This window comes from Phyllobates terribilis, unplaced genomic scaffold (genome assembly GCF_046119375.1).
Source record: "Phyllobates terribilis strain yellow unplaced genomic scaffold, ASM4611937v1 Scaffold_4__5_contigs__length_816908805, whole genome shotgun sequence".
Taxonomy (NCBI): domain Eukaryota; kingdom Metazoa; phylum Chordata; class Amphibia; order Anura; family Dendrobatidae; genus Phyllobates; species Phyllobates terribilis.
The window spans coordinates 657,752,210-657,824,298 of NW_027362764.1; positions in this window are offsets into that span (position 1 = coordinate 657,752,210).

Here is a 72,089-nt window from a genome sequence, read left to right on the forward strand (position 1 = left end):
ACTGTAGGAATAGTGTTCCTTTCATCATAGGCCTTGTTGACCTCTCTCCAAATGTAACGTCTATGCTTGTGGCCAAAAAGTTAAATTTTGGTCTCATCACTCCAAACTACCTTGTTCCCGAAGTTTTGAGGCTTATCTCTGTGCTGTTTGGCATATTGTAGGCGAGATACTTTGTGGCATTTGCGCAGTAATGGCTTTCTTTTGGGAACTCGACCATGCAGCCCATTTTTTTTCAAATGCCTCCTTATTGTGCATCTTGAAACAGCCACACCACTAATTTCCAGAGAGTCCTGAATTTCAGCTGATGTTATTTGTGGGTTTTTCTTTGCATCCCGAATAATTTTCCTGCCAGTTGTGGCAGAAATTTTAGTTTGTCTACCTGACCATGGTTTGGTTTATACAGAGCCCCTGATTTGCCATTTGTTAATCACAGTTTGAACCCTGCTGACTGGCATTATCAATTCCTTGGATATTTTTTTGTATCCCTTTCCCGTGTTAAACTGTTCAACTACCTTTTCCCGTAGATCCGTTGACAATTCTTTTGCTTTCCCAATTACTCTCAATCCAGAAACGTCAGTGGCTGGATGAAAGAAGCAAGAGTCTGTCTGGATCCCAGAAACTCACTCAGCTTTTATGCACACACGCTGATTACAAGCAAAAAGGTCACAGTTGAGAATGTTACCTTTAGTAGCCATTCAAACCCATTTGTGTCAAATTCTGTGCAAGTTATCAGGCCAAAATCACCAGGGTATGTGAACATTTGATCAGGGTCATTTGGATGTTCTTGGTTGTCATTAAGATTTAAAAAGAGAAAACACAGTAGTTTGACAATAAATGACTTCACCCAACCAATAACCATGAGTGGAGAAAAAAGTTTTTTTGTTATCATTCATATTCTCTGAAACAAGGCCAAGAAAGGAAAAATTCTGCCGGGGTATGTAAACTATTGAGCACAATATGTTGATGGGTCACTAGAGGGGCATGAAAAGGCATGATAGTGCTGAAACCACAGTGTCCTGTGATTCAACCATATCACCAGCAACTTAGGGTCCAATTAATCAAGAATAGCATGATGCACTGTCAGTCTAAATGATTGGAACTGCTGGAGTGAGATATGCCTCATTTCATTAAGAGGCACACACCACTTAATGAACTAAGTGCATCTAACAACCGGCATGCACCACCACCAGACATGTTACTCCAGTCAACGACTGGAGTATATTTCTGACATGTATAACATTACATACATAAAAAGTGGCATAAATGTAAATATTACAATTTAGAAAGTACATTATTGGTTAACACAGCACAATGTAACATATTTTATAGCATATAATAAGACATATTGGCATTTGAATTGCTAAAGCATATCTTATGCAAGCAGATGGTCATCGGTCATGCATGGCAATAGACACATGGATATAGTAGTTCTGGAATGTTCATAACATAGCAGTGGAGTTATATCTTTGTTATTTTGTAGAAGTTAAAGTTATGGATCTATATATCTATACTATGTAATCTTCAAAAACCTATGGGCCTATAAAGTGACACTAAAGCATATAAACTTATGTGAGTGGTATCTGTGCTGGACCTAGTGAGGCTGAGGTGGTCACAAATGACTGGAGAGGAGTGGTATTAAAACATAGATTCTTTTATTAGAATAAATAATTGGTAAAAACGTGAGTTCATAAATAGTCTTGAGCGAGCATGCTCGACACTGCTCGTTACTCGCCTGAGCAACATGCTACTCGGGATGTTCGGCGAGCACTGAGCATTTCCGGGTTACTCGGGCGGGAGCTCGGGTCTCCGCCCTGCACATTTGGCGCTCTTTACAGAGCCAATGAACATGCAGGTATTGCCAGCCAGTCACTGTAATGCCGCAGCCATGTTGTTTGTGGGCATTACAGTGATTGGCTGGCCGCACAGCGTCACCTCGAGTATTTAAAACCGGGGGCCGCCATCTTGGACACAGTCGCTCCGGATCAGACAGTGTAGGGTCAGTGCTGCTGAGTTAGGGAAAGATATATAGTGCAAAATAGGTAGTGTAGGGTCTCTAAAGCCTGACAAATCAAACAAACAGTCCTTTTCAGGACTAATATCCATCCCAGATATCAGGCAGGTAGGCAGGCAGGCAGGATTTATAGGAGACGCAGTGGTTATACCAGCAAACGCTGCATTACAGTCCTGTGTGCTCCTGTTGGTCAAATTGCTAGACTTATCATCCTGGTCTCAGGGGCCAGGAAAAACTATTTTTTTTCATCTAAATCCTGTATTTTTTTTTTCGTCAGCCAGACTGTCCAAATACACGTCTTATTAACCTTTTGGCATCCCCCCCCCCCAAAAAAAAAAATTGAGTGTGTCTGTGACTCTTCAGACACCAATATATCTGTTTAAAAGAGTCTGGTGTAGGCCAGAAAATAGAACTGTAGTTTTACAGTTCCACGGGTCAAATCTCTGCATTATCCTGTTTTTGACATTTTTTGCCGTAAAAAAAAAACTGTAATAGTGTCTCCCTGACTGGTCAGACACCAATATATGTGTTTTAAAGAGTCTGGTATACGCCACATTACTATAACTGTGGTTTTGCAGTTCCACGGGTCAAATCTCTGTATTATCCTGCTTTTGGCATTTTTTGTCGCAAAAAAAACTGTAATAGTGTCTCCCTGACTGGTCAGACACCAATATATCTGTTTAAAAGAGTCTGGTGTATGCCACATAACTATAACTGGGGTTTTGCAGTTCCACGGGTCAAATCTCAGTATTATCCTGCTCTTGGCATTTTTTGCCGTACAAAAAAAACTCTGCTAAAAGAGTCTGGTGTAGGCCAGAAAAATAGAACTGTGGTTTTGCAGTTCCACGGGTCAAATCTCTGTATTATCCAGCTTTTGGCCTGTTTTACGTAAAAAAAATCAGTAATAGTGTCTCCCTGTCTGTTCAGTCATAAATATATCTGTTTAAAAGATTCTGGTGTAGGCCAGACAAATAGAACTGTGGTTTTCCTCTTTCACAGTTCTAATCTCCTTTTTATTACCCTTTTTCCATTGATAGTGCGAGGGTAAGCTATTTTACTTCATTTACAATGGGCAAGGCGCGTGGCAAGGGACGTGGAACTGGACGTTCTGGTGATGGTACGTGTAGAGGATGGGGCCATGGCCAAGGTGAAAATGTGCCACAACCAACAGCCACATCTTCTCGCTCCCACTTCTAGACCGAATTACTAGGGAAGCACACTACAACACCAGTATTGCGAACTGATCAGTGTGAACAGGTTATTAATTGGATAGCAGATAATGCTTCCAGTTACCACCACCTCCGGTCTGTCTTCCACATGGTCAAGTTTTAGTAGCCGTGAGTCTCAACCGCATACTCCTCCTCACCCTGATGCTCCTTCCTCCAAACATGCCGAGTGTCGTCAGACAGCAACTGATCCCACACTTGGACTCTCTGAAGAGCTGTTCACTGGTCCATTTCCATATTTGTGCCCCTCACCTGCTTCGCTTGAAGTGGTGGAAGAGGAGATCCCATGTAGCGATGCCCAAATAGTTGAACAGCCACAGCCAGAGGAAGTCGACGCTGGCAATTTGTCACAAGAGGTGGCCAATGACAAGAAGTGAGGAGGAGGATCGTGGTGCGGAAGTGGAAGAGGAGGAGGTGGTGGATGATTTAGTAACTGACCCAAAGAGGCAGGAGGACACGCAGAGTGAGGCCAGCAGCACACAGGGGGAGGGAGGAAGAGTACCACAACAGGCAGGAAGAAGCAGTATGGTGGCCGCACACAGAAGGAGGGCAACAGTTCCCCGCAACCCCAACACGAGGGACACTGCCAGTACAACCGGTAGGTCTTCCCGAATCAGGAATTTTTTTAAAGACTCTGCTGATAACCCCAAAAAGGCCATTTGTACAACCTGCCATGCCCGCGTGAGCAGGGGTGACAAAACTACCAGCCTGACCACCACCAGCATGATCAGGCACATGGCAGCAAAGCACCCGACTTTGTGGGGCGAACCCCAGGGTCCACGACTAGTGTTGAGCCACCCCTGTAGTGTTCGGGTTCAGTTCGGTTCGTCTAACACCGGGATGTTCGTGTAACTGTTCGTCGAACACCTTAGAACACTGTCAAACACTGTTAAAACCAATGGCAAGCAAATAAAAAAACATAGAAAACAACTTCAAAGGTGTCCAAAAGCTGACAAACTGCTCAGAAGACACTCTCTTTAAAAAAGCCGTCCGGCAATACAGCATCGGTACCCGACAATTTAGAACAGAAAGAATAAAGCATCACACATAGATTAGATAGATAGAAACATGTCAGTCACATATATAAGAAGTACCGTGACAGCGTTGGTTACTGTACTTGTCATTTAGTGTTAAAATAAAGGATTTATTAAAAAAAATAATAGTGTTTTCATGCACCGTCTCTTTAAAAAAGCCGGCCGGCAATTCAGCAGCGGTACCCGACAATTTAGAACAGAAAGAATAGAGCATCACACATAGATTAGATAGATAGAAACATGTCAGTCACATATATAATAAGTACAGTGATAGTGTTGATTACTGTACTTGTCATTTAGTGTTAAAATAAAGGATTTATTAAAAAAAACATTGGCGTGGGGTTCTCCGTAATTTTAGTCTCTAGCAGAGGTTAAGCTGATGGCTGGGGCAGATGTTTGAAGCCTGGGAAGGAGGTAATACCCACGGAGCTTCCCATGCTACTAATATCAGCCCCCAGCTGAATACCTAGCCTTTACTAGCTATTAAAATGGGGGAATCCCAAAAAAAAAGACGTGGGGTCCCCCCTATTTTAATAGCTAGCAAAGGCTAGACAGACAGCTGGGGGCTGATAATAATAGCCCAGGAAGGGTGCCATGAATATTGGCCCCCCTCCCAGGCTAGAAACACCAGCCGTCAGCTGCTCCAGAAATGGCGCATCCATAAGATGCACCAATTCTGACACTTAGCCTCGCTCTTCCCACTGCCCTGTGGTGGTGGCAGTGGGGTAATAGGGCTGGGGTTGATGTCAGCTTATAACGCCAGCTGACATGAAGCCCAGGTTAGTAATGGAGAGGCGTCTATAAGACACCCCCATTACTAATCCCATAGTCAAAGTTAAAAAAACACAAACACACTGAATATAGTCCTTTAATTGAAATAAACACACAATTCTTTATTGTTCTAAATTAAACCATACTTACCATCACGCCCATTCCAGCTGAAGCCAACGATCTCCTGCAATAAAAGTAAAATAATAAACCAACATCATCCTTACCTTTCCATGGTTCCCAGGATGGCTTCAGCTCTGCTACATCGAGATGACAGGCTGCATCGCAGCAGAACGCTCCCATCCAGCTTTACAAGCCGCAGACACTGAGAAGCTCCTCAGTGAAGCCCCTCAGTGTCTGGCTGTGACGGCATCCAGATGAGTCGAGTTCATGTCCAATGAACTCAGCTTACCTCATGCACGTCACTGACAGCGTGGGAGAATTCTTGGAAATGCTGCCTTTTAGGCTGGTGGAGACGGAATCCTTCCACAACTTTATGGTGGTGGCCATCCCTCGGTACTCGGTCCCCAGCTGACACTATTTTGCCCAGTGTGCCATCCCCGCACTACACAAGCACATGTTCCAAAACATCTGCCGTGCCCTCAACAACGCAGTTACTGGGAGAGTCCTCCTGACTAGAGATGAGCGTTGTTCTACTCGAACTGTTCGCCAATCTCAAATTCGAGCTGTTTTGGGCGGTGTTCGAGACGTTCGGCGAACACGAACAATTTGAGAAAAATTCGGCTGTTCGAGGTTATGTTCGATAACTGTTCGTGCACCAAAATCATAACTGGATTTTTTCTCAGTAATGATGAAAATTAATGTTAATACGCAGTTTGAGTGTACAGCGGGGTGGGGGGAGGGGCAGGGGATGGATCTCTGCAGGAACAATGAAGATCTCCATTTTTTTTTCTCTTTCCCGCATTTACAGTGGGGAGGTGCAATCTGTCAGCCTATCAGCAGCGCACACACGGAGCGAAGTGCTTTTTTTCACACAAGCAAGGGCATGTGTCATTGGCAGTGTATGTCACATGTCCTTGCCCTATAAGACCAAGCCATTTTCCCCGTCGCCACCATTTTCTCACTGCTGCAGCTGCGTGTTAGACGGCACCGCTGTTGCTGTGTGCGCTATACCTTGTTAATTTCAAGCCAATTTTTGCACAAATCTACAGATAGCTTGGGAGTAGGGAATAGTTGTGATTGCAGTCCTTTTAAGGACTAGGTTACAGCATTTCCTATGACTTTTACCAGGCAGGTCTGTGCTCTTAAATAGATAGGTTGTGGGAGTAAAGACTAATTGTAATTGGAGTCCTTTTCAGGACTAGGTTACATCAGTTCCTATCAGTTTTTGCCAGGCAGGTCTGTGCCAGTGCTGTGCAAGTTTTTTTCACAGCATTTGGCTGAATCTAGCAAAGCTAAACCTTTTTGGCCTATTGCAGAGTGTGTTAGTCAGTGGAGTAGCCTATCTGTGTTGCAAGATATACCACCTGTGTATAGAATACCAATTTTTTTACTGCACCTAGTGAAGTAAAATCTTTTGGGCATAGCATCATTGTATTAGTCCATCTATACTGACCTCCATCAGGTTGCAAATTGAGTATATTTTTTTTCTGCATCTAGCTCTGAAAAAATATTGGGCTTCTAGCTGTGTGTGGGACTTGTTGTATTAGTCCATCTATACTGACCTCCATCAGGTTGCAAACTGAATATATTTTTTTCTGCATCTACCTCTGAAAAAATATTTGGCTTCTAGCTGTGTGTGGGACTTGTTCTATTAATCCATCTATACAGACCTCCATCAGGTTGCAAACTGAATATATTTTTTTCTGCATCTACCTCTGAAAAAATATTGGGCTTCTAGCTGTGTGTGGGACTTGTTGTATTAGTCCATCTATACTGACCTCCATCAGGTTGCAAATTAAAAATAATTTTTATCTGCATCTACAGTACCTCTGAAAAAATATTTGGGCTTCTAACTGTGTGTGGGACTTGTTCTATTAGTCCATCTATACTGACCTCCATCAGGTTGCAAATTGAATATAATTTTTATCTGCATCTAGCTCTGAAAAAATATTTGGCCTTCTAGCAGTGTGTGGGACTTTCTCTATTAGTCCATCTATACTGACCTACATCAGGTTGCAAATTAAAAATAATTTTTATCTGCATCTACCTCTGAAAAAATATTTGGGCTTCTAGCTGTGTGTGGGACTTGTTCTATTAATCCATCTATACAGACCTCCATCAGGTTGCAAACTGATTATATTTTTTTCTGCATCTACCTCTGAAAAAATATTGGGCTTCTAGCTGTGTGTGGGACTTGTTGTATTAGTCCATCTATACTGACCTCCATCAGGTTGCAAACTGAATATATTTTTTTCTGCATCTACCTCTGAAAAAATATTGGGCTTCTAGCTGTGTGTGGGACTTGTTCTATTAATCCATCTATACAGACCTCCATCAGGTTGCAAACTGAATATATTTTTTTCTGCATCTACCTCTGAAAAAATATGTGGCCTTCTAGCAGTGTGTGGGACTTTCTCTATTAGTCCATCTATACTGACCTCCATCAGGTTGCAAACTGAATATAATTTTTTTCTGCATCTAGCTCTGAAAAAATATTTGGCCTTCTAGCAGTGTGTGGGACTTTCTCTATTAGTCCATCTATACTGACCTCCATCAGGTTGCAAATTCAAAATAATTTTTTGTCTGCATCTAGCTCTGAAAAAATATTGGGCTTCTAGCTGTGTGTGGGAATTGTTGTATTAGTCCATCTATACTGACCTCTATCAGGTTGCAAATTAAAAATAATTTTTATCTGCATCTACAGTACCTCTGAAAAAATATTTGGGCTTCTAGCTGTGTGTGGGACTTGTTCTATTAGTCCATCTATACTGACCTCCATCAGGTTGCAAATTGAATATAATTTTTATCTGCATCTTGCTCTGAAAAAATTTTTGGCCTTCTAGCAGTGTGTGGGACTTTCTCTATTAGTCCATCTATACTGACCTCCATCAGGTTGCAAATTAAAAATAATTTTTATCTGCATCTACCTCTGAAAAAATATTTGGGCTTCTAGTTGTGTGTGGGACTTGTTCTATTAATCCATCTATACAGACCTCCATCAGGTTGCAAACTGAATATATTTTTTTCTGCATCTACCTCTGAAAAAATATTGGGCTTCTAGCTGTGTGTGGGACTTGTTGTAATAGTCCATCTATACTGACCTCCATCAGGTTGCAAACTGAATATATTTTTTTCTGCATCTACCTCTGAAAAAATATTGGGCTTCTAGCTGTGTGTGGGACTTGTTCTATTAATCCATCTATACAGACCTCCATCAGGTTGCAAACTGAATATATTTTTTTCTGCATCTACCTCTGAAAAAATATGTGGCCTTCTAGCAGTGTGTGGGACTTTCTCTATTAGTCCATCTATACTGACCTCCATCAGGTTGCAAATTCAAAATAATTTTTTGTCTGCATCTAGCTCTGAAAAAATATTGGGCTTCTAGCTGTGTGTGGGACTTGTTGTATTAGTACATCTATACTGACCTCCATCAGGTTGCAAACTGAATATATTTTTATCTGCATCTACCTCTGAAAAAATATTGGGCTTCTAGCTGTGTGTGGGACTTGTTCTATTAATCCATCTATACAGACCTCCATCAGGTTGCAAACTGAATATATTTTTTTCTGCATCTACCTCTGAAAAAATATTGGGCTTCTAGCTGTGTGTGGGACTTGTTCTATTAATCCATCTATACAGACCTCCATCAGGTTGCAAACTGAATATATTTTTTTCTGCATCTACCTCTGAAAAAATATTGGGCTTCTAGCTGTGTGTGGGACTTGTTCTATTAATCCATCTATACAGACCTCCATCAGGTTGCAAACTGAATATATTTATTTCTGCATCTACCTCTGAAAAAATATTGGGCTTCTAGCTGTGTGTGGGACTTGTTGTATTAGTCCATCTATACTGACCTCCATCAGGTTGCAAACTGAATATATTTTTTTCTGCATCTACCTCTGAAAAAATATTGGGCTTCTAGCTGTGTGTGGGACTTGTTCTATTAATCCATCTATACAGACCTCCATCAGGTTGCAAACTGAATATATTTTTTTCTGCATCTACCTCTGAAAAAATATGTGGCCTTCTAGCAGTGTGTGGGACTTTCTCCATTAGTCCATCTATACTGACCTCCATCAGGTTGCAAATTCAAAATAATTTTTATCTGCATCTACCTCTGAAAAAATATTTGGGCTTCTAGCAGTGTGTGGGACTCATTGTATTAGGCCATCTATACCAAGCTCCACCAGCTTTGAAATTAATAATAATTTTTAGCTGCATCTAGCCCTGAAAATAATTTTTCCCAATAGTGGTAACAATAGAAATATGGGGCGCGCGCCTGGCTAACAAAAATATATGCTTCATAACACAAAACACCAGCCTAGCGCACTGCATTAATAAGATGGCATCATCGTCTCTCCCAGTGCTAGGCCTACTACGCACGCTAGTATTCCTGTGCCTAAAACACAATGTATGGGTCCGCGCTAGCCACTATGCTGAGGGGTATAAAGCTGCTGCTAATGCTTTATAACAATTCAATATGCAGATTTTCACAGAGCTCTTCCACAACGCCCACCCATCGGGCAACAGTTGCCCACCCTCCCTATGGGATCTAGTGGCGAATAGTTGATGCCATTAATCAGAGCGTCAGTTGCCCCGTCAATGTGGCAAGCATACGGTAAGGCATGGGAAGAGTGGACAAGACTAGTAGCAGGCAGACGGGTTGACCAATGTGAACAAGCCAAATCACAAGTCACCATAGAATTTCTCCACCAGCTAATGATGAGGGGCATATCAGGGGCGTCAGCGCAGCTGTGTCTGACCGGAGTAGCATTTCACTTCCAACTACTGAATTGGGGAGATGTGACAAAGATTCATCATCAGACAATCCATAAAAGGGTGGAAAAGGGGTCAGCCAAGTCAGGAATGTAGACGTCCCGTCCCGTGTCACTAAAACTGATTTCTCACATCTTATCCCTAACACCATTAACATGACACTCACAATTTGAAGCAACACTAATGTCTACTGCATTTGTGATCGCCTTCTTCGGGGTGCTATGTATAAGCGAATTAGTCCCTCAATCCAAAATTACCACCAGTGGACGCTTATTACACCAGGAAGTAGTCATAGCCAATAATGCAATACGTGTACGCATACACCAATCGAAAACGGTTCCAGCGGGCAGGGGTACTTGGGTACTTCTACAACCCACAAACGGTACACTGAGTCGGGTAACAATAGTAAAAACATATCTAACCATCAGATCACAAAGTAATTTCTTCGTATCACACATTGATGGAACGCCATTATCCAGATACCTGTTCCAAGCTATATTTAATAAATGCATAACATCGGCAGGGAACCACCCCAAAGATTACGGGACACACTCATTCCGCATAGGTGCGGCCACGGAAGCAGCAAGAGCAGGACTGTCAGAAACGGAAGTTCAGAGGATAGGGAGATGGCGATCCACGTGTTTGGCGAGATTCATAAGACCGCACTTGTTATCCTAACGTGGTTTGTTTCTTTTACAGGTGACGCTAAGCCAACAGTGTGAGTGATAGGCCACTTGTATATATATTGGGCACAAAAAAGGGTGAAAGTCCGCCCAGGCGGGAGGAAATTAGAGTTTCATAACACATATTTCAACTGGAGAGGTATTAGAGGCCTGCTATGGCCACAGGTACTAACGGAGGTAATCAAGGTAGGGAGAGAGGCAAGAGGTCCGGTCATCTTAGTTATACAGGCCGGGGGAAACAACCTAGGTCATCACAAGAGCGCATAACTAATGGCAATAATGAAACTAGACACTGAGCGCTTCAGAGAATTTTTCACAAAATTAGCTATAGTATGGTCAGAGATTGTGCCGATAGCGATATGGCAAGGTGCGCGAGACATCACGGCCATCGAATGGACAAGGCGGGTAATAAATATTCGGATGGCAAAATTTAGAAGAGACAGAGGCGGTGTAGTGATACGACACCGACAACTGGAAGGAGATAAAGCAGGCCTCATACGGCCCGACGGTGTTCACTTAATAGATATTGGACTGGACATATTCCTGTCAGGACTCCAGGACGGAGTGGAACAAGCGTTAAGAGTGATGGGTGGGGGTCAGAGTCCTGCATACGAGTACGCTGGATCCTCCGTGGCCTGGAAACAGAAAGGACATGTTGGAGAGTTACACTTGTTGGCCAACTTGCCGGAGTGGGGACCCAGGGCATGCTGCAACAAGCTGAATTATTTTAGAAATAAAATGCCTTTCTAATGGAATGAGTATAAAGAGTTAATAAAGCTGTGACCGATTGTCACCCATCCAGTTGTATGAGTTACATTATTGGGTTGTCCATGAAAGGGGGGCGGTAGGGGGACTGAGCATCTGGGTTTGGTTGGGGGTCCCCACAGTCTGCCTAGGCTAGATTAATTTAAAAATTCTTATTAGATACACAGGCGGTGCAGCTTGCTTCGCAGCTGGGCTACTACGCCCAAAGTATTGCCTAGGCTAGATGCAGTTAAAAATTCTACACTGACTAGCAGACACTGAAGATTTGGAGCAGACCTCTGAGTAAACAGCTCTTCAGACTCAACCATCTGTGTTACCCCAAGCCATAGTGTATGTAGTTTCTTACAGTTAAAAGGGGGGGGTGCGACCCAACCCACCTGGAATTTACGATGCCAACGTCACGTAAGACACAGCAAGGGGACTCCCAAAATTGTGGCACAGACACCACTTAACCCTAGAACGCATACCTGTGGCCTTGCAGGCTCGCCCATTTAATTGTTTTCTATTTTCTGCAAGATTGCTTTAGTTAGAATTTTGAAACTCTAGGTATTCTTCATGTATATAGTTGTTTGTCATTTGAGTTTGAGTTATTTCATGTTATTTGCACACGGGCCTAAAGGGCCCCAGGTATGTGAAAGTGTAGATTTTCATGGTCATGCGTTCTAGGGTTAAGTGGCATCAATTGCCCCACTGTTGCTTAAAACGGTTGGTGAGGTGATTTTACCAAATCCCCAAGCTTTTAGTCTCCCAAGGATGACACAGGGGTAGAAATGTCCTTGCGAATCCATGATTTGATCATCTTTATGAACGTGAGTCTGTCTACATTCTCAGTGGACAGCCGCGTGCGCTTATCTGTCAGCACACCACCAGCAGCGCTGAACACACGTTCAGAGAGAACGCTGGCTGCATGGCATGACAAGATCTCCAAGGCGTGAGTGGCGAGCTCCGGCGATTTTTCAAGATTGGAATACCAAAATGAGCAAGGGTCCAGTGACACAGTCATGGCTTCGATGTTCACTTGGAGATTCTCCTGTACCATCCTCTCTAGGCATTGACTATGTGTCAGACTTCTTGTCTCCTGTGGCCTTGCAAAGGATGGTCTAAAAAAGTGGTGAAACGATTCCACAAAATTGCTGTTACCAGCAGATACTGTGTTACTGTTACTGTTTGAGTGATGAAGACTCGACAGTCCCACCGTTGGCAAGTTAGAACTGTGAGATTCACTACGTGCACCACTGGTGTTTTGTGGAAAAGCACATGTAAGATTCTGCAACAGATACTCCTGCATTCGTCAATACCTTTTTATGGCAGGAATTATTTCGGCAAATATACTTTTGTACCGGGGATCTATGAGTGTGGCAACCCAGTAGTCGGGATTACTTCGAATTCTGACAATCCGGGGGTCATGTTGCAGGTAGTGCAGCAAGAAGGCACTCATGTGTCTTGCGCATCCAGAAGGACCAAGTCCTTGTTGTGTTGGTGGCGAGGTAACAATCATGCTTCCTTCCTCTGTCCTCTCCCCCCAACCTCGCACAACAGAAATGTGATCAAGGTCTCCCTCATCTGATGAGTCTTCCATCAGTTCGTCCTCCACTTCTTCCTGGGCTCCTGCACCTTCCTCACTAGTTTGGCTGCTACCATGCGCCCTGGTAAAACCATCTCCCCCACCCTCACATGCCTGCCGCCTTGGTGCTGCCGACCGTCTGGACCTTGCAGATGTTAGCCCTTCCGCATACAATTCCTCCTCCTCTACTTCCTCCACCTCCTCTTGTGCCACCACCTGACTCCGAATTCTGTTTAACATGTGCTCCAGCATGTAAATCACCGGAATAGTCATGCTGATAATGGCATCGTCAGCACTAAACATCTTCGTCGCCATTTCAAGACTGTGCAGAAGGGTGCATAGGTCCCTGATCTGAGACCACTCCTCCAGCGTGATTTGCCCCACCTCTGGATCTCGTTGGCCCAGGCTATACGTCAGAACGTATTGCACCAGGGCATGTCGGTGCTGCCACAGTCGCTGCAACATGTGCAGAGTTGAATTCCACCGTGTCGGCACATCGCATTTCAGCCGGTGAACTGGCAGGCCCAACGACTTCTGTAGAGATGTAAGTCGTTGAACTGCGGGATGCGAACGGCGGAAGTGAGCACACAGCGACCGTGCACTCTGCAGAAGGCCATCTAGTCCGGGATAGTGGGCTAAAAATTGCTGGACAACCAGGTTCAACACGTGAGCCATACAAGGCACGTGTGTGACATTGCCCCGGCGAAGTGCCGCACCCAGGTTTGCAGCATTGTCGCACATGGCCTTCCCTGGTTTCAGGTCCAGTGGAGACAACCATTCATGAAATTGGTTCTCCAGAGCTGACCAAAACTCCTCAGCTGTGTGACTCACATTTCCCAGACATTTCAAAGTAAACACTGATGCGTTGAGCCCTGCTGCAAGCATAGTAAGGAGGTGTGCAGGATTCCTTCTGCACAGTTAGAAATCAGGTGGCATTACCAGACAGGCTTTGGGTGCAGGTGGAGGACCGAGAGGAGGTTGAGGAGGCAGAAGCAGTGGAGGAAGTTCGAGATAAAGAGGATTAACACACAACTCGTGGGGACGGTAAGACTTGGACAGCAGCCCCTTGTCCTGCTGTCACCATAGTTACCCAATGCCCAGTCAGCGACATGTAACGCCCCTGTCCATGCCTTCTCGTCCAAGTGTCTGTGGTGAAGTGCACCCTGTCACACACAGTTTCTCAAAGAAGCGGTGATGTTGTGTGCGACATGCTAGTGGAGCGCAGGCACACCTTTCTTTGAGAAGTAGTGCCGACTGGGCATCTGGTACTGGGGCACTGTGACGGACATAAGGTCTTGAAAATCCTCTGTGTCCTCCAGGTGGAAAGGCAGCATTTCTGTAGCCAACAGCTTGCAGATGGTGAAATTCAACCTCTTAGCTTTCTCATGGCTAGGAGGAAATTGTCTTTTACTTTTCCACATCTGAGGGACCGAGGGCTGGCTGTTGTGCTTAGACGGTGTTGAGTAGGGTGTCCCCGGCAACTGCCGGTCTGTGAGGAAGATGCAGGCGGACATGTTAGGTTGCCTTGATCCAAAGGTGGTGCTCTCGATGTCGGAGAGCGCTCAACACTAGCAGGTGTTTCCACTTCCCAATGAACTGACGACCTGCCAATCACACTGGCTGTTGCGGGTAAAGAGGTGGCAGGTCTGAGTCCAAAAACATGTGTGACTGCTGTCCCCCCAGTCACAGAGGATGAAGACGCTGCGGATGCACAAGATGGGGCAGACGGTGGTTGGCCCAGCCGGCTAGGCCGCATTGTAGCACAGTGAGCTTCCCACTGCAACTTATGCTTCATATCCATGTGACGGTACATGCATGAAGTACTCAAACTATGTATTTTTTGGCCTCTACTTAGCTTTTGCTGACAAATATTACAGATAACACGAGTTGGGTCATCCTTATCGATCTGAATAAATGCCCAGGCTATGCAAGGCTTAGAGCCCATGTGACCTGAAGAGCCACTACGACTTGTGGTCAGAGGCAGAGTTGTGGTTGAGGATGCAGTTGTTGACGTGCTTCCAGTACTCCGTCTCTGTTCAGGAAGGCGCAACCTAACCTCGTCGTCAATAGCATCTGTGATGCCCCGCTGCGCTTGGTATCACAGATCCTACAAGAGTGCATTGATGGAATCCTCCACAAGAGGCCCCCATAAACATTCACACATCTCCACCTTCCACCTCAGACCAGCAGAGGGAGCCCGTTAGGGATATGAATAGGGAAGGTGGAGCTAGGCAGTTCAGTTCCTCTGAAGAGTTCCTGCAGTAGAGAAGCCTAAGAGAGGTCAGTCTGCAGTGGAGCTCAGTCTAGTCTAGAGAACGCAGTTAATAGTTCAGCAGTGGAGCACGAGGCTCCTGCTTGCTAGATTCAGGGAGCCCAGATAGAGCTTAAGGTGTGCCGGTGCCGTAAGATCAGTGAAGCGCGGCAAGCTGCCGTTAGTGTGTATAGCCTAGTGAGGGCCCGAGTAGGCCGAAGGCGAGTGGCGAGTTAGTACATAAGGGGCAGAGGAGCTTAACCAGCTCACCCCGAAGCATTTACCGGACACAGGATCCGAGCTTACCGGTATCTCTATGACCCAGTAAGGCATAACCGGAATCCCTGGAGAACTACAATTCCCAGGATCGCTAAGGTGCTGATATGTAACAGAGCCAGGAGACGCTTAGGCCCCGCATACTGGGAGCGTGAACTCCAACAGAAGGCCCTACCACAAGGTCAGCCAGCGCAGGACAGAGACAAAGTTAGGCCTAGCTCCAGGCAGGTCAGAAACTTACTATGCAGAGGCAAGAAACAGGAGGCCCTACACCCGCTCATTGGAGAGGATCCTGATATGCACCCTTCACCCTACAGTGCTCCGGGATGTGCCTGAATTTCCACCAGTAAAAGGTACTGAAGTGACTACCGCATCCGTTCCCGTTCTTGCTCTGACCCAGCTGGGTCTCGCCTGTCCTGCATTCCCCCTGCATACGCTGCCCTGAGACCTAGCTCCACCTTTGGGGAGCTATACCATCGAGCTGCCTTATCACCGGCCTCAGTGGACTGCTGCAGCGCTGGTGCTTGTCACCATATACCACAGGTGGCGTCATGAACTCTTATAAAATTAACAATTATCCACCCTTTTAAAGAGAGACCCCAGGGTACGGGCCAGGGAGCCGACCACCGCGACATCCCCAAGGCCAGGCAAATGCCCGGGTACCGAGTCATCCCCATCCCCAGGGCTAGTCACATCCTCCTCCACCTCCTCTGCTGACCTCATCGACTGTCTGACTGTGGGTTGACAGTAAGTGGGATCTCCAACCTCGTCATCATCACCCTGTGTGTTATCACACCCGTCGCCCTCAGAGCCAACCTCTTCCTGCCCTGACCGAAAAGTCAAGTTGTCGCTCCAATCAGGTATTTGAGTCTTATCATCGTCTTCATCATTGTCTCCACCAACAGGAGTTACAGTTTGGGAACAAGGGTTTACATTATGCTCAGAACCTTCTTCATCTGGTCCTGGATCCAACTTATAAAGATTCTGGGCATCGGATCAGATCATTTCCTCATCTGGATTAACAGAAGCTCTGGAGCAGACCTCCGTTTCCCAGGCTATAGTATGAGTAAACAGCTGGGCAGACTCAGCCATCTGTGTTACCCCATACTCAGACGGGCAGCTGGAGACTTGGGAGCTGTGAGGAAGCAAGTGCGATTGGGGTGACACCTCTGAGGACTGGAGTATTTGTGATGTTGAAATTGAGGTGATGGAGAGCCCACTTGAAGGAGCACTTGATATCCGATGAAGCACCTGCTGTTTTTGTGCCTCATCTAGAATTTGTAGCGATGGGCGTGTCCGTAAGAATGGGATCGTATCACATTGTCCACGAAAAGAAGTCGACATCTTAGTTTGGCTGGAAGATGGTCTTTCTTCTGCAGATGTTACTCCCCCCCCACCGTGGGGGGACTCGACCCACCGGCGGACAGGCACCAGTATTGGGATAAGGGGGCTGGCCGTCAGGGTCCACCGCGGCTCTGGCACAAACCCGGCGACACAGAGGTGGCACAGGCAGGAACGGACTGGCCGTGTCGGCTTCTCACTTTTTATATTTTAGAAGGGCATGACATGCCTATATCTGTGTCTCCCCCTCCTTTTGCTCCTCCACCTCTTTTCTTTTCGCATGACTATATGTACTTGTCACTTTTCCATGTGTTAGTTGTGTCTTCTGAGCAGTTTGTCAGCTTTTGGACACCTTTGAAGGTGTTTTCTATGTGTTTCTATGTGTTTTTGTTTGCCTGCCATTGGTTTTAATGGTGTTCGAAGGTGTTCGACGAACAGTTCGACGAACAGTTCGGCGAACACACGGGTGTTCGACGAACCGAACCGAACTCGAACACTACGGGGGTGGCTCAACACTACTCCTGACAATGGACACCTGGACAAGTGCTTGTGGCCAGGGACAGTACATCTCCCTGACGGCACACTGGGTAAACATAGTGGAAGCCGGGACCCAGTCGGACCTTGGGACGGAACACATCCTCCCCACACCGAGGATTGCGGGCCCTATGTCAGTCAGAGTTGCCCCCACAGTGTACAGTTCCTGCGTATCATCCGCCTCCTCCTCCTCCTCATCTTCATCCTCCATCTCAGACATCACCACATCAGTTACAAGTTGGAAGCTCTGCAGTACTGCCTCAGCCAAGCGGCTACAGGCTGTGCTGAAACTCATAAGCTTAGGTGATAAACCTCACACTGCTTGTGAGTTGTGGACAGCTGTGAAAGAGCAGGCAGATCTGTGGCTGAGACCTCTGAACCTACATCCAGGCATAGTCGTGTGTGACAATGGCCTTAACCTGGTGGCGACTCTGAGGCGAGATCACACACGTACCATGCCTGGCTCATGTGCTTAACCTCATGGTTCAGGGGTTTCTTAAATCGTACCCCGAGTTGCCAGATCTGCTCATCTAAGTACGCTGCCTGTCAGCTCATTTTCGCTAGTCGGCTACTGCTTCCGCCGCCCTTGCTGTGTTGCAGCAGCGTTTGCAGCTTCCGGCACACCAACTGGTGTGTGATGTCCCCACACGTTGGAATTCTACCCTCCACATGTTGCAAAGGATTTGTGAGCAGAAGAGAGCAGTTGTGGAGTACCAGCTGCAACAAGGCCGTCGATATTCAGGTCAGACTCCACACATAAGACCTCAGGAGTGGACCTGGATGTCTGACATATGTACCATCCTGACAAACTTTGAGGAGTCCACCAAGATGGTGAGTGGCGATGACGCCATCATTAGCTTCAGCATTCCACTTGTCTGTCTTTTGCAACACTCTCTGCAGAGAATTAAAGAGGAGGCATTGCAGCCAGAGTATGATGAGATGGATCAAGAAGCCATAGCGGGTGATTACACAGCCCAGCCTCATCTCATCTCAATGTGCATTGGGGGATAATGAGGGAGAGGAGGAGGAGGAGGAAGAACAGGAGCGGGTATCATGCGCTGTAGACGGTAGTACATGTACAACTGTCATACCGTCGGTTCAGCGTGGGTGGCCTGAGGACAGGGGGGAGGAGGAGGAGAAGGATGAGGAGAGCATGGTCAGTCGTGATCTTGGTGAGGACACGGAAGTCTTACCCGTTACCAGTCTGGCAAGCATGGCTGACTTTATGCTACGCTGCCTTAAATGTGACCCCTGCATTGTCAAACTATTGAGTGACAGTCATTACTGGTTGGTGACACTTTTAAACCCCCGCTACAAGGAGAACTTTCACTCTCTTATTCCTGAGGTGGAGAGGTCTGCAAAAATGGGACAGTACCAGAAGGCCCTTGCTGCAGAACTGTTAAAAAAATTCCCATCTGAACACGCTAGTGGCAGAGGTCACAGTTCGTTGCCCAACCAAGGCGTACAGGCGAGAGAGACGCAACTCCAATCCAGCAGAGGCAAGGGGAACAGTTTTCTGAGACCCGCCCAGCCTTCAGGCCCTGAGGCGTGGGGTACTGTCACAAGGAGTTTAAAGTTTCAAAAGATGGTGAGGGAGTACCTTACCGACCGTACTAGCATCCTTCGTGATTCCTCTGTGCCTTTTAATTATTGGGTTTCCAAGCTGGACACTTGGAATGAACTCGCTCTGTACGCCTTGTAGGTCCTGGCCTGCCCTGCCACTAGCATGTTATCGGAGAGTGTTTTTAGTGCCGCTGGGGGAATTATAACAGATAAGCGCACTCGCATGTCAACTGACAAGCTGACCCTTATCAAAATGAACAAGGGCTGGATTGTGCCAGACTTCTCATCACCACCAAATGACAGAAGAGTAACATAAAGTCAAATCCACTGTGTTATTTCGGGAGGTGTATTCCCATGCACTACTTCACACCCACACATGGGTATACGCTTCTTCATTTCGGCTGTATTTTGCTCTTCTCCTTATCCTCAGCCTCCACCACCACTATACCACCAGGGTGACCTTGGTCCGTGTCGCCATTATTGCAAGTTCCTCCATCCAAATTTTTGGCAGCTTTAGCTTGGAAGGCATAGGCAAAGACTATAGGAGACCCACTCCCCAATAATGGGAATAATGTTTTTAAGATGCTGTACTGCAAGGCTCTTATTTTCCTGCATTGCAAGTTCCTCCGTCCTAATTTTTGGCAGCTTTTGCTTGGAAGGCATAGGTAAAGACTATGGGAGACCCAATCCCCAATAATGGGAATAATGTTTTTAAGATGATTTACTGCAAGGCTCTTACAAGGGGCATTAAAACCGTCGTGTTAAGCTACTGTGACCTCCACCGCTTTTCCCTGGGGCATTGATATTGTCTTTTTATTCCACTGCGACCAACACCATTCTTCCAAAGGGCATTAAAACCATCATGTTAAGCTACTGCAACCTTCATATCTCTTCCAAGGGGCATTAAAACCGTCTAGTTAAGCTACTGCAACCTCCACGTCTCTTCCAAGAGGCATTAAAACCATCTTGTTAAGCTACTGCAACCTCCACGTCTCTTCCAAGGGGCATTAAAGCCGTCTTGTTAAGCTACTGCGACCTCCACCACTTTTCCCAGGGGCATTGATATTGTCTTTTTATTCTACTGCGACCTCCAGCATTCTTCCAAGGGGCATTAAAACCATCTTGTTAAGCTACTGCCACCTCCACCACTTTTCCCAAGGGCATTGATATAGTCTTTTTATTCCACTGCGACCTCCACGTTTCTTCCAAGGTGCATTAAAACCATCTTGTTAAGCTGCTGCAACCACCATGTCTATTCCAAGGGGCATTAAAACCATCTTGTTAAGCTACTGCAACCTCCACGTCTCTTCCAAGGGGCATTAAAACAGTCTTGTTAAGCTACTGGAACCTCCACGTCTCTTCCAAGGGGCATTAAAACCGTCTTGTTACGCTACTGCGACCTCCACGTCTCTTCCAAGGGGCATTAAAACCTTCTTGTTAAGCTGCTGCAACCTCCTCGTCTCTTTCAATGGGCATTAAAACCGTCTTGTTAAGCTACTGCAACCTCCGTGTCTCTTCCAAGGGGCATTAAAACCTTCTTGCTAAGCTACTGCAACCTCCACGTCTCTTCCAAGGGGCATTAAAACCATCTTGTTAAGCTACTGCACCCTCCACGTCTCTTCCAAGGGGCATTAAAACCATATTGTTAAGCTACTGCAACCTCCACGTCTTTTGCAAGGGGCATTAAAACCGTCTTGTTAAGCTACTGCGACCTCCACCAGTCTTCCAAGGGGCATTAAAACCATCTTGTTAAGCAACTGCGACCTCCACCACTTTTCCAACTGGCATTGATATTGTCTTTTTATTCCACTGTGACCTTCACCATTCTTCCAAAGGGCATTGCATTTCCTCCTAATTTTAGTCAGATTTTGCTTTTCAATGCATAGGCGAACACTAAGGGAGACCTACTCCCCAATAATGGGTAGAAGGTTTTTAGTATGCTGTAATCCACGTCTGTTTCTAGGGGCAGTGCAGTTCCTCATAATTTTTGGAAAGCCTTCCATTCACTGCTTAGGCCAACAGTGCACAGGAGACCCAGTTGCTATAAATGGAAAAAACGGTTTAGTTAAGGCGCTCTGACCTCCATGTCACTTCCAAGGGGCATTGGAGTGCCTCGAAATTTTTGTTAGGCATTGCACTCACTGCATGCCTTTTAACTGTGTACCCGAACCGCTCCTTTTGGTACAGAAACATATCCTACAAGACATTTGTGGTTGACAGGCCTGATATTGATGTGAATAGTCCCTGTTCCTCCTGCTCTTTCTCCTTTGCTACCACCTCAACCATCATTCATCACCTGAAGCTTTGTTTTAACGGGAGTCATAGAACTGGGATAGTAGCAGGAAAACATCCAGCAATCCTCGTAGGAGGTAGGATATGCGCCAAAACGCTGACCACCTCAGGCCTAGCCGCTACTACATACATGCGCTTGCATTCAAAGGAACAGAAAGCTAAGGAGATGGATGGCATTCCATTCCAAGAAAACAAAGCAGACGCTAACTTCTATCATCATCATCATGCCCCTCACCATGGCACTCTCAACTCACCTGATGGAGAAGCCAGGACCCACCGGAGGCGTCTGGTTCTCTGGTGGGCTCGTCCAATGCTGCCCTAAAGCAGACCAGGCTAAGAAAAGTGTGGGGGAAGTGTCAAGGAGATATAGGGGCGGCTGGGGACCGTTTATGGACACCCGGCCGCCCCCAGGCGGCTGGGGACCGTGTGTGGACACCCGGCCGCCGGGCGGCTGAGGACTGAGTATGGATACCTCGCTGCCGAAGCAGCCATGAGGTAGTGGCCAGCTTCGGCCCCTTCCAAACTAAAAGGCCCCATTTCAAGTGCAAGCTAGCAGTATGGTATTGCAGCCTGGGGGTGGGTGGGTGGCAGGTTGCACACTTACGCTTGCATTCCAAGAAAACAAAGCAGATGCTAACTTCCATCATCATCATCATGCTCCTCACCATGGCACTCTCAACTCCCCTGATGGAGAAGCCAGGGCCCACCGGAGGAGTCTTGTTCTCTGGTGGGCTCGTCCAATGCTGCCCTAAAGCAGGCCAGGCTAAGAAAAGTGTGGGGGATGTGTCAAGGAGAAATAGGGGCGGCTGGGGGCCGTGTGTGGACACACGGCCGTGGGGCGGCAGGGGACCGAGTATGGACATCCGGCCGCCCCCTGGTGGCTGGGGACCGAGAGTGGACACTCAGCCGCCGGGCGGCTGGGGACTGAGTATGGATACCTCGCTGCCGAAGCTGCCATGAGGTAGTGGCCAGCTTCGGCCTCCTCCAAACTAAAAGTCCACATTTCAAGTGCAAGCAGCCTAGAAGTATGGTATTGCAGCTTGGGGGTGGGTGGGTGGCAGGCTGCATACTTGCGCATTGCAAGGAATGGGGGAGGTACAATTGAACACTGCCCTGGGACAAGGACTTGCCCGGGGATAGTTGCAAGTCTGCATCTTCTGATGCGGAAAGGATCACTTCTGATGGGCACACTTTTAGGCAGTGACCTGGGTGTCAGAGATGCTTCCAGGGGTCTTCCCCATGCTATTCCCATGTCTTTTCAGCACTGTATGCATGTGTCACACAGCACATGGCCAGATAAGATTGCAAAATGTTAAAATGACATTTCCCGGTGAATGCATTTGTCATGGTTGAAAGCAATACAAAAGTGCAAAAACACATAAAAAATGCTACTTGTGAACATAGCCCAAGGTGTGGAGGAGTATTTTTTTGGGGTTATTTATTTTACCTTATACACAAGTCTTTACCCTGGAAAGGAAGTTCCTTAACATATTTCACAGGAAAACCGTTTCAGTTTAGTTTTTGAACGTTTTATTGTGAGCCCGTAAAAGTGGCTTAATACCTCGGACCACGTTGTTGACAGCAGTGACCTGGGGGTCAGAAATGCTTCCTGGGGCGATGTCCATGCTGTCCCCATGTCATTTGAGCACTGTCACTATAGTTTTGGGCACTTTTTAGGCTTTCTACAGACTGCCGGGGGTGCCACCGCAAAAATGCTCGGGTCTCCCATAGACTAACATTGGGCTCGCTGCTCGAGTCGAGCACCTGAGTATCACGGTGAGCCCGGCCCGAGCTTCAAGCACCCGAGCATTTTAGTGCTCGCTCAACACTATTCATAGAGTGAATGGAGATTTAAGTAGAAGCCCCTGGTCTGGTGAAGGTTGTTGGTAAAATTGAGGTTGGTGTGGGGTCACTAAGACTAAGTGCAACATGAAGGGAAGAGGGGAAGGAAGCCCAAAAACTAGGGAAAGGGGAAATGGAGACCCCTAGGCAGACCTAATAGCACCCTGCCTACCCTACGGTCCCTATATTGGTTCCACACCAATCGCCAAGCAGGAATCCTAAACACTGTATATCCCTAGAGCTAGGCCCTAGATAGGGAGGGGGAGGGGTGAGCACTGGTAAGGCCCCAAAAAATAAAGACAACAAACAAGACAAACAAAGGGGATAACTTAGCTTGAGCAGACACCAGAGGGGAAACGTCAACTGTCCTCCAAGAGCACCAGAGAAGAAGCCAGCTGACTGCCAGTGCTCAAAGCCAGAGCCAAGGAACATAGAAATATCACCGGCGGTTCCATGCAACAAACTGAGGGTTTTTATCTCCTCTGCAAGGGTGTGTCAATTGACAGCAGGAGGGAGGTCGCCCCTGTGTCTTAAAGTGAGAAGGATTTAGAAGGCATCTGCAATGCTAAATGCAGTGACCTTCTACAGCCAGAACCAGAGTGACTGTCTTTAACACCTGACACACCCGTGATACTTGTGCTGTGCCATACATAGTGCACAAAGCCATAATAGTACAGCTCTGTATACCATGTAGTGGACATTATCTGGTATTGTAGCTCAGTTTCCATTCACTTCAATAGAAACTAACTAGCAAAGAACTGACTAGTGGAAGTGACGGGTATCAGAACAATAGCAATATAATACTGTTCCAATTCCACTGAAGTATAGTAAAAAGTGTGGATTGTAGCAGCTGTGTTATCTCTAAGCATTCACACCCTCTGACCATTTCTTCAGTATCTTTTGCCGGCTCTTCTTCAAGCAAATGAACTGAAGTGGTCAGAGAGTGTGAATACTTGGAAAAGTTGTAGTTACTGCTGCCTCCACTTTTTTCTGTTCTAGTGTGGAACTATTGTATTATCAATGGATCAAATTGGTGAACACCAATCTGCTAAGGTGAGAGGCGACACACATGGGCTGAAAAGGTATATTCCATCTTCTTCCTAAAAGGAACCTTTATATAGAATACAGTTAAAGAGGCCTTAAAGGTGTTGGCCGTAGTTTGGGAAAACCTAGTAACAGGTTCCTTTAATACACAGGTGTTTGTCTTGTGCATGGCTTTCTCAATGTTTATGTATAGATTCATTCCTTGAAATCTAATATTGCTGACCTATTGCAAGGATATGCCACCAATATGTATGACCTAGACAATGCATTGCTTCTAGATTGAATTTTGAGGCACTACTCAGTCTGATACCTGATGGCTAGTCTTGTTGTTGTTTCTTAGCATTCTATTCAAGGGGAGACATTGTGGAGGAATTGTGTCTGGGCCTCCACACTGCATATACAATAGCACATATCAATATATATTCGCATTAGAAACTCATGTAATAAAAATGCACACGCTAACACATTATACATGCATTAGCACATTATACTTGCATGAGCATTGTACACACATGCACGCCGCCATATATATAATACTTATATACACATAACACATGCATATGCACAATTACATTTTTGAGATGTATTTTTGAGTTGCAAAAAGTGTATTAAACATCATTACTGTAATTGTTTCTCAATATCTTTACTGATTTTAAAGGAAAAAAATATCTAATTTTTATTTTTCACCTAATTTACAGGTATATAAATATGTACTGGAATGAGATGTATCTCTATGTACCAGCACAATATGCCTGAGAAGAAGAAGGAGAAGAATTGTTAGAACCCTCCGGTTTGTTTTTTCTATCTTGTGTTTGCGGTCACGTGACCATCTGCCTTTTTATTCCAGCTCCGCCCTTCTGGCTGTGCTGGACTTCAGTGTTTGACTGTCTTTCTAGCCAGATGCTTCTGTGCCTTTCTCTGTCAAGTTCGCTTAGTCCTCTGGGACATCTAGCACTTTTTGTCAGTTTGTCTTTTGTGTTCCGCAACAACTTGTGTTTAGGAGGTGTCCCATTTTTGTCCCAGTCCTTAGTTCTTTTAGGGACCTCTCCCTTAATTCTACAGGTCTTCGTTCAGACTAGCCGAGGACTAAGGCGGGTTTGTTCACTAGGAACAAGCAGTCCGCTACATCATAGGGATTCAGCTTAGTCTTACTGTAGGGACAGATTTCCCCTATCTTTCCTTAGTACATGTTGCAGATCATAAGAGAAAGTCTAGCCCAAAAACTAAAAGGAAAGAAATTCGGGGATCAGTATGGTTTCCATCCAGGATTTGGCTCAACGCCTGCAGGGATTGTCTCTGGAGGTGGCCGAGCTTCAGCAACACATGAGTAGCTGTCCTGGAGCGCATTTTCTTGAACCTAAGGTAGGACTGCCTGATGTTTTTTATGGTAAACAGCAAGATTTTTTTTCGTTTAAAAATTCTTGTTTGTTATATTTTCATTTGAGACCAAGATTCTCTGGGAATGAATCACAGCGCATTGGTTTTATTATGTCACTTTTGCGCAATGAACCACAGGGGTGGGCCTTTTCTCTCCAGCCTAATAATCCGTGTTTAAGGTCTGTTGAAGAATTTTTTTCTACTATGGGGCTGTTATATGACGATCCTGATCGAATCTCATCTGCTGAATCAGAACTTAGACGTTTGAATCAGGGGTCAGATGATGTTGAAAATTATTGCACTCACTTCAGGAGATGGGCTTCAGAAGTTAAGTGGAATGATCCGGTGCTGAGATGTTTATTTCTTGCTGGTCTGAGTGAAAGGGTTAAGGATTTGCTAATTGCATTCCCTGCACCTGAGACTCTGCAGGAAGCTATGCAGTTAGCTGTTCGTATTGACAGGAGACTGAGGTGCAGGCTCAATGAGGTAAAGACTCCTGTAATGACAGGTCCTAGTCCCCAGAAAATATGATCTGATGGCGGGGAACCGATGGAGGTTGGGGGGATGTCACTCCGCTCTCAGGAAAAAGACCGGAGATTCGCCGAGGGATTGTGCCTTTATTGTGGTAAAGCTGACCATTTGATTAAGTATTGTGAGCGTCGTTTAAGTAAAGAAAAAAAAGGTCAGTTACGCTCGTATAGCTTGTTTATGCTCTGCAGGAGTGTTTCTTTTTGGGAGTACTACTCTGCAGGGAGATTTGATTGAACTTCAGGTATTTGTAGATTATGGTTCAACACTTAATGTGATTGATAAAGGGTTTTTGGAAAACCATAAATTGAAATCCAAACCTTTGTCATCACCTATTTCTGTGGTTGCAATTGATAACACTCCTTTGAAATGTATTACTCACAAGACTGCTGCATTTCCCCTCACTATCAATGGAGTTCACCAAGAAATTTTGGACTTGGCTGTTTTGGATAATTGGCCCTCTCCAGTTGTTCTAGGATTGCTTTGGTTAAGACTGCACAATCCTTTATTGGACTGGTCTACTAATGTGATTAAGTCTTGGAGTCCGAAGTGCTATCATAAATATTGTAATGTTTGCATTGCGGCTGTGGAAAAAGGGGAATTACCGGTACCTATTCAAGATTTTTGGAGGGCTTTTTCAGTGGAGGAGTCGCAAGTTTTACCTCCTCATAGGGATTATGATTACGCCGTTGAGTTTGTTCCGGGTGCTACTCTTCCCAAATGTCGCTTGTTTAATCTGACTATCCCTGAAAGGAAGGCCTTGGAGGAGTACATACAGACTAGCCTGGCTGCTGGTCACATTAGACCTAGTAAGTTACCTGTGGCAGTTGGATTCTTCTTTGTTAATAAAAAGGACGGCGGCTTACGTTCATGTCTGGATTTTCGTGAAATTAATAAGATTACCGTACACAATTCCTACCTATTGCCGTTAATTCCAGACTTGTTTAACCAGTTAGTGGGAGCCAAGTGGTTCTCCAAAATTGATCTCAGGGGGGCATACAATTTGTTACGTGTGAAGGAGGGTGATGAATGGAAAACTATTTTTAACACTCCGGTAGGTCATTTTGAGAATCTGGTGATGCCTTTTGGTCTTACCAATGCACCTGCATTTTTTCAGAACCTTATTAATGACATCCTGAGACTTCTGATTGGTAAGAATGTGGTTGTGTATTTGGAAGACATTTTGATTTATTCACCAGATCTGGAGTCCCATTGGCAGAGTGTACGTGAAGTTTTGCAGTTATTGGGTGATAATTCACTCTTTGCTAAGCTGGAGAAATGTGAGTTCGCTGTGCAGAAAATTAGTTTTTTGGGCTACATTGTCTCCAGTGAGGGCTTTGAGATGGACCCTGTGAAGGTTCAGGCTGTGCAGGAATGGCCTAGGCCTATTGGTTTGAAATCAATACAGAGATTTTTGGGTTTTGCCAATTATTACAGGAAATTCATTAAGAATTTTTCTGTAATTTTTAAACCTCTAACCGATCTCACCAGGAAAGGTGCGAATACGGCCCAGTGGATTACTGTGGCCATTGAAGCATTTGAGTATCTCAAAGAGAGGTTCAATTCTGCCCCTATCCTTATGCAGCCTGATGAGAACAAGCCTTTTTTGGTCGAGGTCTATGCTTCATCAGTGGGGTCGGAGCAGTTTTGTCTCAGGAGAACAAGGGTGGAGCACATCCTTGTGCCTTCTTTTCGAAAAAAATTTCGGAAGCCGAACTGAATTATCATGTTGGAAATCGGAAGATGCTGGCTATTAAACTTGCATTTGAACATTGGCGTCATTTTTTGGAAGGCGCTAGATTTTCTATTCAGGTTTTCACAGATCATAAAAATTTGATCTATCTGGATGCTGCCAAGCGCTTGAATGCCAGTCAAGCTAGGTGGGCACTTTTTTTTTCTCGGTTTCATTTTTCTGTTACCTATATCCCTGGTACTAAGAATGTTAAAGCCGATTCTTTATCTCGCAGCTTCTCTCCTACGGTCAGTGCCGAGGAGGAGGAGAGCATTTTACAGAATGGATTTGTGGTGGCGGCTTTGGACTCCGTTTTGGAGAATGGGATTCTGAATGCTCAAGATGATGCTCCATCTAACACTCCCCATGGGAGGTTGTTCGTGCCTAGAGCCTTTAGGAGAGATTTGTTTTTGGAGTGTCATGAGTCTCGGTTGGCAGGTCATCCAGGAGTTTTCGAGACTAAGAGACTTCTCAGTCGCAGTTTTTGGTGGCCTGGATGGCAGAAGGAAGTCATCAAGTGGGTGCGTCAGTGTACTGTGTGTGCTAGGTCAAAGGCTTCACATACTCCTGCTGCAGGGTTGCTTTGCCCTCTGGAGGTTTCTAGTGTGCCTTGGACGCATCTCACTATGGATTTTATTACTGATCTTCCTGTGTCTGAGGGTTTTACTGTCATCTGGGTGGTCGTGGACCGTTTTAGTAAGATGTGTCATTTGGTTCCATTAATTAAGTTGCCCTGCGCCAAGACACTCGCTAAGGCATTTGTTAAGGAGATTGTCAAGCTCCATGGCGTTCCCAAGGATATTGTTTCTGATAGAGGACCTCAGTTTGCGGCTCGCTTTTGGCGTGCTTTTTGTGACAGGTTGGGAGTCCATTTGTCATTTCGTCTGGTTATCATCCTGAGTCGAATGGACAGACTGAAAGAAAGAACCAGGATGTTGAACAGTTTTTGCGTCAAGAAGTGTGGTCTGAGTTTCTGCCTCTCGCAGAATTTGCTCTTAACAATCATACATCCTCCTCTGCTGGGTGTTCTCCTTTTTTTTGTTGTACTGGGAGACATCCATCTTTTGGTTCATTCTCCAAGTTGGGGTCGGCGGTGCCAGAGGAGGAGAATTTTTCCGGTGATTTGGAGAGAGTTTGGACTAATGTACGTTGTAACCTTCAAGAGGCTAACAAGAAGTCCAAGAAGTATTTTTACGGGAAACGTAAAGAGGTTTTGTTTACTGTGGGTGACAGGGTTTGGTTGTCCTCGAAGAACCTGCGTTTGAGGATTCCCTCTAAAAAACTGGGTCCTAAGTTTGTGGGACCTTTTAAAGTTCTTCAGGTTGTTAACCCGTCTGCTGTTAGGTTGGATGTCCCTACTTCCTGGAAGATTAATCCTGTGGTGGAAGACGGCGAATATGAAATTTCTCATATCTTGAATTCTAGATGGCATAGAAGGAGATTACAGTATCTTTTCTCCTGGAAGGGTTTCCGTCCTGAAGACAACTCCTGGGTAAAGTCGGAAGATATCTCTGCTGCTAGGCTTGTTAAAGCTTTCCACAGGAGGTTTCCGGATACGCCTGGCCCTGGAGGATCCGGAGGATCCTCATAAAAGAGGGGGTACTGTTAGAACCCCCCGGTTTGTTTTTTCTATCTTGTGTTTGCAGTCACATCACCATCTGCCTTTTTATTCCAGCTCCGCCCTTCTGGCTGTGCTGGACTTCAGTGTTTGACTGTCTCTCTAGCCGGGTGCTTCTGTGCCTTTCTCTGTCAAGTTCGCTTGGTCCTCTGGGACCTCTAGTACTTTTTGTCAGTTTGTCTTTTGTGTTCTGCAACAACTTGTGCTTAGGAGTTGTCCCATTTTTGTTCCAGTCCTTAGTTCTTTTAGGGACCTCTCCCTTAATTCTATAGGTCTTCGTTCAGACTAGCCGAAGACTAAGGCGGGTCTGTTCACTAGGAACAGGCAGCCTGCTACATCGCAGGGATTCAGCTTAGTCTTACTGTAGGGACAGCTTTCCCCTATCTTTCCTTAGTACATGTTGCAGATCATAACAAGAATACTATTTGGATCTTTAAGCAGAGAAAACCCACCTATGCTTAGTATTATAGATTGTGGTCACTCCTAAATTTCCTGCCTACCATGTTAGAGTTTATGAGTATGAATTTCAGGAAAGTCCACACTTCAAGGCAAGCAAAGTGAGTTGCAGGGTAAAAATCTAAATGGAGCAAAAAGAGAATGATCACAGCAGTGTCCTGACTGAGATAAATGCAGGGCCATGTGCCTCTGTGCAGCTGAACTTGCTGCCCTTGTGTCTACTTATTGCATACAATAATTGTATTATTGTATAACAAGTAGAGATGACAGAATAAAATTGAGTGGAATTTAATTATATTCAAACTTTACAAAAATCGATTTGACAAAATGTGCATTTTTCATAAATTGCTTTCACACAGATTTGCAACTAGCCACCATTTTTCTCAACCACAATGGACCATCAAAAGGTTGAAAATTTTTAAAAAAATCCTTATTCTCACCTTACTGCTTACCTTTGGGGCCTGCTACTTCTCACGGTCCAGTCCTTGTCTTATCTTCCAATCCCGCCACCCTCGCTGAAATCCGCAGGCATCTCATAGTGAGCCAGGTCTTCCGGCTCTGATGAGGTCCATGTGCCCGCAAGGTTACAGAGCACATCAGGACTTTGTGAGTAGAGATGAATGAACCCGAACTTAAAAGTTCGGTGTTTGTACTGGACAGTTACTGTCCGGTGCTAAACATCGAACATGGACTTTCCCCAAAAGTCCGTTGCAATGTTCGAAGCTCTGGGGGAAGTCTGTTGCAGAGAGAGAGAGATCGAGATCTGGGTCCTAATTGTTTTCAATGGGGTTCAGGTTCTGGTTCAAGTTCGGGTACAGTTCTGGTACCCAAACCAAACTGTGGAATAAAGTCCGGGATAAAGATATAAAATATAATCTGGATTATGGATTTTCAAGCTATGATAAATGTAAAAATTAACTATAAAAAGTTACATTTCCATACTGAGCACATTCATGTGTAATATTAGCAACTACTTTTACAAACTTTACTTTTATAAATTGCCAGCTCTAACTTTAGTACTCCTTTATATTTCTATGTAACCTATCGACATTATGAATTAACCTAATAATAAACCTGAAGATGTTTAGCATCTGGCCTCATTTTTGTGTCTGCATTATTTTAAGTTTCCAGTTATTGGATTTCATTTCTGCCATATCTGCCAGTATATTTGTAAATAAGTACAGCGTAGCATTGTCATGGACGTCTTCAGTTTTATCACCATAGATAATGGCTTCATCTTTATAAATTCCAGACAAAGCTCTTTCCATTCAATAAATCCATCCTTTAGATACATCTTTATTTATTGTTGTTTTATGCACAGTACAATCTCCTTTAATATTAATCCAAATTACATCTAGCCGAGCCTATGATTTGTAGCAGATTTCTCTTCCTTCTGGATACATGACAGTTGGTGAATAATAAATATAACAAGGAAGCAATTCATAATTCATTATACTTGTTAAAATGTACAATATTTTGCCATAATTATTTTCACTTACAAAATTAACTTTGTGCATTTTTTATATATATTTTCCAGGTTTAATAAAGGGAAAATAAATTGCTCCAGTTATCATAAATAAAAATCCTCCCATGTGTCAGAATCGCGGGTCATGGACAGTAAATGATACAGAGATTCCATTTTCTTGGAACAGAATAGCAGCAGAAAATGAAGAAAGATGCTACTGACAGGGTGAGGATGATTTGAGCAGGCTAGCATTATGAATGATATGTTAAGTGATTGCTTCGGATGGAATCCTTGGATTGCTGCATTCTGCAGATGCTGATTTTCATCTATATTGTTTGTCTTTATCTCAAGAGAGTCAAACCCATATGTGTGAGCTTGCATACATATGAACCGCTATATGTGCTAAACATATATAAATTTGAAACAGTATGGCATGCTATATTAAATAAGTATATATATATATATATATATATATGTATATATATATATATATATATATATATATAAAATCATATTTTCTGACCAGTTGTTTAGACTCACCGTGCTTTAAACCAAAACAATTATATTTGATGATTGGGTGTTCAAAACAATGTTTACAACATAATGTCATTAAAATATATATGTAAGCACACACCTACAGTTTATACATATATATAAAAAGAAACATACAGTGTATGTATATATCTACATATATATATATATATTATATATATATATATATATATATATATACACACATGTACTACTTTGACACCTAAGACTGCCTCAACCAAATAAAACAGACTATGGGGTTATTTACCACATACTGAATATGGAATGAATTACTGTTAATTTTGGTTAAATTCCTTATCATGCAGTTTTGCCAACATTTATATACAGAAGATCGCTGCAAGCATGTTTGCTAATCCTAGATTCTTCTGCCTCTCCCTGCATTATTAATGTTAACCCTGCCAAATCCTGATATGCATTCATGCAGCATCGGATAATACAGAATGAATATATGTAAATATAAATAGATATGTATAGTATATATATATAAATATATATATATATATAAATATATATATATATATATATATATCGCGTCAAATAAATACTACATGATTGCATTAAGAACTCCACTCCATGTATGCAACAAATCTGCCTCGTGAATATAGCCTTACCTTTCATATTTACTTATTTATTAATTATATACTATATTGATTAATTTGTTTCTTTCATTCCTCCTTTTTTTTGCATAGTGCCAGCATAGTCCTCGACCCTGTACAAATATTGCAATCACTTACATCAGAACCTTATCTCCCTTGGGACTGGAAATGTGATTTCTCTATCTCAGACACACAGTCTAGGACCAATTTCACAGGATGCCAGTTAACCCACCAGTATAATTTTGGAGTGTGATAAAAACCTGGAGCACATAGAGAAAGCCTATTCAGACTGGGGGAGTATGCACAAACCCAATGCAGATTTTTCCATGGTTTGAATCCAGAATCTCAGTGCTGCAGGCCATCAATCCGACTCCGTCCTAACCAAATAACAAGTGAAAGATAATGCGGAACATTTTTTTGCATTCTTTTTATTTTCAAAATCAGAATACATTTTTTTTGTTATGCTGCTCGAAAATAGCCTAAAATGTCAAATAAAAGGATAGATATTATAGTAATTGTTTAACCTGTTCTATTTAATTCATATAATTGTCTTTGACATTTATTGTTTACATTTTTATAATATACAACTAAATCTTTGTAAAATCATATCTAAAATAAAACATTTAGGCACAAAACCTAGCAAAAAAAAATGTATGTATAGACAATAAAATGATTTAATATGAGACGTGCTTTTAAGCATTACCTCCTAAATCCCAATCTGTAAATGATGCTTTGTCCTTTCAATATATGTGACTTCGCATAGTAGCCCTATAATGATGATAAAATGATAAAATAAGTAAGCGATACACCCTTTATTTCTAGCCACTGCTTTTCCTAAACTGAAATATATATTCTCGTTTATGTTTATGAATGGCATCCAAGTAATGTCTCGTTAATGAGGGATGATGGCTACTATACCCAGCCAAGAGTCTAATGTGTCAGTGATGCACTTATAGTGCTCAATGTGGTTTGCGATTTGGAAATTGTCAGCTGTACTAGATAAATAAAGAATTGCCTGATAATGGGTTATACGGAGACTTGCATCCTTTTTTATACATTTTATAGCACCTGATAATGCTTTCCTATGTCAAAAAATGGAAAAAATCCTTTATTTATTTTAATGGATTTTCCATCTTCCCTGACACAGAATAGTAACTTCACTTCGGTACTTGATTGGTGCTATGTCCATAATCGTGTCACTTTCCTTAGATGTCACAAAATAGTGCTGATACTAAAAAGATTGTTTTTTTCTAGAAACGGACATAATGGACATGCATATATGTAGGGTGCTTTATGTCCTCACCATCTTCAAACACAGGACTGTAATACACTTCATAGCAGCATCTGCTGCAATCCAATGCACATTATAAGTGTGTGCACACAAGTCAGAAAACTCTAATGTGTACTTGCAGCTGTATCCTTGCCAGAAGTCAGCGAGTGACTTTTTGATTTGAGGCTGTCACATGGATTTTAGTGTGGAATGCAAGCAGAAGTAAATGAAAATTAAAGTGTATATGAATATACTTTAAACATTAATAGGAACCCAGAAACTGAGCTATTTTAATCACTGTCAATACCTAATAGAGATGAGCAAATTGGTTTGAGGCAAATGAAATTCACCACAAATTTTATAAAAAAAAAAATTATTTGCCTAAATCTGATTTTTCTGTATTTCACTTCTTGTGAATCCAGCAAAATAGCAGCTAATTTGTTGGAATGTAGAGTGCTGAGAAGGGGTTAAAAACAAAACAAAACAAAAATATATATATATACAGTACAGACCAAAAGTTTGGACACACCTTCTCATTTAAAGATTTTTCTGTATTTTCATGACTATGAAAATTGTACATTCACACTGAAGGCATCAAAACTATGAATTAACACATGTGGAATTATATACTTAACAAAAAAGTGTGAAACAACTGAAAATATGTCTTATATTCTAGGTTCTTCAAAGTAGCCACCTTTTGCTTTGATGACTGCTTTGCACACTCTTGGCATTCTCTTGATGATCTTCAATAGGTAGTCACCGGAATTGGTCTTCCAACAATCTTGAAGGAGTTCCCAGAGATGCTTAGCACTTGTTGGCCCTTTTGCCTTAACTCTGCCGTCCAGCTCACCCCAAACCATCTCGATTTGTTTAAGGTCTGGTGACTGTGGAGGCCAGGTCATCTGGCGTAGCACCCCATCACTCTCCCTCTTGGTCAAATAGCCCTTACACAGCCTGGAGGTGTGTTTGGGGTCATTGTCCTGTTGAAAAATAAGTTATGGTCCAACTAAACGCAAACCGGATAGAACAGCATGCCTCTGCAAGATGCTGTGGTAGCCATGCTGGTTCAGTATGCCTTCAATTTTGAATAAATCTCCAACAGTGTCACCTGCAAAGCACCCCCAAACCATCACACCTCCTCCTCCATGCTTCACGGTGGGAACCAGGCATGTAGAGTCCATCCGTTCACCTTTTCTGCGTCGCACAAAGACACGTTGGTAGGAACCAAAGATCTCAAATTTGGACTCATCAGTAGTGTTGAGCCACCCCCGTAGTGTTCGAGTTCGGTTCGGTTCGTTGAACACCCGTGTGTTCACCGAACTGTTCGTCAAACACCTTCGAACACCGTTAAAACCAATGGCAGGCAAACAAAAACACATAGAAACACATAGAAAACATCTTCAAAGGTGTCCAAAAGCTGACAAACTGCTCAGAAGACATAACTAACACATGGAAAAGTGACAAGTACATATAGTCATGCGAAAAGAAAAGAGGTGGAGGAGTAAAAGGAGGGGGAGACACAGATATAGGCATGTCATGCCCTTCTAAAATCCAAAAAGTGAGAAGCCGACACGGCCAGTCCGCTCCTGCCCGTGCCACCTCCGTGTCGCCGGGTTTGTGCCAGAGCCGCGGTGAACCCTGACGGCCAGCCCCCCTCTCCCAATACTGGTGCCTGTCCGCTGGTGGGTCGAGCGAGCCCCCCTGTGGTGGAGGCAGCTCTAAGCTTTTTAATTTAAATTGTCTCTCTAATTTGAATGAATACACTTTAAATCCATTTACAAGGATCTATTGGAGAGCAAGTCTCATGCCAGCAGCCGCGTAATTCCAGCTCCAGTAGCGTCCACTAAAGCTGCTGCAGTTAAAAAGCTTTTATAAGGATCGAGCTCGGGTGTCCACCGCAAGGCATCCTACTGCCAGTTACAGCCCCTATGCCTTGGGGTGCCTCCTGATGCTCTTCACTGAGTATCCCGTGGTCCCGAAGCATTTCCTTTGAAAATATTAAGTGTCCAAACTACAGGTGGTGTAGCTTGCTTAACAGCCGGGATAATCCGCTGACTAGCAGACACTGCTACTAGGCACAAAGTATTTCCTGGGCTAGATGCAGTTAAAAATTTGTAATTAGATACTCTCGTTGGATGCTGAGAAAGCATTCCATAGAGTCTCCTGGCACGCCATATATTATTCTCTTAAAAAGTTTGGGGTAGGGGTCTAGGGGACCCTTTTATAGCCAAAATCACAGCCCTGTATCACAATACGTCACCTAGGCTGAAGATAAGTGGAACTGTAGCACCCTGAGGGCTCGGTTGCTACAGAGGTATTGCACCTCACCCAGAGGTGTGATATCTCACTATCCGGTAAGGATAGAGTGTGGATCAGGACCCGACACCTGCATGCATTACACCACATTGCTGTGGGGCAGGGCGACCAATATGCCCCTGAGATGGGCACGACAGTCCCTGTCCCTGGCTGGAGTGGGGGGAGAGAACACTGAGGAAGGGGAACCCTGTAGTGCAGGAGCAGGGAGGAAGCAGTTCCTGGGTGCATTGAGAAGGGAGTATAAAAGGTGTGCACCATCTTAGTTCAGTGCAGAGAAGTCTGAGCAGAAGTGACAGGGAGCAGGGGCTCTGCATGACCTCTGCTCCGGAGGCGGGCCTAGTAACAGAGGCCCTGGCCTGGAAGAGGGAGAAGGAAGGAAGAGGAGCGGAGAAGGCTCCAGGAATGAGGAATGAAGGGATCCCAGGGGTGCGGACAGGAGGTAAACGACCCTCAGCTAGAAACCGGAGGCTGTGACATTTTATGTGGCGCAGCCCTTCGCTATACCTGCTAGGAAGGCACCACATATTTTCAGGGAAACTGGCGCCAAGTTTACCAAGAGGAGGCCCGAGGCAGCCGGACAGAAGGGTTGGTAAGAAAGGCCAGACAAAGGACACACAAAGGGGGCCCTGTGAACCACTCCAAAGTTATCTGGGAGTTGTCTGAGCCCCTCACCTGGTGAGCACAGTACGACGTGGGCAGCCGTTACCTGCAGACGTGGTCTGGATAATAAGAACTGTGAGTAAAGGCCCTGGACTGCATCACTGACTCCGTGTCATTACTGCTGCCCTGCATCATCACCCCCATCCTCCGCATACACTGCCCTGAGGCTATACTCCTGCCGTGGGGAGTTATGCTACGCTCTGCTGCACCCACAACACCAGCCTCAGCGGTCTGCCCTGCAGCGGCGGTTCACTCTGACCGCAATCCACGGGTGGCGTAGTCGGACATTTAAACATCAAAACCACATAAATAGTTCCGCCACTGGTTTGACAGCCCTGAGCCACAGAAACGGGTCGCCGCCGCGGAGACTACAACCACCAGCATCCGCCAAAAAGGGTCCGGCTCCGGGTGTCTCAAGGCCCAGGGGGCGTGTCAGAACATTTTCATCACCTTTCACAATCACCAATGGGACAAGGCAGGGATGTCCTCTGTCCCCTCTCTTATACATCCTAGTGACGGAGCACCTGCTCTCATCAATTCGCCATAACCCCAATATTAGGTGGATTGAGGTGGGAGGCACCGAGTACAAGTGCTCTCTATTTGCTGATGATGTCCTAGTATATTTCACTCAATCACATATATCCATCCCTGCTGTTATGGCTGAAATAGATCACTTTGTTACATGGTCAAATTTTAAAATCAATGCAGCGAAGTCTGAGGCCCTCGATGTCTCCCTCCCCAAATCCATACAGGATTCCATCCAGTCCAACTTTCCCTTTGCCTGGCCCTCACAGGGTATCAAATACTTAGGAATTCCTATTCATAGAGACCTCTCCCATCTATGTTATCTTAATTTTGGGCCCTTTATTGAACAACTCCATACAGACCACGGTTGGCAAGTTAGAACTGTAAGATTCACTACGTGAACCACTGGTGTTTTGTGGAAAAGCACATGTACACTGTGTTCCAAATTATTATGCAAAAAGTGTTTAGGAGTGATAAGGGAAGAATTTGTTTGTTTGTCAGTTAAACTCATTGATGGTGATGTGTGTCAGGGCTCTTTAAATCACTGTAAGCAATTGCAGACACCTGTGCTAATTAGTTTGGCAGGTGTGTCCAATGAAAGGCAAGACTACTTAAGAAGGCTGTCCCACATTATTAAGCAGCCTACATTTTCTCCCAAAATGGGAAAGAAAAAGGATGTGTCGGCTGCTGAGAAGCAACAAATTGTGGAGTGTTTACGTCAAGGCATGACTACAATCAACATTGTGCGATGATCAGGATGAAGTGTCTTGGCAATCAAGAAGTATGTAGCTGATTCACAGTACACACATGTGTGTGCTGATAAGGGCAAATTGAGGACTCTTTCCTACAGGCAATTACGTCAGGTTAAAAGAGCAGCGGCAAAAAAGCCTTGTCATAGCAGCAGACAAGTTTTTGAAGCTGCTGTTGCCTCCAACGTCCCCCGAACAACAAGATGCAGAGTCCTTCAGAGGTTTGCAGCTGTGCATACGCCATCCTGTTGACCTCCTCTATCCACTTTACACAAGCAGAAACGGCTCCAGTGGGCCAAACATTACATGAAGACTGATTTCAAAACTGTTTTGTTCACGGATGAGTGCCGTGCAACGCTCTATGGTCCAGATGGATGGAGTGGAGGATGGCTGGTTGATGGACACCCCACGCAAACACGGCTACAGCGCCAACAAGGAGGAGGTGGAGTAATGTTTTGGGCTGGAATCATGGGGAGAGAGATTGTCGGCCCCTTTTTAGGATCCCTGAAGGGGTAAAGATGAACTCCATAATGTATGTGGAGTTTCTCAAACAGCACTTCCTGCCATGGTTCAAGAAGAAGAACCGTGTATTCCACAGCAAGATCATTTTTATGCATGATAATGCACCGTCTCATGCTGCACATAACACATCTGCATCTCTGGCTGATATGGGCATAAAAGGGGACAAACTTATGGTGTGACCCCCATGATCCCCTGACCTCTACCCCATTCAGAACCTCTGGAGCATCATCAAAAGGAGTGTCTATGATGGCGGGAGGCAGTTCACATCTAAGCAACAGCTCTGGGAGGGTATTCTGTCCTCATGCAAAACAATTGAAGCAGAAACCATCCAAAACCTGACAAATTCAATGGACGAGAGAGTTCAGAAGCTCCTTTCGAGGGGTCCTATGTGCAAATGTAACATCACCTAGAATAAAGTTTTGAGTTGAAAACTGTTTGATTTCAGTTTCTAATAACCTGCTAATGCTTATAATTTCAAAAATGACCATTTTTTTTGGTCTTTATTAAAATGAAAAGGTTGATCGAAGAGTGTGGGGGATCTAAGAGTGAGGCAACCCAGTAGTCTGGATTACAATCTGAGGGTCATGTTGCAGGTAGTGCAGCAAGAAGGCACTTATGTGTCTTGCGCATCTCGGAGCCCCAAAATTATTTTCCGGGCTAGATGCAGCTAAAAATTATTATTAATTTTAAATCTGGTGGAGCTTAGTATAGATGGCCTAATAGAATCAGTACTGCACACTGCTACAAAGCCCAAATTATTTTCCAGCCAAGATACAGATAAACATGATTAGTAATTTGAAAGCTTAAAATGGTTGGTGAGGTGACTTTAACCAATCATCAAGCTTTTACTCTCCCCAGGATGACACAGGGGTAGAAAAGTCGTTTCGGATCCTTGATTTGTTCATCTTTATAAACGTGAGTCGGTCTACATTATCAGTGGAGAGCCGCGTGCGCTTATCTGTCAGCACACCACCAGCAGCGCTGAACACACGTTCAGACAGAACGCTTGCTGCGGGGCGTGACAAGATCTCCAAGGCGTAAGTGGCTAGCTCGGGCCAGTTATCCAGATTGGAAGCCCAAAAAGAGCAAGGGTCCAGTGACACAGTCATGGCTTCAATGTTTACTTGGAGATACTCCTGTACCATCGTCTCTAGGCGTTGACTATGTGTCAGACTTCTTGTCTCCTGTGGCCTTGCAAAGGATGGGCTAAAAAAGTGGTGAAATGATTCCGCAAAATTGATGTTACCAGCAGATACTGTGTTTCTGTTATGGTTTGAGTGCTGAACACTCGACGGTCCCATGGTTGTCAAGTGGGAACTGTGAGATTTAGTACGTGCACCACTGGTGTTTAGTGGAAAAGCACATGTAAGATTCTGCAACAGTCTCTGCTGATACTCCTGCATGCGTGCATCCCTTTCTATGGCAGGAATAATTTCTGAAAATTTACTTTTGTACCGGGGATCTAACAGTGTGGCAACCCAGTAGTCAGGATTATTTCTAATTCTCACAATTCGAGGGTCATTTTGCAGGTAGTGCAGCATGAAGGCACTCGTGCGTTGCGCATCCAGGAGCACCAAGTCCCTGTTGTGTTGGTGGCGAGGTAACAATCATGCTTCCTTCCTCTGTCCTCTCCCCCCAACCTCGCACAACAGAAATGTGATCAAGGTCTCCCTCATCTGATGAGTCTTCCATCAGTTCGTCCTCCACTTCTTCCTGGGCTCCTGCACCTTCCTCAGTAGTTTGGCTGCTACCATGCGCTCTGGTAAAACCATCTCCCCCACCCTCACATGCCTGCCGCCTTGGTGCTGCCGACCGTCTGGACCTTGCAGATGTTAGCCCTTTCGCATACAACTCCTCCTCCTCTACTTCCTCCACCTCCTCTTGTGCCACCACCTGACTCCGAATTCTGTTTAACATGTGCTCCAGAATGTAAATCACCAGAATAGTCATGCTGATAATGGCATCGTCAGCACTAAACATCTTCATCGCCATTTCAAAACTGTGCAGAAGGGTGCATAGGTCCCTGATCTGAGACCACTCCTCCAGCGTGATTTGCCCCACCTCTGGATCTCGTTGGCCCAGGCTATACGTCAGAATGTATTGCACCAGGGCTTGACGCTGCTGCCACAGTCGCTGCAACATGTGCTGAGTTGAACTCCACCGGGTAGGCACATCGCATTTTAGCCGGTGAAGTGGCAGGCCCAACGACTTCTGTAGAGATGTAAGTCGCTGAGCTGCGGGATGCGAACGACGGAAGTGAGCACACAGCGTCCGTGCCCTCTGCAGAAGGCCATCTAGTCCAGGATAGTGGGCTAAAAATTGCTGAACATCCAGGTTCAACACGTGAGCCATACAAGGCACGTGTGTGACATTGCCCCGGCGAAAGGCCGCACCCAGGTTTGGAGCATTGTCTCACACGGCCTTCCCTGGTTTCAGGTCCAGTGGAGACAACCATTCATGAAATTGGTTCTCCAGAGCTGACCACAACTCCTCAGCTGTGTGACTCGCATTTCCCAGACATTTCAAAGTAAAAACCGCCTGATGACGTTGAGCCCTACTGCCAGCATAGTAAGGAGGTGTGCAGGATCCCTTCTGCGCAGATAGAAAGCTTGTGGCATGACCAGACAGGCTTTGGGTGCAGATGGAGGACCGAGAGGAGGTTGAGGAGGCAGAAGCAGTGGAGGAACTTTGAGATAAAGAGGATTGACGCACAACTCGTGGGGACGGCTAGACTTGGACAGCAGCCCCTTGTCCTGCTGTCACCATAGTTACCCAGTGCCCAGTCAGCGACATGTAACGCCCCTGTCCATGCCTACTCGTCCAAGTGTCTGTGGTGAAATGCACCCTGTCACACACAGAGTTTCTCAAAGAAGCGGTGATGTTGTGTGCGACATGCTGATGGAGCGCAGGCACACCTTTCTTTGAGAAGTAGTGCCGACTGGGCATCTGGTACTGGGGCACTGCGACGGACATAATGTCTCGAAAATCCTCTGTGTCCACCAGGCGGAAAGGCAGCATTTCTGTAGCCAAAAGCTTGCAGATGGTGAAATTCAACCTCTTAGCTTTCTCATGGCTAGGAGGAAATGGTCTTTTACTTGTCCACATCTGAGGGACCGAGGGCTGGCTATTGTGCTTAGACGGGGTTGATAAGGGTGTCCCCGGCAAACTGCCGGTCTGTGAGGAAGATGCAGGCGGACATGTTAGGTTGCCTTGATCCAAAGGTGGTGCTATCGATGTCGGACAGCGCTCAACACCAGCTGATGTTACCACCTCCAAAGAAAATGATGACCTGCCAATCACGCTGGCTGTTGCGGGTAAAGAGGTGGCAGGTCTGCGCCCCAAAACAGGTGTGACTGCTGTCCCCCCCAGTCACAGAAGATGAAGAGGCCGCGGATGCACAAGATGTGGCAGACGGTGCTTGGCCCGGCCGGCTAGGCCGCATTGTAGCACACTGAGCTTCCCACTGCAACTTATGCTTCATATCCATGTGCCGGTTCATGCATGAAGTACTCAAACTATGTATTTTTTGGCCTCTACATAGCTTTTGGTGACAAATGTTACAGATAACATGAGTTGGGTCATCCTTATCGATCTGAGAAAATGCCCAGGCTATGCAAGGCTTAGCACCCATGCGACCTGAAGAGCCACCACGACTTGTGGTGAGAGGCAGAGTTGTGTTTGAGGATGCAGTTGTTGACGTGCTTCCAGTACTACATCTCTGTCCAGGAAGTCGCAACCTGACCTCATCGTCACTAGCATTCTCCTCCACCTCCTCTGCTGACCTCATCTCTTGGCTGACTGTGGGTTGACAGTAAGTGGGATCTCCAACCTCATCATCATCACCCTGTGCGCTATCACACCCGTCATCCTCAGAGCCAACCTGTTCCTGCCCTGGCAAAAAACTAAAGTTGTCGCTCCAATCAGGTATTTGAGTCTCATCATCGTCTTCCTCATTGTCTCCACCAACAGGAGTTACATTTTGGGAATGAGGGTCTACATTATGGTCAGAACCTTCAGCGTCTGGTCCTGGATCCGACTCATAAAGATTCTGTGCATCAGTGCAGATCATTTCCTCGTCTGGATTCACAGAAGCGCTGGAGCCAACCTCTGATTCCCAGGCTATAGTATGAGTAAACAGCTCTGCAGACTCAACCATCTGTCTACCTCATACTCAGACTGGCAGCTGGAGATTTGGGAGCTGTGAGTAAGCAAGTGCGATTGGGGTGACACCTTTGAAGACTGGAATATTTGTGATGTTGAAGTTGATGTGGAGGAGAGCCCACTTAAAGGAACACTTGATATCCGTTGAAGCACCTGCTGTTTTTGTGCCTCATCTGGAATTTGCAGCGATTGGCGTGGCCGTAAGAAAGGGATCTTATCACATTGTTCACTAAAAGAAGTAGACATTTTAGTTTGGCTGGAAGATGGTCTTTCTTCTGCAGATGTTACTGTTGCTTTAACACCTACCCCACGGACACAACCTTTTTTCCCCTTCCCAACATGCCTATTCCCCTTTCCACCAGCAGCAGGCCTTTTTCCACTCATTTTGGTGGTTAACTAATTCACAACTCTGGAGTTGTTTGCACAAAAAAACAATGGATGGGAACCGAGCAGAGCTGAGTGGCCAAACTGTGGTATTAGGCCAAAACTATTGGCTGGGTTAGATGCAGATAAAAATTATTTTTCATTTGCAACCTGATGGAGGTCAGTATAGATGGACTAATGGAGAAAGTCCCACACACTGCTAGAAGGCCAAATATTTTTTCAGAGCTAGATGCAGATAAAAATAATTTTTCATTTGCAACCTGATGGAGTTCAGTATAGATGGACTAATAGAGAAAGTCCCACACACTGCTAGAAGCCCAAATATTTTTTCAGAGCTAGATGCAGATAAAAATTATTTTTAATTTGCAACCTGATTGAGGTCAGTATAGATGGACTAATAGAGAAAATCCCACACACTGCTAGAAGGCCAAATATTTTTTCAGAGCTAGATGCAGAAAAAAATGATATTCAATTTGCAACCTGATGGAGGTCAGTATAGATGGACTAATAGAACAAGTCGCACACAGTGCTAGAAGGCCAAATATTTTTTCAAAGCTAGATGTAGATAAAAATTATTTTTAATTTGCAACCTGATGGAGGTCAGTATAGATGGACTAATAGAGAAAGTCCCACACACTGCTAGAAGGCCAAATATTTTTTCAGAGCTAGATGCAGATAAAAATTATTTTTCATTTGCAACCTGATGGAGTTCAGTATAGATGGACTAATAAAGAAAGTCCCACACACTGCTAGAAGGCCAAATATTTTTTCAGAGCTAGATGCAGACAAAAAAATATTTTGAATTTGCAACCTGATGGAGGTCAGTATAGATGGACTAATAGAGAAAGTCCCACACACTGCAAGAAGGCCAAATATTTTTTCAGAGCTAGATGCAGAAAAAAATTATATTCAATTTGCAACCTGATGTAGGTCAGTATAGATGGACTAATAGAACAAGTCGCACACACTGCTAGAAGGCCAAATATTTTTTCAGAGCTAGATGCAGATAAAAATTATTTTTAATTTGCAACCTGATGGAGGTCAGTTTAGATGGACTAATAGAGAAAGTCCCACACACTGCTAGAAGGCCAAATATTTTTTCAGAGGTAGATGCAGAAAAAAATTATATTCAGTTTGCAAACTGATGGAGGTCAGTATAGATGGACTAATAGAACAAGTCCCACACACAGCTAGAAGGCCAAATATTTTTTCAGAGCTAGATGCAGACAAAAATTATATTCAATTTGCAACGTGATGGAGGTCAGTATAGATGGACTATTAGAACAAGTCCCACACACAGCTAGAAGCCCAAATATTTTTTCAGAGGTAGATGCAGAAAAAAATTATATTCAGTTTGCAACCTGATGGAGGTCAGTATAGATGGACTAATAGAACAAGTCCCACACACAGATAGAAGGCCAAATATTTTTTCAGAGGTAGATGCAGAAAAAAATTATATTCAGTTTGCAACCTTATGGAGGTCAGTATAGATGGACTAATAGAATGATGCTATGCCCAAAAGGTTTTACTTCACTAGGTGCAGTAAAAAAATTGGTATTCTATACACAGGTGGTGTATCTTGCAACACAGATAGGCTACTCCACTGACTAACACACTCTGCAATAGGCCAAAAAGGATTAGCTTTGCTAGATTCAGCCAAATGCTGTGAAAAAAACTTGCACAGCACTGGCACAGACCTGCCTGGCAAAAAGTGATAGGAACTGATGTAACCTTGCCCTGAAAAGGACTGCAATTACAATTAGTCTTTACTCCCAACCTATCAATTTAAGAGCATAGACCTGCCTGATAAAAGTCGTATAAAATGATGCAATGTAGTCCTGAAAAGGACTGCAATCACAACTATTCCCTACTCCCATGCTATCTGTAGATTTGTGCGAAAATTGGCTTGAAATTAACAAGGTATAGCGCACACAGCAACAGCGGTGCCGTCTAACACGCAGCTGCAGCAGTGAGAAAATGGTAGCGACGGGGAAAATGGCTTGGTCTTATAGGGCAAGGACATGTGACATACACTGCTAATGACACATGCCCTTGCTTGTGTGAAAAAAAACACTTCGCTCCGTGTGTGCGCTGCTGATAGGCTGACAGATTGCACCTCCCCACTGTAAATGCGGGAAAGAGAAAAAAAAATGGAGATCTTCATTATTCCTGCAGAGATCCATCCCCTGCCCCTCCCCCCGCCCCGCTGTACACTCAAACTGCGTATTAACATTCATTTTCATCATTACTGAGAAAAAATTCAGTTATGATTTTGGTGCACGAACAGTTATTGAACATAACCTCGAACAGCCAAATTTTTCTCAAATCGTTCGTGTTCGCCAAACGGTTCGAACACTGCCCAAAACAGCTCGAATTTGAGATTGGCTAACAGTTCGAGTCGAATAACGCTCATCTCTACTCATCAGACCAAAGCACAGATTTCCACTGGTGTAATGTGTTTTTCTTGTGTTCTTTAGCCCAAACAAGTCTCTTCTACTTGTTGCCTGTCCTTAGCAGTGGTTTCCTAGCAGCTATTTTAACATGAAGGCCTGCTGCACAAAGTCTCCTCTTAACAGTTGTTGAAGAGTTGTGTCTGCTGCTAGAACTCTGTGTGGCATTGACCTGGTCTCTAATCTGAGCTGCTGTTAACCTGTGATTTCTGAGGATGGTGACTTGGATAAACTTATCCTCAGAAGCAGAGGTGACTCTTCCTCTTCCTTTCCTGGGGCGGTCCTCATGTGAGCCAGTTTCTTTCTAGTGCTTGATAGTTTTTGTAACTCCACTTGGGGACACTTACAAAGTTTTCCCAATTTTTCGGACTAACTGACCTTCATTTCTTAAAGGAATGATGGCCACTCGTTTTTCTTTACTTAGTATTTATACTATGGCAAGAAAAAAGCAGCTAACAGTCTATTCAGTAGGAATATCAGCTGTGTATCCACCTGACTTCTGCACAACACAACTGATGGTTCCAACCCCATTTATAAGGCAAGAAATCCCACTTATTAAACCTGGCATGGCACACCTGTGAAGTGAAAACCATTTCCGGTGACTACCTCTTGAAGCTCATCAAGAGAATGCCAAGAGTGTGTAAAGCAGTCATCAAAGCAAAAGGTGGCTACTTTGAAGAACCTAGAATATAAGATATATTTTCAGCTGTTTCACACTTTTTTGATAAGTATATAATTCCACATGTGTTAATTCATAGTTTTGATGCTTTCAGTGTGAATGTACAATTTTCATAGTCATGAAAATACAGAAAAATCTTTAAATGAGAAGGTGTGTCCAAACTTTTGGTCTGTACTGTATGTATACAGTATTTTTATATATATTCACCTAGATCTCACCTTTCTTACTAGTCTCTTTTCTGTCCAGTGGTCTTCTTTATACTGATGTTAGTTCTTCTTCCATCCAGTGTAGTGTTTTCCTCTGGCTCCTGGCTTCTTCAGCGCTGATTAGGCCCCATATCATCATGACAACTCAGCTCATGTTACAACATCGTGTGAAACCTACTAGGACTCACTCGGCCTCATGACGTGTGTTATGATATCATGACGATTCAGGAATCAGTCCTCATTTGATGTGATGACATGCATTAAGACATTATGACGATTCAGGGCTCAGTTCCCACTATACGTGATGATGCGCATTAAGACATGAAGATTCAGGGCTCAGTTCCCACTAGATGTAATGAGGTGCATTAAGACATCATGATAATTCAGGGCTCAGTCCTCTCTCGATGTGATGACGTGCATTAAGACATCATGACTAGTGATGAGCGAGCACTAAAATGCTCGGGTACTCGTTGCTCAAGTCGAGCAAATTGGAATACTCGGGTGCTCGGTCCGAGCAATGAGTCCAATGTAAGTCTATGGGAAACTCGAGCATTTTTCCTGCGGCCCCCTTCATCCCCCGGATGTCTCCAGAGGGCCTAAAAATTGCAAAATCGATGGGAGCAGTGCTGAAATGACATGAGAACAGCACGGGGAACACCCCTGGAAGCATCTCTGCCTCCTAGGTTACTACTGTGAACAATGTTCTCAGAGTATTATGCCACTTTTACGGACTCACAATCAAACATACAAAAACAAAACCAAAATGGAGTTTCCTGGGAAAAATGTTAAGGAACATCCTTTCCAGGGTAATGACTTGTATATCAGGCATTTATAGAGTTTTTGATGCGTTTTTGCACTTTTGCTTTGCTTTCAACAGTGAAAAATACATTTACCAGTAAATGTAATTTTAACGTTTTGCTACCTTTTCTGGCCATGTTGTGTGTGAGACATGATCAGACACATCCTGTTTCATTTAAGAAGGAGGAACTCTGAAAGTCACAAAGCCTATATTTATAGGGCCATCAGGCAGCCCTTACTATTCTTAAAGGGCCAGCAGTTGGCCCTCAATACTGTTAGAAAGCCATCAGCTGGCTATGCTTTGTTGTTCCTATTATTAAAGAGTGGGTCTCCTATACTGTTATTGTGTGTGCAGTGACTGCAAGGGCTTGCAAAAATTTGGATGCACCCCAGTAACCCTTTGAAGAGACATAGAGGAGGGCCTCAGTAATTTTTTTTTCCCATTATAAAGGAGTGGGTCTCCTATAGTGGTAGTGCTCATGCTGTGACTACAAGGGATGCCTAATTTGTGAAATACCCCAATACCAATTTGAAGTCACACAGAGGTGGGCCTCAGTAACGACATGTTCCCATTAGAAAGGAGCAGTTCTGCTATACAGTTATTGTGTATGCAGTGAGCACAATGGCTGCCTACATTTGGGAAAAACCCCAATACCAATTTTTAAGACACATAGAGGTGGGCCTCAGTAATAAAATGTTCCCATTAGAAAGGAGTGGTTTTGCTATACAGTTATTGCATATGCAGTAAGTACAACGGTAGCCTAACTTTGAGAAAAACCCCAATACCAATTTGAAAACACATAGAGGTGGACCTCAGTAACAAAATGTTCCCATTAGAAAGGAGTGGTTCTGCTATATAGTAATTTCATATACAGTGAGTACAACGGCTGCCTAAATTTCAGAAAAACCCCTATACTAATTTGAAGACACATAGAGGTGGGCCTCAATAACAACATGTTCCCATTAGAAAAGAGCGGTTCTGCTATAAAGTTATTGCGTATGCAGTGAGCACAACGGCTGCCTAAATTTGGGAAAAACCCCAATACCAATTTGAAAACACATAGAGATGGGCCTCAGTAACGACATGTTCCCATTGGAAAAGAGCGGTTCTGCTATACAGTTATTGTGTATGCAGTGAGCACAATGGTTGCCTAAATTTGAGAAAAACCCCAATACCAATTTGAAAACACATATAGATGGGCCTCAGTAACAAAATGTTCCCATTAGAAAGGAGCGGTTCTGCTATACAGTTACTGCGTATGCAGTGAGAATAATGGCTGCCTAAATTTGGGAAAACCCCCAATACCAATTTAAAGACACATAGTGGTTAGCCTCAGTAACAAAATGTTCCCATTAGAAAGGAGAGGTTCTGCTATACAGTTACTGCGTATGCAGTGAGCACAATGGCTGCCTAAATTTGGGAAAACCCCAATACCAATTTAAAGACACATAGAGGTGGGCCTCAGAATCAAAATGTTCCCATTAGAAAGGAGCGGTTCTGCTATACAGTTATTGCATATGCATTGAGTGCAACGGCAGCCTAAATTTTGGAAAAAAAAAACCTATACCAATTAAAAGACTCATAGAGGTGTGCCTCAGTAACGACATGTACCCATTAGAAAGGTGAGGTTCTGTTATACAGTTATTGCGTATGCAGTGACTGCAAGGGCTGCCCAAAATTGGGACGCACTACAATACCCCTTTGAAGAGACATAGAGGAGGGCCTCAGTAAAAAATTTTCCTACTATAAAGGAGTGGGTCTCCTATAGTGGTAATGCCCATGCAGTGACTGCAAGGGCTGCCTAATTTGTGAAATACCCCAATACCAATTTGAAGTCACACAGAGGTGGGCCTCAGTAACAACATGTTCCCATTAGAAAGGAGCAGTTCTGCTATACAGTTATTGTGCATGCAGTGAGTACAATGGCTGCCTACATTTGGGAAAAACCCCAATACCAATTTTTAAGACACATAGAGGTGGGCCTCAGTAATAAAATGTTCCCATTAGAAAGGAGTGGTTTTGCTATACAGTTATTGCATATGCAGTAAGTACAATGGTAGCCTAACTTTGAGAAAAACCCCAATACCAATTTGAAAACACATAGAGGTGGACCTCAGTAACAAAATGTTCCCATTAGAAAGGAGTGGTTCTGCTATATAGTAATTTCATATACAGTGAGTACAACGGCTGCCTAAATTTGAGAAAAACCCCTATACTAATTTGAAGACACATAGAGGTGGGCCTCAGTAACGACATGTTCCCATTGGAAAAGAGCGGTTCTGCTATACAGTTATTGTGTATGCAGTGAGCACAATGGTTGCCTAAATTTGAGAAAAACCCCAATACCAATTTGAAAACACATATAGATGGGCCTCAGTAACAAAATGTTCCCATTAGAAAGGAGCGGTTCTGCTATACAGTTACTGCGTATGCAGTGAGAATAATGGCTGCCTAAATTTGGGAAAACCCCCAATACCAATTTAAAGACACATAGTGGTTAGCCTCAGTAACAACATATTCCTATTAGAAAGAAGCGGTTCTGCAATACAGTTATTGCGTATGTAGTGAGCACAACGGCTGCCTAAATTTGGGAAAAACCCCAATACCAATTTGAAAACACATAGATATGGGCCTCAGTAACAAAATGTTCCCATTAGAAAGGAGAGGTTCTGCTATACAGTTACTGCGTATGCAGTGAGCACAATGGCTGCCTAAATTTGGGAAAAACCCCAATACCAATTTAAAGACACATAGAGGTGGGCATCAGAATCAAAATGTTCCCATTAGAAAGGAGCGGTTCTGCTATACAGTTATTGCATATGCATTGAGTGCAACGGCAGCCTAAATTTTGGAAAAAAAAAACCTATACCAATTTAAAGACTCATAGAGGTGTGCCTCAGTAACGACATGTTCCCATTAGAAAGGTGAGGTTCTGCTATACAGTTATTGCGTATGCAGTGACTGCAAGGGCTGCCAAAAATTGGGACGCACTACAATACCCCTTTGAAGAGACATAGAGGAGGGCCTCAGTAAAAAAAATGTTCCTACTATAAAGGAGTGGGTCTCCTATAGTGGTAATGCCCATGCAGTGACTGCAAGGGCTGCCTAAATGTGTGAAATACCCCAATACCAATTTGAAGACACATAGAGGTGGACCCATTAGAAAGGAGCTATTTTGCTCTGCAGCCTGGATGGAACTCAGAGCGTAAAAATAAGCATTATTGAAAAAAGCCTGTGAGGGGCTAAAACATCTGATGACTTGTATGTTGAGACTACAATAACGGCTAATTATTTCATATGTGAGTGCCGGGATCCTACTTTGTTTAAAAATAAACATTTGGTTTGCATAGAATAAATTTGATAAAGTTAATAAAATTGCTCATTGAAAATGGCCAAATATTAATTTTGGCAGAATTTCTCCGCCCTAACCCCATTCTGACCTGGGGCGTATTAGTATGCCCCAGGTCATCACCCCCGATTCAGAGCGGAGCCCGCACTGAACCGGGCGCATGTCAGTTGATTTATACAGCTGACATGTGCCCGCAACAGTCGTGGATGGAATCGCTATCCACCCGCGGCTGTTATTCAGTTAAATGTCGCTGTCAATCTCTGACAGCGGCATTTAACATTGCCGCACCGGAAGTGCAGCCGTAGCCTCACCCATCGGTGACCCCGTCGGGTCACCGATGGGTAGGCATGACAACCCAGGGTCTGCAGCAGACCCCTGTGGTTGTCATGTCTCGATTGCTATGAGCGCCACCCAGTGGTCGGCGTTCATAGTAAGTGAGCATTTCTGCTGCATACAAGTGATCTGCTCATCGCTTGTATGCAGCAGAGGCAGTCTGACAGCTTTTGAGACTATTGAAACAAGCAGAAAGTGTAAAAAAAATGTTTTTAAAAATATAAAAAAAATAAAAAATATATAAAAGTTTAAATCACCCCACTTTCGCCCCATTCAAAATAAAATGATTAAAAAAAAAACACATACATATATTTGGTATCGCCACGTTCAGAATCGACCATTGTATGAATATAAAAAAAGAATTAATCTGATCTGTAAACGGCGTAACGAGAAAAAATTTCTAAACGACAGAATTACGTTTTTTTGGTTGTCGCAACATTGCAATAAAATCCAATAAAGGGAGATCAAAACATTGAATTCAAAATGGTATTAATAAAAACATCAGCTCGACGCGCAAAAAATAAGCCATAACCCAGCCCCAGATCACGAAAAATGGAGACGCTACGAGTCTCTGAATATGGCACCATTTTTTTTTTTTACCATTTGGATTTTTTCTACCATTTAAATAAAAAAGAACCTATACATGTTTGGTGTCTACGAACTCATAATGGCCAGGAGAATAATAATGGCAAGTCAGTTTTAGCCTTCAGTGAACATGGTAAAAAAAAACAACTATGGAATTGCATTTTTTTTGCAATTTCACCGACTTGGAATTTTTTTTCCCATTTTCCAGTACACAATATGGTAAAACCAGTGATGGCGTTTAAAAGTAAAACTTGTCCCGCAAAAAATAAGCCCTCACATGGCCATATTGACAGAAAAATAAAAATGCTACGGCTCTGGGAAGAAGGGGAGCAAAAAATGAAAACGCAAAAACCGAAAATCCCATGAACTTGCTTTTCCTAATTTTATTACATTACATAAAATTTTTATACATGGCATTAATGGACAAGCAGGTGTCATGCACATGGTAGAGCTATAATGAAGGAAGGGCACTGGGAAATGGGATTTAAGCATATTTAGAGTACACTTGCAGATTTGAATATATCTTAAATACTTTACAACAATCCTGACTTTAAATATAGTCCTGGCCATGACAAATAACAAATATCACTATTATGAGCAGATTTGTCTTATTATCAACATTCTTTCTTTGGAAAGCATGTTTTGCCAACGGCTTGATGCCTACTGTATTCAAACACCCTGTCCATCAATTCTTTTCAACACTCATATTCCAAATATACTTGGTCAATGTAAGATGCAAAAAAAATAGAAAGGTAGGAAAAGAGGATCTGATCTCAGTAGATGGTGCTGTGCTACTCAATTCAGGTGTGACATATTGCAGGGCTATGTTTTCTTAATTATTCTACTTACTGAAGAAATAAGTGATTTTGTTTGCAAATCTGCAGAATGGTGCAACTAGTTTGCATTAATGTTTTTATCTAGCTGTAAGTTTAGAACGAAAATGAAGAAGTAAGAACTATTTAATTGAGATTAGACTAAAGCTTCCCATACACAATAGACTAACGTTGGTCAAACCTGCCGACATCAAAGAATTCGGCACAGAGTCTAATGTGTATGGGAGCTCCGCACAGATGATTGTCGGGGGAGTTAAGGATCTGGCATGCCCGATTTCAAAATGTCAATCCATTAGTTTTCCTAGAGATAAGCTGCCACCAGGTATGTTTTTGAGAGAGGTCCTCTCAAAGAGATCACAAGAGCACTTGGCTAAGCCAGCACTCCTTTGTATGAAGGAGATGGCCAAGTTAGCAGCTGGCTATAAGCCACAGATCAGTTGACAGCCATCTAAGCAGTATGGGGGGCTTAAAAGTGTTGGAGAAATGAAGAGAGATTTTTGCCTCTTTTGGCCACATACAGGATTATAAAAAGACTGATTGCATTCTATGTGGAATAGCCTGGAAAGCCACAGAGAGAGCTGCTGTTTCCAAGATGCACTGCAACTCAAAAAGGAAGGTCTTGAGAGGGTATCACCTTCTTTGACATCCATTTGCCCCAATATTGACATGAGACAACTTCATTAAGTGATCAATGATAACTATGATGCCAATGGAGGAAGGAAGCAATTGTGGAAGAACATAAATCACATTGATTAGATCACAAAATAACAGTATCCCATAAATTCCAGTGTAGGTCATGACAACCTCTGCTTTACACCCGAGGATACCGACAGGTTACATGATTATGCAAATAGAAGATTTCAATGTATCCTCTTAAGGGGAATCTGTCAGTGGGATCAACCCTCCCAAGCCGTCTATATGGGCACGTTAGTCACAGGAAGCTGAATATAATATCTTGATATCTTTGATCCAATGTCTTATTCCAGAGAAATCAAGCTTTTTCTTAATATGTAAATGGGTTGTTAAGATTTATGGGTGAGACACAGATCTCCTTGAGAATGTACCTCCAGAGATTATTTTAAATGAAAGGGGGTGTTACCATTGTGACACCTGTAGATCAGGAGAGCAAACTTACAATCATTACATGTCTCACACTAGTAACATCTAGGGATGAGTGGACCCGTGGACGTTTGGGTTCGACCGAACTTTGGGCTAAAGTTTGGTTTGGGTACCAGAACTTCAACCTGAACCCGAACCCCATTGAAAGCAATGGTGACCAGAACTTTGGTGAAACTCTCTCCCTCTCTAAACTCTTGAACTCCCAAACTGTAAAACGGACTTCCAGGAGAAGTCCATGTTCGGAGTTGACCACCGGCCACTAGGTGTCCGATACCAACCCCGAACTTTACAGTTTAAGCTCGCTCATCTGTAGTAACATCCCCTTTCCTTTAAAATAAGCTCTGGAGGCAGATTCTTTTTGAGATCTGACTCATAAATCTTAACAACTGATTTACATATTCAACATTTTGAGATTCAACTCAAGGTTTGCAAAAAAAAACAAAAACTTGCCAAGCACCATTTCCCTTACTGTTGAAGCATCAGAAAGCAGGCAACTGTCATTAGGTGTTGCCATACAGGCTTCCCCATAATTCTCTGTAGCTATTTCATCTAGTGAATTATCATTCCCTGTACAGTGGTGGTAAGTACCTCGGTCATCAGAAGTTAGCGGTTCCCAATGGGGCACAGTTTGTATGGCAGAGACATTTTCCATCTCCAGAGTCACTGGGTAAGTGTCTCTCTTCTGTAGAGTGCAAGCTCTTATTGCCATTGGGGCTCTCTCCCTCCTGTAAAGTGTAAGCTCTTATTACCAGTGGGGTCTTCTCCGTCTTGTAGATTGTAAGCTCTTATGGTCACCAAGGTCTTCTATATCTTGCCTACGAAGTGTAAGCTGTTATGGTCAGACGGGTCCTCTCTCTCCCAATTTCACCTGTAAATTGTGAGCTCTTATAATCTGGGAGGTATTCTCTTTCTCCTCTCCCCTATGTGTATTTTCCGAGCAATTAAAAGTTTTCAAGGATTAAAATTTGTGCAAGTTTTCTTTGCCGAAAATCAAATTGTTTTGGAAAATTCAGTAAAGTTGAATAATTCAAATTTCAAAAGATTCGCTCATCTCTAGTTTACTTATTAATTGTTTTTATTGCGTTTTTACTTTAATTTTTTATGCATTCATTTGAATGGATGAAAAAAACTGAAGAAATGTACAAAGAATTGATATGCTGCAGATTTAAAAAAAATTCATTGATGCTTAAAATATGCAAGGAAAAAAAAAAGCTGCATGAGATTACAGAAATCTCCTTCATTTTGCTGGTACTATAAGGCTGTGTGCCCACGTAGCGTTTTTCAAGCGTTTAAGCTGCGGAATTTCCGCAGCGGAAACGCTTGTGAAACACTAGGTAATCCGCACCCCATGGTCCCCAAGGGGATTCCGCATGTTCTATGCACATGCTGCGGATTTTTCCGCAGCGTTTATGCTGCGTACAAAAATCCGCAGCATGTCATTTAATTTTGCGGAAGTGCAGCGGAACTCCCGCCATTGACTTGCATTGAGACGCACAGAAACCGCGACTGTACATTTTTACAAGCGGCTTCTATGCGTCTCTATGTGCGGATGGTACCCATTTCTGGAGGAGAGGAGACTCTCATCCAGACCTGGGTACCATTGTACCTGTAAAAAAAGAATAAAATAACAAATAAAGTTTATACTCACCTGTCCGGCGTCTTCTCTCTGAATGCCAGCAGCGCTGAAGGACCTTCGGTGACGTCATAGTCATGTGACCGCAGGCCCTTCACCGCTCTGTCTCGCGATATGCCGGCAGCCGGGAACCAGACAGGAACGAGCGCTGCTGCACACACCGAGGCCTCGGGGGTGAGTATAGCTTTATTTGTTTTAATTTTTACGGTTCACACTGTATAAATCCATGCTGTTTGCATGGATTTATACAGTGTGACCTAGTTGTCAAGCACTTTCCAAGTGATGCTATCGCCTGGAAAGCGCTTGTCAATCTGCATGCGGAAACGCATGTGAACCCGCATGTGGATCCGCATGTATTCTGCTGGAAAAACGCATGCACAATCTGCATGCGTTTTTTTCTGCCAGGGAGATGCAGAAATGCTGCAGAAATTTTCTGCTTCATTTCTGCATCGTGGGCACATAGCCTAAAACACAATGTTTTTTTACACATGGATAAATGCACTGAAGAAAATTCTTCAAACAGTCAACGTGTGCAAAAATCCTGGAAACTTTGTAAAATCTCTAACTTGGTCCATTAACTTTACTTTACAATTGATAGATAAATGATTGAAAATAAACAAAAAATTATCATCCATTAATATGATAATTTGTATGTTTGTCCTTCGCTTCACTTGGCACCCAGTAATTAAAGTCAAAGACTTATGGCCTATGGGTGGTTAACATAATGTTCTAGGTAAACAAAAAAAAAGCTGTAATAGGTCATGGTTTATATAACCGTAAATTCTACTCATCACGGTTCTTCACCAATAGCTTGTGGGTAAAAAAGAAACAATTATTTTAAACAATAAATATTGCTAATTATACTAATGAACTATTTTTTGTTCAGGGCATAATGAAGAATGGAAGAAAGTTCTCATTATTTACATCTCTCTATACATATATACCGATAGATTTGCCTGTTATTAAGTCTAAGTCATCAGTAGTCTACGGTAATTAGCATGCCTCCAAAATTGAAGATATACTTATAGACTTGTTAGTATTAAAGATTCTACAAAATTAAGGTAAAGCCTAGAAGGCATTTTTTTGCTAAAAAAAAAAGGGGGTGGTACAAATCCATAAACTACATAGACTACGACTTAAATCCTTCCTTTAGGGAAAATGTACATTGCATTCAAATCAAACATCTCCTTATGAGTCTTTGCGTTAACAGTTTTCCTTTGAGACCTTAGTTTGACATTCATACACTCTCGCTCCTTACCTCCTTTAAAACAAAAGCAGCTGCTTATTTATTTTTCATCAAATTTCTCTGTTTCCTCAGTTACTGAAATGTGGTATATAAATTTGGTTGTCAAGGATACTGCTTATTCTTTGCTCTTTTACAATCTGTTCTGGCTAGTCTGCATCACAATAAGCAATCTTGAATTGCAATGTATTAGCATTGGTCCCGGCATATCAAAGAAAATGCAGACCCAAATCTAACAGATATAGATAGTGCTCAGCTCTCAGTTTTTCAGCATTTGGACAATTACCATGACTTCATCAGTGATGTCACAAGATTTCCAAAGTAGGGCAGATAAAATCTCAGTTATAAAAAAAAGTAATATATTAAAAAAACACACTGTGGGATATGGGATATTGCACTTGCACCTGCTGTTTCTGAAGTTTTTGGTGTTTTTTGCCTTTTTTCCATTTGCACCAAATTCATCTTTTTATTTGTGCACTTTTCGAAGTCTATTATTCATTGCTCACCATAATTAAGTACACCCCTTTGAAAAGTTAAATTTTAATCAATATCTCACTGAATACAGGAACAATTTCCAAAATTTTGGCAAAAGTGGGTATCAAAGAATATGTTTTTAATTCAGAAAATGAAAGTAAGATCAAAGGGGTTATTGAGGACTTTTTATCATTTTTGCTCAAGGGGCTAAGACCTAACAGGCTGATAACTACCTCCCTATTCTGCCCGGCGACAATCTCTGCTTGCTTAGAGTGGCCACAGACTATGCCTTACAGCCATATTGCGGCTTTCGCTGATGTCATATTGAAAGAGCAGAGTCTTTTCTTCCCCTGTACTCTTTTTATGGGAATGTCTCTGACAATGTCATGCTGATTGAAAGACCGCATCTGGTTGCTTAACTGCAGGGAGTCAGCTGTCAATCAGCATGGTGTCTGTAGTGGTGCCCCATTGATAGAGCTGAGTAGAAGAGGAATAGCTGCTTTGCTGATAAGAAGGGAAGTGAAGCAAGGCCGAGATTGTCCCTGTATGGAACAGGCAGAATATTAGCAACTACCTGCCTGTTAGTTCCTAGCCCCCTACACAACAATAATAAAAATTCTGGATAACCCTTTTAAAAATATAACTTTCATTACAAAATCATCAGTTTTCCTCAAATGAGCTGATGGACAAATTAATACACTCAATATCAAAAACAACTACATCTGGTATTTTGTATGACCTCCATGATCTTTAAGGGCAGCACCGAGTCTTCTAGGCATGGTATGACCAAGTTGGCAACATCTTTTTCCATTCTTTAAGAATGCCCTCTTTTATTACTTGGATGCTGAACAGATAGTGATGCTCAACTTGTCTCTTCAGAACTCTCCACAGGCTTTGCAATTGGCTTCATATCAGGAGACATACTTGGCAACTGAATCACCTCCACCCTGTTCATCAGAAATGCAACAATGGTCTGTATATACAATGGATATATATTCTTGATCATTGTCATGTTGGAAAAGTGCACATCTTCCAAGGGCACAGAGTGATGGTATCATCTACTGTTTCATTATAGAGCAGTACATCTGTGAAATCTTGATACAATTGTTGTAGCTGAAATGGAGCTTCCGGACACCAGTAGCACTCATACTGCCCCACATATGAAAACTGCCAGAAACACATTTCACTGTAGGCACCATGCATTTTTCTTTGTACTCCTTACCTTTGCAAAGCCATACAATTTTAAAGACATCAGTTCCAAAAATATTTATCTTGGCCTCATAACTCCAGCGTATAGAGTCCCAGTAGACTTTATATTTCTCAGCATTGGCCCTTGAAAATCGTAGATGGGCTTTTTTTCTGCATGGGCTTTAGCAGAGGCTTCCTTCATGAATGACACTATGCATGCTGGATGCAATGAACTTGCATGTTGATTTTCTTCAATCCTGGTCATCAGAAGATGCTGTTTTAGAGCTAACTTCTATGATCAGCCTGGACGTCTCTGTGAGATGGTTGCGGTTCCACTTTTGTTACATTTTTGTGTCACTGGTGCAGCAGTATTCTGACTGATAAGTGCAGCTTTGCTGATCTTCTTGTAGCCTTCACCTTTCTGGTGTAAAGAAATGTTTTTGCTTCTTAGGTCTTGTGACTCTTCTCTTCCATGTGGTGCCATTGCAACAGTTTAAAATGGAAAGGGATTTTTTTTTAAGTAACACTTTTTAGAGTCAACTGTCTGCAGGGCACCTGTTTAATCAATAATTAGACTTATTTGAGGTTGAATTCTTGTTAATTAGAATTATGTAGTATAGTATTTAGCTTTGCTTCTAAGTCTTTCATTGGGGCCATGCTCATATTTGCAACATGTTCTTGAATAAATTTGTTAGGAACATCACTTTTTTGGGTGTGCAAAATAAACCTTTAGAGAAAGAAATTACTGAGGGTACTACCAAATAAACCAGGATAAGCCAAGCACATACTTGAGAAGTACAATCATCATGAAGAAAGAAGTATGTAAAAGCATTAGGATTGGATCACTATATGAAAAAAACTTTTTTACAAATAGCATCAAAGAGACACAAGAGGTAGATATATGTATATATATCCAAATGGATATATATATATATATATATATATATATATATAGTGACAAAGTCACTGGCAGAGTACTGGAGGGGAGATATGTTTCACTGAGGCTATTAGCTTCAGTGATGTGAAACCTGGAAGTCTTCTCCAGACTGTTATGTGCTTAGGGGGTTAACCGGCCATTTAGAAAGGGCTTGGTGTTTTTGTGAATGGCCATAGTGCGGGTGGGAGGCCATTCACCATATCTCCACCCCAGGGTGTGGTCTGGGCTGCAAAATAGCCAGCCTTTTGGCTCAGATGGTGTTCAGTATCTGGAGAGGTTTGCTCCAGAGAGAAGCTTGCATTCGTTTTGCTAAAACTGGACCATGTGTGGTTAACCCTGAGTGGCCAGACCCCAGCTGATATGCGAACTGAGCTGTATCTTTTCATTTTGCCTTCCCGTTATGCCGAATGGGCTGTGTTTACTTTATAAACTCTAAGATTGGTTTATGACAGCATTAATAAACCAAGACGAAGCTTAAAGAGACAGTGTTCTGTGTCTACCTCCAGATACAGCTGAGCAAGATGGCCTATCACAGGTGGTGTTGGAATTGTGGGCTGCATTCCCAGTGAACAACTGTGACTGCTACCGCAGGTGCTTCATGTCCTTCGTGAAGTCTGCCATAAGCCAGCAGGCGACTCCAGATAAAATGGAGGACCTTATTAAGCATCTGGTGCAAGCACAGCAGACACAGAACCAGCAGCAGCACAGGGAGAAGCAGTAGCAGCAATAGATGGAGCAACAGGAGATCACTAAGCTACTTTTGCTACTTATCGAGCTCCTGCAGCAGCAGCAACAGGACCAGCGCCGACAACAGCAGCAGCAAATTGATTTGCTCACTGAAACGATTTGTGGCATGGCGACAGCTCCAACACTAAGGTCAGTGGACGACTTTTCCATCCGGAAGGCGGTAAGGGGAGCTCTTCAGAAAATGACCCCGGGTGGCGACATAGAAGACTTTCTGATGGTATTTGAGAGGGTTGCTGAGAAGGAGAAACTTCCTCCAGAGCAATGGGCAGAGGTGCTGGCACCATACTTGATGGGGGAGCCCCAGAAGGCTTGCTATGACTTGGCTTTGCAAGATGCCAAGGAGTATGGAAAATTAAAAACAGAAATTTTGGCGTGCTTGGCGATGACCATGACGGTCAGAGTGCAGCGGGTCCACCGCTGGGCGTATCATCATGAGAAACCCCCTCGCTCCCAAATGTTTGACTTAATGCACCTGGTCCAAAAATGGTTGCAGCCAGAGTCTTCTACCCCTGTGCGGATGGTAGAGCGAGAGGTTATGGACCTGTTTGTGCATTCCCTGCCAAGGCTAATACAGACTTGGGTTGCCCAGGGTGATCCCCGCAATGCAGATGAACTGGTTGGACTGGTCGAGAGGTATCAGGTGGCCAAGGATTCCTTGGGAAAGCAGCCCACTCTATACTGGATGTCTCACCAGGGGGGGGTGGTCCAAAAAGGGGTAGGACGCCCAAGGTCCAAAGGGGCGGAGGAGGTAATCACGAAGGTCCCTTCTGGTGATATTATATGCTGAAAATGTCATGTATTTTGACAGATCAGACTTTTTTAATGCGGCGATACCATATATGGGTATTTTTTTGTTATCTTTATTTTTAAAGGGGGAAAAGTGGAGTGATTTGAACTTTCATGATTTTTTTTGTTTTTTCATATTTTTTAAAACATTTATTTTTACTTTTCACTGTATCTGTTAGTTCCATTAGGGGACTTGAAGCTGCGATCATTTGATCGCTTGTGCTTTGTACAGCGATGCCACAGTCTCCTTTTAAGCCTGGCCACTGGCAGGGTTTCAAGGGAGCTCCGTAATAACAAGTACAGAGGTCTTCATCAAACCACCCGTGATTATTAGAGACAGGTCGTAGCTAGTGATAAGTGAGCACTAAAATGCTCGGGTACTCGTTGCTTGGGTCGAGCAAATTGGAATATTCGGGGGCTCGACCTGCGCAATAAGCTCAATGTAAGTCTATAGGAAACTCGAGCATTTTTCAGGTGGCTCCCCTCGGCGGTCTGTAGAGGGCCTAAAAATTGCACAAATCGATGGGAACAGTGCAAAAATGACATGAGAACAGCATGGGGAAGACCCCTGGAAGCATCTCGACTCCCAGAACACTGCTGTCAGCAACTTGGTCAGAGTATTACGCCACTTTTAAGGACTCAAAATAAAACATACAAAAACGAAACGAAAATGGATTTTCCTGGGAAATATGTTAAGGAAAAGTCTTTCCGGGGTAATGACTAGTATATAAGGCAAAATAAATAACCAAAAACAAAAATACTCCTCCACAACTTGGGCTATGTTCACATGCAGCATTTTTGATGGTTTTTGCACTATTGAATTGCTCTCAACCAAGACAAATGCATTCACCAGGAAATGTCATTTTAACATTTTACAACCTTATCTGGCTATGTGGTGTGTGACACACCATCAGACACATGCATACAGTGCTGAAAAGACATGGGAACAGCATGGGGAAGACCTCTGGAAGCATGTCTGACTCCCAGGTCACTGCCTAAAAGTGTGCCCATCATAAGTAATCCTTGGCGCATGCGAAGATGCCTCCCGCCATGCACCTGTCATTGCAGACATGCAGCAATCACCGTCCACATCCTTGTCCCTCTGCAGAGTTCAGTTGTCCCTACCCCATTCCTTGGAATGCAAGCGCAAGTATGCAGCCAGCCACCCACCCACAGGCTGCAATACTATACTGCCAAATTTTTGACAGCTGCTTGAACTTGAAATGTGGCCGATTAGGCTCGTGAAGGCGGAATCTTTTCACAACCTCATGCCGGCGGCGGCCAGGTGTCCATACTCGGTCCCCAGCCGCCACTATATTTCTCGGTATCGCCTCCGCCTTCCTCAAGCACAGGTCCCACAACATTACCAGAGCCCTCCCCAGTGCACTTATTGGGTAGCATGGTGTAACCAGAAACACGTGGACAGGTGAATGTGGCCAGGGATGGTACGGAGCCAGTCCACAACTTTTTTTGCTAAGAGTAGTATTTAGCTCGGTGAAAAGACTTGCATAGAGGGAAACCGTATGTACCCTGCGTGTCATTTCTCCCAGGAAGTCCAGTAATTGAGCTTGTTGCAGAAGCAATGGCAGCCCGTCCAACATCAACTCGCACTTGTCGGTGGTGCTTTGACACACACACATCTTTCTTTGCGCATTTAATTTCTTGAATACAGAGTTGGACAATGGCCTGATCTGTAATGCGTTTTGAGAAATAACATGCATAAGCATGGCTGATCCACATTAAAAAAGCAGCCATATGGTGTCCGGGAACCTTCCCCCACACTTTTCTTAGCCAGTGCTGCTTTTTGGCAGGGTTGGACAAGCCCCCCAGAGAACCGAAGACTCCTCCGGCGGGCCCTGGCTTCTCCTTCAGGAGAGTTCATAGTGCCGAGGTGAGGCCATGATGATGACAGAGGCCACCATCTGCATAGTTTTCTGTTACTTGGAATGCAAGTGCAAGTATTCAGCCAGCCACCCACCCACCCACAGGCCGCAACACTAAACTGCCAGATTTCTGGGCAGCTCTTTGCACTTGAAATATGGCATTTTAAGCTCATGGAGGCAGAAGCGTTTCACAACCTCATGCCGGCGGCGGCCGGGTGTCCATAATCGGTCCCCAGCCGCCACTATATTTCCCGGTATCGCCTCCGCCTTCCACAAGCACGGGTCCCACAGCATTACCCGAGCCCTCCCCAGTGCACTTACTGGGAAGGACCGCCTAACCACAAGCACAAGACAGGTGAATGTGGCCAGGGACGGTACGGAGCCAGTCCACAACTTTTTTTGCTAAGATTTGAATTTAGCTCGGTGAAAGTACTGGCATAGAGGGAAATCGTATCTACCCTGCATGTCATTTCTCCCAGGAAGTCCTCTAAAGTTGCTTGCACTTGAACTGTGGCCTGAACATTAATGCTGGTACTTTTCTGTGGAAATTTGCTTGCCTCCTACCAGCCTGGAATATTTCCAGCAAACTATGGCACGACGCCATGGTATTAGCACTACCCCCAGTACCAGTAGCGAAGCCATCCCAAATTTCCTTCTCAGAAATTTTATTTGGTAGACTGAGTGGCTGCCCAAATACATTTTCTCACAAAGGAGCAGAAGATAGAGTGGCAGTAGGTGCAAGTTTCTCCAGCCTGTTAGATATTAGAGGGTAAATGGCAGCACATTTGATCAGTGGTTAGCACTGAAGCCTTGCAGCGCTGGTATCCTGGGTTCAAATCCCAGCAAGGACAAGAACTGCAAGGACTTTGTATGTTCTCCCCTTGTTTGCATGTGTTTCCTCCTCAGTAAAAAAGCAGCCATAGTGTGTCCGGGAACCTTCCCACACACTTTTCTTAGCTAGGGCTGCTTCTTGGCAGGGTTGGACGGTCACACCAAAGAATCCTCTGGTGTGCACAATGTTTTTCAATCTGAAACAGCTTCTCAGTGGGAGTTGTATTTCACCACAGCCATATTCTTTAGCTTGGTGAAAGGACTGGCATAGAGGGAAACCGTATCTACCCCGGCAGTCATTTCTCCATCACCAGATTCTGCCCATTGTCACACACAACCGTGCCTGGCTGTATGTTCAGCCATGAGAGCCACAGATCAGGCTGCTGTGTTACAGCTTTCAACAACTCTGCAGCGCTGGGCGGTTTGTCAATTAAGCATTAAGCATGTTATCTTCAGCACAGCCTGTTGCCGCTCGGCCAAAGCAGTACTGCAATGCTGTCAGCTTGTGACTGATGTGGTCATTTTGGAGATGGAGTAGGAGGTGCATGAGCTGAACAATGTGATTACATTGGGTTAAATTGGTGACGCTGTTTTTTATACTAAAGAAAGATCCTATTGTTTTGGAGTTTTTTACGTTATTTTTTAAGACAAATGCATTCACCGGGAAATGTCATGTTAACATTTTACAACCTTATCTGGCCATGTGGTGTGTGACACATCATTAGACGCATCCTGTTTTATTTCTGATGGAGGGACTCTGAAAGTCATAAAGCCTATTTTTTAGGGACATCAGACGGCCTTTACTATTCTTAAAAGGCCAGCAGTCGGCCCTAGCTATTGTTAGAGAGCCATCAGCCGGCTATGCTTTGTTGTTCCCATTATTAACAAGTGGGTCTCCTATACTATTATTGCATATCCAGTGACTGCAAGGGCTGCCAAAAATTTGGACGCAACCCAATACCCCTTTGAAGAGACATAGAGGAGGGTCTCAGTAAAAAAAATGTTCCCATTATAAAGGAGCGGGTCTCCTATTGTTGTAATGCCCATGCTGTGACTGCAAGGGCTGCCAAAATTTGGGAAAAACCCCACTAAGAATTTAAAGACACATAGAGCAGGGCAACAGTAACAAGGTGCGACATGTTCCCATTAGAAAGGAGAGGGTCTGCTATACAGTTATAGTGTATGCAGTGAGTCCAACGGCTGACCAATTTTAGGAAAAACGCTACTAAGAATTTAAAGACACACGGAGCAGGGCAACAGTAACAAGTACAAAATTTTCCCATTAGAAAGGAGAGAGTCTGCTATACAGTTATAGGGTATGCAGTGAGTCCAACGGCTGACCAATTTTAGGAAAAACCCCACTAAGAATTTAAAGACACATGGAGCAGGGCCACAATAACAAGGTACGACATGTTCCCATTAGAAAGAAAAGAGTCTGCTATACAGTTATAGGGTATGCAGTGAGTCCAACGGCTGACCAATTTTAGGAAAAACCTCACTAAGAATTTAAAGGCACACGGAGCAGGGCCACACTAACAAGGTCGACATGTTCCCATTAGAAAGGAAAGAGTCTGCTATACAGTTATAGGGTATGCAGTGAGTCCAATGGCTGATCAATTTTAGGAAAAAAACAACTAAGAATTTAAAGACACATGGAGCAGGGCCACAGTAACAAGGTACAACATGTTCACATTAGAAAGGAGAGAGTCTGCCAGAAATTTGGAGGTTAAACTCAGTAAAGTCCGATTTATTGGACAATATTCACACTGGTGAACATCACCAAAATAGATCATAAATCATAAGGAAGGGGAAAAGGGGGAAAAAGAGTGTGAATAAATATAAAATATAACTTTTAATATGGATTCAATTAAAATACTAGTGCTTAATTGTAAAATCAAATTCTAACATACATCGAAGTGGATGCATATGAGGTCGATATTAATTTATAAATTCTGACCCTATAAGTCCTGTATTATATGTCACAGCCAGATAAATTATACAGATCCTCCACCTATGTCCCTCAAAGTTGGAGGTGGGGAATTATATTGTGCTGTCCCTTTTAAATGTATATTTCCCTATTTACTCTGCATGAGTAATTATGAGAAATCATTGTGGGTCACCGCTACATTCTGATTCAGAATAATTAATTATACAGTATTCTTTGTGGATAATAGTGGATGTGACAGTTATAACTATTATGAGGTTTTCTTCTGTCACAAATTAGTATGGGTCACTCTTATATTATAAGTGACCCCACAAATGAATGAAGCGGAATCCCCGCAAGATTCAACCCAAAATATTTTGTAGGGGTGTGTCGTCCCCGTTACTGACGGTATGCTGCACCCCTATTATCAAGCCCCGCAGCGGTATGAGGAGCAGACAGTGATCTATCAAAGCAGCTATATACAAGGCTGCACTGTCACTCCTCAATCTCCGTCACGGTGCCAGGAGTGGGCAATGTTATATCAGCGGCAGCTAAAGTTGTAGCTGCATGCTCACTCCTAACACCGGCAAGCAGTCTCACACGCTGGCCGCGTACACGTGGTATGCACGCGGTCAGTGTAATGATCCAATTCAGTGAGACGCTATACTGAGTTACCAGACGGGGACATAGTGGGTGGATAGGAAAGGGAATAGAAGATTGCAGGCTGGCATATGAATGTACAGGACATGAACGTCCCGACGCGCGTTTCGCCGGAGGTACCGGCTTTTTCTAAGGGCGGGATCGGCCGCCTTCTCAGGTTATTTATACATCCTGCCATGACTGACAGGTATAGCAGCCAATTAAATCAAAAGTACGGATTTGTTAAGATCAATTGGTACAGGGTGCAATAAACAAAATTGTGAACCAAATGAACATTTTATATTAAATTATAAGCATCAAGGCCTAAAATAATTGTTAATCAGTTTATATAAAGGTAGTTCATTTGATTGTCTGTATAGGGAAAAGGCAAATAATCTCAGGATAGATTATGTACGTTATATAGATGACGTACTGATCATCTGGAAAGGCACAGGGGAAACCTTACAAAATTTTATTAACGTCCTCAATGATAATTAGTACAATTTGAAGCTTACACTTTTATACCATCAAGACAATATCCCGTTTTTGGATATTATGATCAAGAGAGATGCAGATAACATGATTCAAACTGATCTCTATAGGAAAGATACTGCTACCAATAGCATCTTGGACGCCAGAAGTGCCCATTCCACAAAAACCATTAGAGCCATTCCCAAGGGGGAATTTTTGCGTTTACGTCGCAACTGTTCCACATTTGAGAGATTTAAAGCAAGAGCGGATGACCTCAAAGAAAGACTTTTGGAAAGGAAGTATTCCAAGAGCAATATTAAAAGAGCATAGAATATTGCCTTGAGAACTGAAAGGAGAGACCTTCTGACCCCGAAGAAACGGAAAGAACTGGGTAATGACAATGTGAGATTCATTACTGAATATCATGAGGACTGGTCTGAGATGATGAATATCCTCAATAGATATTGGGGTATCCTGAAATCGGATAGAGATCTCCACTATTGCCTTACACCGCGGGCATCTGCAGGCTATCGCAAAACCACGTCTATCTCGAGTCTGCTGGTGAGCAGTCATTTCAAACGGAACAATAAACCCATGACAGTTCGAGATCCGGGTTTTTTTCCTTGTAAGATATGCAAGGCTTGCCAAATTCTAGTTCCCAAGAGGTCTTTTAAAGATGCCTTTGGAAAAACCTTTACCTTGCGACAACACCTTAACTGTTCCTCTGTTGGAGTGGTTTATTGTTTGGAATGTACATGTGGACTACAATATGTGGGGAAAACCACGAGAGATTTGAAAACCCGGGTGAGAGAACATATTGGAAGCATTGTCAATTATGATAAGGATGAACAAAAAACTCAAGAACAACGGAAAGTTTTTGCACCCACCCTATTGCCAGACATTTTAAGGATGTACATGCCTTAAGGTGGAAAGAACTGAAAGGGTGGGCTATTCTCCAGCAGAAAATGGATATCAGAGGGGGCAATTTGGATTCAATCCTTCTAAAGAAGGAAAGTGAATGGATTTTCAGATTGATTACGGTCCGACCCCACGGACTTAATGAGAACTTCAATTTTGGCTGCTTTCTCTGATCTCGTTTATGAGATCAGGGTACCTTGTGGATTTGGCTTTGATTTTATCTGTCCACTTTATAAAAATATATATTCATATATATCACATACCTCTTTAGGATATATTCTTTGATGACATATCCTTAGACTATTCGCCATCTCTTTGATATGTTATTTTGGCGGTTTAACTTTGAGAGTATAGTCAAACCACATATGTATGATATGTATTGTATGTCCTTTGGACAATATTCTCCTTGAATTAGGAGTCTATCTGCTGATCATTCCATTTGAATCCTTGTAGAATCTATAGCATACATCATGATTCTGTTATAACTTGTCCTCCTTTGATTTATATTTAACAGCCATTATATACTCCTCTCTTTATATCTCTTCCTCATACATAATCTATCCTGAGATTATTTGCCTTTTCCCTATACAGACAATCAAATGAACTACCTTTATATAAACTGATTAACAATTATTTTAGGCCTTGATTCTTATAATTTAATATGAAATGTTCATTTGGTTCACAATTTTGTTTATTGCACCCTGTACCAATTGATCTTAACAAATCCGTACTTTTGATTTAATTGGCTGCTATACCTGTCAGTCATGGCAGGATGTATAAATAACCTGAGAAGGCGGCCGATCCCGCCCTTAGAAAAAGCCGGTACCTCCGGCGAAACGCGCGTCGGGACGTTCATGTCCTGTACATTCATATGCCAGCCTGCAATCTTCTATTCCCTTTCCTATCCACCCACTATGTCCCCGTCTGGTAACTCAGTATAGCGTCTCACTGAATTGGATCATTACACTGACCGCGTGCATACCACGTGTACGCGGCCAGCGTGCGAGACTGCTTGCCGGTGTTAGGAGTGAGCATGCAGCTACAACTTTAGCTGCCGCTGATATAACATTGCCCACTCCTGGCACCGTGACGGAGATTGAGGAGTGACAGTGCAGCCTTGTATATAGCTGCTTTGATAGATCACTGTCTGCTCCTCATACCGCTGCGGGGCTTGATAATAGGGGTGCAGCATACCGTCAGTAACGGGGACGACACACCCCTACAATACATTTTGGGTTGAATCTTGCGGGGATTCCGCTTCATTCATTTGTGGGGTCACTTATAATATAAGAGAGACCCGTACTAATATGTGACAGAAGAAAACCTCATAATAGTTATAACTGTCACATCCACTATTATCCACAAAGAATACTGTATAATTAATTATTCTGAATCAGAATGTAGCGGTGACCCACAATGATTTCTCATAATTACTCATGCAGAGTAAATAGGGAAATATACATTTAAAAGGGACAGCACAATATAATTCCCCACCTCCAACTTTGAGGGACATAGGTGGTGGATCTGTATAATTTATCTGGCTGTGACATATAATACAGGACTTATAGGGTCAGAATTTATAAATTAATATCGACCCCATATGCATCCACTTCGATGTATGTTAGAATTTGATTTTACAATTAAACACTAGTATTTTAATTGAATCCATATTAAAAGTTATATTATTTATTTATTATTATTTATTCACACTCTTTTTCCCCCTTTTCCCCTTCCTTATGATTTATTATTTATCAGAAATTTGGAGGCACTTCAATGACCTTTGGAAGAGAAGTGGAGGAGGACCTCATAAAAAAATGTTCCCATTAGAAAGGAGCGGGCCTCCCATACTTGTAATGCCCATGCACTAAGTGTATGGGCTGACAAACATTTACCCCTGGTGGGTATACATGAACATACTGTATAAAGAAAAATTTAGGCGACCATCATAAAGATCCTTTAAAAAAATTATGTGGGTATTGCATCACAGACCAAGATCACCCTGGTGATATCGTGGTGGAGGATGAGGAGAAGGAGGAGGACAAGAGCAAATAGCCAAAATCAGGAAGCGTATACCCATGTGTGGGTGTGAAAAGGTGCATGGGAATACACTTCCCAACAAAAGATACTGGATTTGAGATTATGTTACGCTGCTATCATGCGTGGTGTTGAGAAGTATGGCCCAATCCAGCCCTTGTTTAATTTTATAACAGTCAGCCTGTCAGCATTTTCAGTTGACAGGCAGATGCACTTATCAGATATAATTCCACCTGCGGCACTAAAAGCCCGCTCTGATAAAAAGCTGGCGGCAGGGCAGGCCAGGACCTCCAAGGCATAGAGAGCCAGTTTATTCCACGTATCCAGCTAGGATACCCAATAATTATAAGGCACAGCGGTATCACAGAGGACGTTGGTACAGTCAGCAAGGTGCTCCCTCTGCATCTTCCCAAACTTTGCACTCTTTGTGAGAGTACCCCGCGCTTCAGGGCCTGGGCGATGGGAGGGTATGAAAAAACTCTCCCAGAACTTTGACAGTGCTCCCCTGCTTCTTCTGGATTGAAGTTGTGTCTCTCTCGCCTGTACTCCTTGATTGTCCAATGAAGTGTGCCCTCTGCCGCCAGCATTTTCAGATGGGAATTTTTTTAATAGTTCCGCAACAAGGGCCTTCTGGTACTGCCCCATTTTTGTACACCTGTCCGCCTCAGGAATAAGTGATAGAAAGTTCTCCTTGTAGCATGGGTCTAGAAGTGTCACCAACCAGTAATGACTGTCACTCAAAATTTTGAGATCTCGGGGGTCATGGGAAAGGTAGCGTAGCATAAACTCAGCCATGCGTGCCAGACTACTAACAGGCAAGACTTCTGTGTCCTCAACTAGAGGATGACTGACCATGCTCTCCTCCTCCTCCTCCTCTCTGTTCTCTGGCCATCCACGCTGAACAGACGGTATGACAGATGTGCAGGTTGTACCGTCAATAGAGCATGAAAATAGCTCTTCTCCTTCCTCCTCCTCCTCTTCTTCCTCATTGTCACCCAATCCACGTTGGGATGAGATGAGGCTTGGCTGTATGTAATCACCCTGTATAGTTCCTTGCTCCATCTCATTGTGCTCCGCCTGCAATGCATCCTCTTTGATTGTGAGCAGAGAGCATTTAAGAAGACAGAGAAGTGAGATGGTGATGCTAATTATGATGTCATCGCCGCTCACCATCTTGGTGGAGTCCTCAAAGTTTTAGAGGATGGTACATATGTCTGACTTCCATGTCCACTCCTGAGGTCTTATGTGTGGAGTCTGAACTGAATACCGACGGCCTTGTTGATGCTGGTACTCAACAACTGCCCTCTTCTGCTCACAAATCCTTCCCAACATCTGCAGTGTAGAGTTCCAACGCGTGGGGACATCACACACCAGTCTGTGATCCGGAAGCTGCAAACGTTGCTGTAACACTGCAAGGACGGCGGAAGCTGTAGCTGACTTTCTAAAATGGGCACACAGGCGGCGTACTTTAACAAGCAGATCCGGCTGCTCAGGGTAGGATTTGAGAAACCGCTGTGTTACGGATCCGGGTGGTGGAACCTCTGTGCTGCGGTGCAAGGAGGGACCCAGAGGGGCGTAACTAGGTATCAACTCGGACCGACCTGAGTCTTATGGCGGCTCAATCGACTCCGTGAACATGGAGGGACAGAGCAGAGGGACCAGGTGCTACTCTGGGTACAACCTTGCAAGAGAGCAGGTGACTCCCACGGGTCAGATGGCAAGGACTGACCGGTTCAGCAGATGAGCATGGCAAGCAGGCTGACGGGTGGTCCGGACAGACAGACTGGCAGACACGGCAGGAACAAGCAGGAGCCTCCAGGTAGTCTGACAGGTAGGCATGGTAGGTAACAGGCGGGAGCCTCTAGGTAGGCGGTCAGGCAGGCAAGGCAAGTAACGAGCAGGAGCCTCTAGGTAGGCAGTCAGGTGATCATGGCAAGTGACAGGCAGGAACCTCTAGGTAGGCTGTCAGGTGGTCATGGCAAGTGACAGGCAGGAGCCTCTAGGTAGGCTGTCAGGTGGTCACGGCAAGTGACAGGCAGGAGCCTCTAGGTAGGCTGTCAGGTGGTCACGGCAAGTGTCAGCCAGGAGCCTCTAGGTAAGCAGGCGGACAGGCCCAGAGACAGACTGGCGGACTGGACTGTAGACAGTCTGTCTAGCTGGAGAGTAGACAAGCAGATGGACGGGACTTGTAGTCAGGCTGGCGGGCTGGACGTGAAGTCAGGCTGGCAGGCTGGACTAGTAGTCAGGCTAGTAGCGGGAACTGAGGGCTGAAGCAGAGTATCAGACACAAAGCTACAACCTTGCACGGACACCTCCATATTGGAGGAGGTGCCTTTTATAGGGGAAGTCCTCCGGCCATTGGCCGGGGACTTTTTAGGATGGCGCGCACGGCCCCTTTAAGAGGGAGGGAGCGCATGTCTGCGCCCTAAGCGCAGGGCCGGGGAAGCTGCGTGCACTTGCAGCAGCTACAGGGAGGCCAGAAGACGCCGGATCAGGACCGCGGTGGTAAGGGGGACGGCGTCTCTGCCGGGCAGGAGACAGAGACGCCGATGCTACAGTACCCTCCCTTTACGCCCCCTCTTTTTCAGTACAGCAAGAAATTTTTTAAAGAGAAGAGGGGCGTGGATGTTCTCCCTGGGTTCCCAAGTTCTCTCCTCATGGCCAAACCCCTTCCAATTCACCAGAAAAATGGTTTTCCCTCTTACCCTCTTGGTGGCCAGAATTTTCTCTACCTCATAGACGTCCTCAGCGGAGACTGGAGCTGGGGAGGTACCTGGATTGTCGGAAAAAGAATTAAGCACAACTGGTTTGAGGAGAGAAACGTGGAAGGAGTTGGGAATCCGTAATGTGGCCGAGAGTTTTAACTTGTAGGCTACTGGGTTGATTTGCTAGAGGACTTCAAACGGGCCGATGAACCGTGAACCCAACTTATAGGAGGGTATTTTGAGACAAACATGTTTGGAGGAGAGCCAAACCTTGTCTCCCGGACGGAATTGAGGTGGATCCAGACGTCTCTTA